At 47.9% G+C, this 72,089-nt stretch overlaps 1 pseudogene; it reads left to right on the top strand.

Annotated features, from left to right (window-relative positions):
* Nucleotides 1–22,379: 22,379 nt before the first annotated feature.
* On the top strand, nt 22,380–51,667 carry LOC109749846 (probable apyrase 6; annotated as a pseudogene).
* The last annotated feature ends 20,422 nt before the right edge of the window (nt 51,668–72,089 follow it).

The raw sequence follows: 72,089 nt of genomic DNA, 5'->3' as shown, positions 1-72,089 counted from the left end.
GATCACTGATCATACGACCTAGATGCTCATATCACCATAGCGGGTAATTAAGCTACGGGGAGCACCTAATATGAGCACCGGGGAGCCGTTGGATCGAAGATGCAGCGGCACACACGAGGCCTGAATGTTTTATTAGCAAAAAAACCTTTGGAGAGTTTGGAAATTGCGCATAATTACAAAGACTACTCCCAAGCCATTGGATCTCACTTCCAACGGTGTAAAAACTCGTATCACCATAGTATCTAAGCTGCGGGGTGGATGTGATATTCTATGCCGCTGTCATTTTTGTTCGTAAGCTTGCAAAATACGTGTAGCTCGTGCGTTACTTGTCTAACCGCGCAAAGTGTTTGTTCAAAAAAACCATCCTACACTGAAATATCGGAACAACACATGGGGGTCCCACTTGTCATTAATCAAATTTGGACCTAAAACTAACAAATCTGAAAGACGAGATTCGAACTGGCAACCTGGACTACAAAGCGTAAGTCGATAGCCTGAAAAAATGAACGGTTGTTGGCTTTGTCCCATAACTTGATTTTATACAGTACTTGCGTTGAGTAGAGTAGAGGGAGTGCCTCGTCAACACGTGCATGACCGTTGTCTCACTTACTGGTGGGTCCCAGGTCTGCGATCTCAATCTCTCTTCTCTCCATCGTCTAACCTTTGCACGGCACACACGAAGAGCGGCGCTAGCTTGCCGTGGTGTTATTACAACTAAAAAAAGCTTGGAAAATAGAAGAATCGCCTAGAACAAGAGACGTTGTGGCTGGTCGAGACGGAGCTAACCACATCTATCCTCCGTGCCATGTTTGCATGATGAAGCTGTGTGGCTAGTGGGGTGTTTTCGACCGACTGGCTGGGTCCCGAGGTCGAACCATAGGTACTACGTCTGATACAGTATATTTTTACACACACATTTTTCCTCCATGCCGAGACGTGGCACACCCTACCGCGCGGTTTTGGGGTCCTCCCGGGTGGTGCACGCATATATTCTTCCTGACGTGGGACGCCCTACTGTGCGTTTTCTGGGTCCTCCTCGGTCGTAGCGCCGAAGCAAGTAAATGAGTCATCAAATCACGAAAGACCACCTTTCCCGCCGAGTACATCAGTGAAGCACGGTGGCCAGCTAGTTGGGCTAGTTCGACCGATTAGCTAGGTCGCCGCCACATTTGTTTTTTCACCCCTTTTTTTATCTACTTGCCGACAGGTAAATTTAAATATCCACCGCGGTGTTGCTCTGGTGTTTGGGTGCGGCAGGATTTTTAATTTTTTGATTGACGGGAGCAGGCGCGGCAGGATTTTTAATTTTTTGATTGACGGGAGCAGGCGCGGCAGCAATTAGTCACGATGACTCCGCCTGTAAAAACCCACTGCTCCCTGATGTGAGAAGTCGTCGACTGGTGTTTTACCGTGGTGAAAACCAAAAGATTCCCCGCTCCCTCCGCCTTCCCGTAGATTGCATTGCCTTTCAGCCGTTTCGCCCCCTTCGCTTCCTCTCCCCATTGCTTCTACCTGGTGGCATGGCGGCGCAGCAGATCACGGAGTCCGAGGTGAGGCGCCTGACACAGGAGCTCCATGTCAAGGATGCGGAGCTCAGGGCCAAGGACGTGGAGCTCCGTCAGCTCAAGGAGGAGAGGAGTGCCATGCTCCTCCGTTATGTGCGGGAGTTCACGGAGCTTCAAAAGCGGCAGGCGTCCACCACAAAGATGCTCGAGGCGTCGGCGGCATTGCTGCAGAAAGCGGGAGATACGATAGGCCGTCAGGGGAGCCGGCTGGAGCGCGAGCGGGCCGATCGTGACGAGGTCCAGGATCGCCTCAGCCACTTGGTGAACCAAGTTGCCACGCACGTGTTGCGGCTGCGCGATGCCTACCGTCGTGCCAGCGCGATGATGCCGGCCGTCGGGCTAAACCCGTTCGACCACCCGGTCGACTTCAACGAGCTGTGGCTTCCTGACCTGGTCTCCTTCTTCACCTATATCTCCGAGGAGCTGAGCCGTCTCCGCGCGATGGTGGGGGATGAGCTGGACAAGGAGGGGTTGCGGGCTCCCGTCACCGTTGCCGGGCGAATCCTTTCAGGGCTCCGTCACCGGAATCCATTCGTGCCATTGGACACCGTCTTTGACGAGCTGGCTCCCGTCGACCGGGAGCGGGCTCTACGGGCGGTTGCACCCTGCATCACCAACATCGTGCGCCTGGAGAAGTAGAGGGACTTCGGTGGTGTTTAGGCGCCCTCTGCATGGGCATGTCCATGTCTCGGCGCAACATGACCGTTGGATCAAACTCAGATGGTGCAGATCAGTCACTGTAGCACAAAGCGTGTGGGTGTGTTTGGTTGCATTCTCATCTCAATATAGTTGTTTCCTCTTCGTGTATTTTTGTCGACCTACTAGTGTGGACTCATGCACCCTTCATGCACTCTGCCAAACACCCAAAAGTGGGTCGAGAAGGGAACTTTTGCTCCCATCCCATGCACCCTTCATACACCCTGCCTAACACTATTCGTGCTTCATATGGTTCATGTTTCATGGAGTACTGTAGCACCGTACTCTCCGTGCGCTGTGGACCTAGTTCTGTTAACATTGATCTCACCGTTCATTCTCGACCGGACAGTCAAAAAAGCGGTACTATGTTACATATAGGAGTAGTTGACATGCGCACAACATCATTTGTTATCCTCATATCTTACTACACTAGCAACAAGATTGTGTAGTACTGACGTATGAACCACTGCACATGCCTAGTAGTAGGAGCACTATGTATGTTCAAGTGGCTGCCGTGTTTCGCACTCCTCCATCGTAAGAGTGGAAACGCTTGCTGTAATCATTTTTTCCAGAAAAACAGTGGACACGCTCTACCGTGCGGATCCTCCTCCAGTCATGCACTAAATTATTCACTTTCGCCGACGTGTGGGACAGCCAGCACCTGGGTCCACCAGCCATGCACTAAATTACTCTGTAGTAGAGTGATGGTAGACTACCCCGATTGAACCGCCGCAGTAATGCCCAATGAGCCGTCAAATCACAAAACCCCCTCCTTTCCAGCAGTAAGTTGGACGGACGAAGCAACCATCATTTCACTCTTCTCTCTTAGCTTCCTCTCTTGAAGAAAACCCCCACTCGCTTTGCTTCTCCCTCATCTCGTTCCTCCTTTCACTCTTCTCTCTCAGCTTCCTCTCTTGGATGGACGCCGGAGCACCGGCCGACGTGATGTCTATGGCTCTGGCCAAAACCGTCGAGGCTCATGGTACGAAGAAGCGCAAGCACCCCGCCGAGACTACCATAGACAAGCTCAAAGCCATCGCCCTGTCCAAGCCCCCCTCTCCGGGATCCCTCATTAAGCAAGTCCAGGTAATGTCTCTTGTTGACGATCTTTTTCTCAATCTTGATCATGTTTTTTCATCTAACACGCAGTACTAGTACTGGTAGTACAACTTTCTGGGTGATCTTGCATGTGATTTTAGTGTGCCAAATGACGGTTCTAAATTCCTCTTTTCACCAAAACATGCGACAGGTTGACACTGATTTCTTATAGATTACTTTCAACTACTCCCTCTGTCCCAAATTTCTTGTCTTAGATTTGTCTAGATACGGATGTATCTAATACTAAAATGTGACTTGATACATCCGTATCTAGACAAATCTAAGACAAGAATTTTGGGACGGAGGGAGTACTTTATGAACATCAATGCTACCTTTTAAGAGGGTATATTTGCCTCAGTAACTTGTGTTATGGATATTGCATGTAATCCCTCTGCTCTCATGCCTTTGAAGACATGTTCTAGTGTCTTTGTTCACTCATTTCTGTGCGTATATGTAGTCATATATGGAGTATAATATCGAAAATCATCTTATATTTCTGAACGGAGGTAGTAATAAAATATGGTTTCTGTTTGAATTAGAACCAGGTCCGCGGTGGAGATGAAGTTCTCAAAGTCATGCCATGTGAACTGGAAGACCTGATGATGAGTTCTACTGCTGAACTATCCAGCTGCTGTGTCCTTGTCGCCACTTGTCCTAAACTAGTGTTTTCCTGTAGCATTGTTGTCAGGCGTGTTCTCGAGGTTGTACTTGACCAACACAATTTCCTGGTTGTGCCTTCGATTACGAAGGGTGTGGTTCTTGTAAAGCTTCCCAACAAATCTGATGCGGCCTGTCTTCATCATCATGTTTATGAGTGGAAAGACCACTCTGTTAGGTTCTCCAAGGTTGACAAGATGGTGATGGTGCATGTAGACATCTCACACGAAGTCCATGGCCTAGTCAGTTATGCGGGGTTCATCCCGTAGGTCGGTGGCAAGAAATAGTCTACAGAGTTTAGTTAGTGCAACTTTGCTTGTCTGTAGTAAGTACTATTGTTCAGTACTTGATTTGTGTTTGTGAACCCTGTATTGTTTATTAGTACTGCCGCTTTTGGTGTGTGAACGGTCTATGTTAATGTCTGTCCACTCAATTCAGTCTGTATATTTTGAAGTATCCAGATCATATTTTTTGTGAGGACGGTTTATCAATTATGGTTACACTCCAATATCTGTATGCATTGCAGGGTTTATCGCACCCACCAGGATTTCCAGTCCCATGGATGTTCGGTCCATACGATTTGTCACGACCTTTGGACTGTCCTGCTTGTGGGAGTAGGCGGGGCCCCTGCATGCCACGCGTAGTTGGACGATCAATCTTCTGTTTAGTACTTCAACATAGTGATTTCCTGGTAAGGATTCACTCATGTCACATCAAGTAAATCTTATTGATTTACTGTCTAAATCTTATTGATTTAATGTCATGTTTTCTTTCTTTTCCTGCAATTTTACGATGCAGGTTTTGCCATGTGACATTCATCACAGAATAAACCGTTTGGTTTGCTCTACGATGGCTATTTCTGCAGGTTTCACTTCTTATGTCGTGTCAGTAATGAAGGCACTGTCCATCACTTATATTACTGGAAAAAATTGGATCAGTCTGTTGTCTGAGTACAAGCTGAATCCCTATGATGAACTGCAGTTTGGTTTAACAAAAACGCCACAATTAGTCCTTCTCACATTTAAAAGAAATGAAGAAAAAACTGGATCACGGTCACGGATCCTAGTCAAGTTAGAAAGCTGATCATAGCAGACCAGACACGATCGCCGCTGTCTCGCACAGATCGAGCACCGGCAGTTGCTCTAGCACTGACAGCGGCAGCAGGTCAGTCTGATCCAGCTGAGGATTGGGCACCGACCGCGTTAGCGGATCAGTCTGATCTACCGGAGGATCGGGCATCGACACCGGCACCTGCTCCGACACCGGCACCAGCTCTACAAGGAGCACTATCTCCGGCAGCAGCGGCGGCTTCGGCACCTGCACCAACACTTGCACTTGCATCTGCTCCGGCCCGTGCAGTTGCATCGGCAACAGACTGGGCTGCAGTTCGCACTTCATATACCAAAGTCCTTACAAAAACCGACATGTCCACCTTCTTGGTAAGCATTGGCCGCCCAAGTGCTTCGTTCTTTTTTCTTTCCATGTTTCACATGATTCACTGTGTTGATCTAACTGTTTGGGTATGTCTTCTTGTTTGCAAGCAGAGAATTCCTAGAGCAACGAGGGAGTCGTTCAACAATCCGGGTGACCGCGGCCAAGTTTCTCTTACCATGCGCAGCCTTGGTGTGAATGAACCTGCTCAATATACCGTAAGTACAAAGGATGGTCGCATGATGATTGATGCTAAAGGATGGTCAAGGTTAAAATCTAAATCATATCTTGCGGTAGGGGATGATGTCAAAATCGAACTTTCTCGGCAAGGAGAGCTGGTCCAAATCAACTTTGAAATTCTTCAGTAGCAGCACGCAACTGCCGAACTGATCTATCCTCCGAGAGATTTTGATGTAATAATCAAGCATGGTGAAACAAGTGTCCTATGTGTATAAGTAGTACGACTGTATTATTTATCACATTGTATATCGTTGATAGAATTGCAACTCTGATTGCTGGTTAGGAATTGTCGTTCGATTTCATTCCAACAGCTGCCGTGCTTTATTCAATTTTGTGTATTCGCCTTGCGACAGCATCTAAAACCAGCACCGTACCGATCGCTTGCAATATGAAAAGCGCTGAGGTAGAACACATGGGCCCCCAAACATGCAGGGTCGGCCTGCGGCCCAAAGTCCAGAACCGTGAGCCTATCTAAGTATTATATTCTCAGCTGAACCCCCATAAAAAAAGCTGAACCCCCATAATGCCCGTGCGTTGCAGAGGGAGTATATTTCTCGGCAAGGTGAGCCTGTGATATAAAAGATTTGTATATTTCTTTATAGAGGGAGTATCTCTCTGTCAAAAAATATATTTATGTGTAACTAGTTACTCCTGTCTTTCTACTTCCTTTCGCTGATATGTGGGGCAACCGGCAACGGGGTCCACGTGCCATATGCACAAATTAGAGTGCACAACTTCACGGTAGACTCACCCCAGTAATAGCGCCGCAGTAATGCCCAATGAGCCATCAAATCACAACCCCCCCCCTTTCCAGCTTTAGGAGTAAGCTGGACGGACGAAGTGGCAATATTTCACTGGGCCTGAATCCCCTTCTCCCTCGTCTGCTTAATCAGAGAAAAACCCCTCTCGGCGATTGCATAGGGTTTTCTCATGGAGAACCAGGTACGAATTCTTCATCCATCCCCGATAAATCCAAGTCCCTTGGTCGCAGGTAATCCTAGGATGGCAGCCGCCGCCGTTGATGCATTTTTCTTCCTACTGAATCTAGTGTGTTTCATTTGCAGTGCCCAAAGTGCGAGGACCCTACAGGTTTCTGCGCCCTCGGCGAGACGCCACACTTGTTCCTTCTCATCCTAACACAGCATTTTGAAACGCGCACAGTATGTTCCTAGAATCCTCTTTTCTATCCGGGAGGGTGGGGTTTTTTTGAACATGCTGTGTTCTCATATTATTTTTCCTGCAGTGTATTATTTGCTCTTCCAGAACACATGTACTCAAGATGCTCGGCCTTGCCATAACTGAATACACTAGGTTAATGGTCACAGTGAAGACAAGCCATGGATATAAGTTCCGAGTTGGGTTCATGAACCAAGAAGATCGCTGCTTTTTTTATGGCCGAACTTGGATAAACTTTCCCAAGTGTTACAGACTGAAAGTTGGCGCACGAATGTTGATGGAAATAGCAGAACCTGGTCTCATCTTCACTGCGATCTTCCACCCCGACGTCGTTCCAATTGTTCATCCATGTTAGTTTTGTATCTGGTTCTTGCTTGTTGCCTCGATTACTTCTTAATCCACCTATTCTGTATAACTAATCACAATTTAACTTTAGAAGTAGCAACGAATCTCTCACGAAGATGCTACTTCTAACTAATATTTTCTTATAATTGGTGGCACGTGTAGGTTTTTTCAGAGTTAAGCAGTCTGCTCGTTTGTTCCTCTGTAATAACTCGGCTGTTACTAATGGCACTGAAGTTGACTGGATCGACATCCACAAGTTCCTACACTTTATTGATCGTCTTGAGGTCCTTGTGGGGCGTTTCAATGGTGGAAGCCCACGTGGGATATGTGTGCCACTGCTGCACTCGTTGAACAGGTCCAACTGTGTCGAGAAACTTATGGTACGAGCTGTTTTCTGTTATATATGTTGTTCATAAACTATTGCTTATACACAGTTTTACAGCTGTGATCTTCTTGAAACAGGAACTGCCGAGTTCTATTGTTCCTATACAGATGCCTGCCCATGGTCGGGTCAGACTTGCGCTTGGTCACAACATGATGTTTATGTTGACCTACTCAATTCCCCTTGGAGGTGAAAAGATAATTATTCATGGGTGGTCTCAAATAATGAAGGCCCGTCCATCTTGGAGAATAGGACAGAAGATTATGTTCATGCTTTTCCATGGCTCTAAAGCGAATATCCTGTTTATTGACCACGTTGCTTTCAGCTTCGGTTGTTAAGTGCCCCTGCTGGTTTCAGTTAAGGTTGTTAAGTCCTCCTGCTGCTTTTACAGTCTGTCATGTTTCTTCAGTCTTGTCTTCCTCCAGCCGCCAAAACCAAACCAGCGCCGGCGGGGCCGCCTGCTTCCGCCTCCCACGGCTGGCTGCGCCTCAGCGCATGCATCGCCGCCCCAACGTCTCCTAAATCGTTAACGCCGACGTCCTCCGCGCGCTTTGGTGCGCTCGCCGCGGCGCCGCCCTCTCGCATTGTCAACATGGTCAACAAACAACAGGAATCGGCAGAAGTACGTGGAGAGGATGACAGTAGGGGCCCACCATGTCAGCGTATGGAAAAATAAAATGCTTCCTCCTAGTGTTTTCCTGACATCTGGGACCCACAAAATTGTGAGCGTATATAGTCAATAGACAAGAGAACAGCACAAGATCGGCTGACACCTCGGACGTAGCTACTCGAGCAGTTTTTCTTTGTTTGGTATTGTTGAGACGGAGCAGGGTTTGAACTGGGATGTGGCCCATCTAGCCCAGGCTTATATTTTATGTTCACCATGTGACCAGCCCAGCTATTTTTTCTTTGTGAAAATGAGCCCAGTTTATTTTTTCTGAAGAATACCCAATCCAGGCCTACTTATTTTTCTACGCCCAGATGGGCTGCAACTCTTTCAAGACGCCTGCAAATCTTGAAAGTAATATGAAATGGGTTGTAAATATAAAAACATATGACAAATTGGCAATTACTTTATAATTTCTGAATTTTTTCACATTTTCAGATTCCTATTTCACTGGGCATTAACCTAATTTAAATATATCTTCAAAGTACTTTAAATCTGGCTCAACATTTCGGTATTAAAAATAGTTTGGAACCCACAGAAATATGCGAAATTGGCCCTGGCCAACCAAAAAAACGACTGCAATAAATTGCATAAGAAGTTGTCATGAGCTATATATAAATTATTAAAAAAAAGAGGGAGTGGTCTGACTTGTGGGCCTGTTTAGTTGACGCGTATGCATGATTTTTTTAGTTATTATATACGTCAACAAACGATTCTAGCAGACGTAACCGTTGGATGTCAATCCAACGACCGTCGTGTTTCTTCAATCTCTGATCTTCTTGCTCCAGCCGCCAAAACAGCGCCGACGGGACCGCCTACTCCCGCCTCCCGTGGCCGGCTGTGCTGCCGTGCAGGCCTCAACGCCCCCTACTACTCCCACCGCTGGCCAGGGCATCCCTCTACTCACCCACGCCCCCTGTTATTCTGCGGCGACGGCAGCCTCACACCGCAGCCGAACCGGTGAACCCTCGTACTCCTCTCCGCGCGGGCTTCCACTGCCGCGTCTTCCCCGGCTCCGCGTCGTCCCCTTCCTAGGCCTCGACGTCGTCCACCGCCGTGGTGCTCTCGGCACGGCGTGGTCAATGTGGTCAACGACCGACTTCCATCGGAAGAGTACTGTACATGGAGAGGCTGACAGCTGGGTCCACGGCAGCCGCAAGGAAGTGCCTCCTTATTACGCGGAAAATAATTATTCCTCCACCTGACAGCAGGGACCCACCGGACGGGCCACCAGTATTTCGCGAAAAAAACGTTTCCCCCTGACTGCTAGGACCCACAGGACGGGCCACCTTATTTCGCGAAAAAAATGTTCCCCCCGCTGTCAGCTCGGACCCACCGGAAGTGCCTCCTTATTACGCACAAAAAAATGAATACCCCCTTCTAGCTGGGACCCACCTTGGTGGGAGGCTGACTTGTGGGCCTACTAAGTTGACTGGGACGGAGGCCTTTGTCAACTTTAGTCAATATATGAACGATTCTAGCTCCAGTGACCGTACGATGTCCATCCAACGGCCGTAGTGCTTCTTCAACCTCTGGTCTTCTTGCTCCAGCCACCCAAAGCAGCGCCGGTCGTGCCGCCTGCTCCTGCCGCTCGTGGCCGGCTGTGATGCCGCGGAGGCCTCACCGCCCCCTACTACTCCCACCGCTGGCCAGGCCATCCCTCTACGCACCCACACCCCCTGTTATTCTGCGGCGACGACAGCCTCACACCGCAGCCGAACGAGTGAACCCTCATACTCCTCTACGCGTGGGCATCCACTGTCGCGTCTTCCCCGGCTCCGCGTCGTCCCCTTCCTAGGCCTCGCCGTCGTCCACCGCCCTGGTGCTCTCGGCGCGGCGTGGTCAACGTGGTCAAGGAATGGCTTCCATCGGACGTGGACTATACGTGGAGAGGCTGACAGCTGGGTCCACGGCCACAGCAAGGAAGAGCCTCCTTATTACACGCAAAATAATTATTCCTCCACCTGACAGCGGGGACCCACCGGACGGGCCACCATATTTCGCGAAAAAAACGTTTCCCCCAGACTGCTGGGACCCACCAGCTACATCTTCGCATGCAAGGAAGTGTGTCCGAAAAAAAAACGATTCGCGCCCTCACTGCTGGGACCCACCAGCTACATCTTCGCACGCAAAGAAGTGCGTCCGAGCAAAAAAAAAAACAAAACGATCCCCCCCTGACTGCTGGGACCCAGCAGCTACACCTTCGCACGCAAGGAAGTGCGTCCGGGCAAAAAAAACGATTCGCCCCCTGACTGCTGGGACCCACCAGCTACATCTGCGCAGGCAAGGAAGTGCCTGACAGTCGGGACCCACCTGGTCGAAGCGTACGTAGCGTTGTCATTCTGGTCGCGAACGTGTACGTACATATATACTGGTCGATGTAGAGGCGCACACGTGTCGTCGTAGAGGCGCGTACGTGTCGTAGTAGAGGCGCGCACGTAGCATGTACACGTACGTACAGCGGCCAGGGTGCAAGAAAGAAAATACGGCCACGTACGTACATACGGGCAGGGTCTCGAACGCCTACTCGCACATACGTACGGTCAGGGCTCGTGTACATGGCTAGGTTGGAACGGAGAAACAGCGTCGTCGTCGTGTTCATGGGGAGGCAACGGAATGCGTCGTGTTCATGGGGAGGCAACGGAATGCGTCGTGTTCATCGGGAGCCAACGGAACGCGTGGGAGCCAACCGGCTGGGTCGGAACGGAATGCGTGGTCGTGTTCATCGGGAGGGCTTGGACGGAACAGGCGATGGAAACGAGGCCTGGCGTACCGCAAAACAGAGGAAACATCCTTGTGTTTCGACCGGCCACGTTCGAAACGGGATCCTGTTCATCGGGAGGGGTCTGGCGTACCGCAAAACGGAGGAAACGGACCTCCTACGGTTGAAACGGGGGTCCTGTTGATCGGGAGGGGTGTGGCGTACCGCAAAACGGAGGAAACGGACTTGTGTTGGAGCGCTACAGTCGAAATGGGGGTCCTGTTGATCGGGAGGGGTGTGGTGTACCGCAAAACGGGACTCCACGGGATACTGTTCATCTCCACCGTCGACCTCCTCCAGCCTCCATGGGCTACCGTCGACCTCCTCCAGCCTCCACGAGCTCCTGTTCATCCAGCCTCCACCGCGCGCTACTCCACCGGCTACTGTTCAACCACCCCTCCATCGTCTACTGTTCATCCAGCCCTCCACACCACGGGGTCCTGTTCAACCACCCCTCCACGGGCACCCCTCCACCGTCTACTGTTCATCCAGCCCTCCACACCGCGGGGTCCTGTTCAACCACCCCTCCACGGGCACCCCTCCACCGTCTACTGTTCATCCAGCCCTCCACACCACGGGGTCCTGTTCATCCAGAGGCAACGCCACCGCTCACTGTTCATCCAACCCCCCCCCCCCCCCGCGCAACGCTCACTGTTCATCCAATCAATCGGCTTCAGTTAGCAGCAGTAGCGAAGGAATCGCTCGATCGGGTTCAGTTAACAGCCATCGATCGATCGCTCGGGTTCAGTAACACGTAGCCTGCAGTGCAATCGCTCGGGTTCAGTTAGAGCCCAACGCCTCGCTCCGGTTCAGTTAGAGCCAACGCCTCGCACACACGCGCGTACGTGTACGAGAGAAACGCGCATCGCTCGGCCCCCGACCTCCCACCGTAACCGGGAACTCCCCGAAATTTTCCTCCCCCTCGCTTCTACCACGGTTTTTTCCGTCATGGACGGCCCAAAGAATGTCATGCAGTTGCGTCTCTGGCCCGCCCAGGACGAAAAGCCCATTTTCTGTCATGATTTTTTGTCATAGAAGTAGGAGCCCACCACATCTATGATGATACCGGGTTTTGTCACAATTATCGTCATAGAAGTGTCATATGTATGACAGAAAAAAATTTCGTTCGGCCCAAAATGTCATGGATGTGTCTTTTTTTGTAGTGCAACGTCCCACGCGGTGTTGACCGCAGGGGCGCCCTTCCCCTTCTTGGGCATTCCCGCCTCCAGATTCATGGAGGCCCCCCTCTTCTTCTCCTTAGGGGGAGGGTTCTTCTTCTCCTCCTCCTCCTCCTCCTCCTCCTCTTCCTCGTCGTCGTCCTCAGGGACGAAGGAATGGGTTCCTCGTCTTCAGACGTCACGTCCGAAGTGCCCTTGCGACGGGGGCCACTTTTGGCCCCCTTGGCCTTCTTCTCCGGCGCCTTGTATGGCGCCGGCACCAGCATCTTCGTCAGGAGCGGGATGACCGGCTCTTCAGGCAGCGGAGCCGGACACTAGATCCACTTCGCCCTCTCCATCCAATCTTGAAAAAGCAATAATAAACTCAGACATCATCCTCGAAACAATTAAGTAGGGGGTATGTCAAAAATAGCATACCTCGCTGGTGAGGTGTTTGTAATCATGCCCACGATCTGAATCTGTGGCCGGCGGTTTCTCGTTGCCCTTAAAGAGCAACTTCCAGGCACCTTTGTGAGTGGTTTCGAAGAGCCTCTCCAGAGTTTGGTGCTTCTTCGGATTAAACTCCCACAGAGGGCGACTTCTACACTGGCACGGGAGGATCCGGCGAACTAGCATCACCTGGATTACATCGACAAGCTTGACGTTCTTGGCTATCATACTTTGAACACGCGTTTGCAGTGCTATCAGCTCATCGGGCGAGCACTAGTTCGGACTCTTCTCCACCCAGGAGGTGAGTCGCATGGGAGCACCAGAGCGGAATTCGGCAGCTGCGGCCCAGGTGGTGCCGCGGGGTTCTGTGATGTAGAATCATTGTTTCTGCCACTCCTTTACTGTCTCCACGAAAGTACCTTTCGGCCAGGAGACGTTTGACAGCTTACTCACCATGGCTCCCCCGCACTCTGCGTGCTGGCCATCCACCACCTTCGGCTTCACATTGAAGACTTTGAGCCATATCCCGAAGTGGGGTTGGATGCGGAGGAAGGCCTCACACACGACGATAAACGCCGAGATGTTGAGGAAGGAGTTCGGGGACAGATCATGGAAATCTATCCCATAATAATACATCAACCCGCGGACGAAAGGGTGGAGTGGGAACCCTAGTCCGCGGAAGAAACGAGGGAGGAATACCACCCTCTCGTTGGGCTCCGGCGTGGGGACGACTTGTCCCTCGGCCGGCAGACGATGGGCGATTCCCTTCGCCAAATATCCGGCCGCTCGAAGCTCAGTAATGTCCTCCTCCTTGACGGAGGAGACCATCCACTTGCCCTGACCTCCGGATCCGGACATGGTTGAGTGCTAGCTCGAGTGGAAAGGAGATAAGAACTTGGGCGCTGGAGCTCGAGATTGGGAGGGCAGAGATGGAGAGAAGGCATGGGAGAGGAAGAGGGAATCCTTATCCCCTTATAAAGGCAGTAAATATCGAACGCCTCCCCACTCGCCTTAGAATTTGCCTATTCCCAAGGGCTGTATAAAACGGCGCGGTTGGATTACCCATGCCCGCATTGATGAGAATCCCACTATAAAGGGGGCACGATCTCTGCTTCGACAAGACGTTCCAATGGCAACCGCGTCTTGGGACGTGGAACGTCGGACACTAAAACGGTCCGGAATTATGACCGGTCGGACGTGATGTCATGCTACTAAAAATTTGTCAGCGGATTGGACTCGTGCAAAATTATATTCTCTCTGTGGTTGTGTATGGTGTGTGTGACAGGTCCGGATACTATCATAGCGTCTGAAGACTATCTTGGAGTTCAGATAGAGGGGAACCCCCCTTGCAATGCCGAAGACAATCTGCGCGTCGGACTCCTCGTCATTGAAGCCAGGTTCAGGGGCTACTGAGGGAGTCCTGGACTAAGGGGTCCTCGGGCGTCTGGCCTATTATCTATGGGCCGGACTGGTGGGCTATGAAGACATGAAGGCCGAAGACTCTACCCGTGTCCGGATTGGACTCTCCTTGGCGTGGAAGGCAAGCTTGGCGATCGACTATGAAGATTCCTTCTTATATAACCGACTCTATGTAACCCTAGATCCCCCCAGTGTTTATATAAACCGGTGGGTGTAGTCCGGAAAGCATATACTCATTACCATAGTCATATAGGCTAGACTTCTAGGGTTTAGCCATTACGATCTCGTGGTAGATCAACTATTGTAACACTCATATTCATCAAGATCAACCAAGCAGGAAGTAGGGTATTACCTCCATAGAGAGGGCCCGAACCTGGGTAAACATCGTGTCCCCTGTCTCCTGTAACCATCGATCCTACACGCATAGTTCGGGACCCCCTACCCAAGATCCGCCGGTTTTGACACCGACAGGGGGTACCTAGGGTTGCAAATGGTCGGTTTCCAATCTAGATATGCACAAGCCAGCGGCCGATGCAATACTTGGAGTGCACGTCAAGTCTTTGGTAGAGCCCACCTTGATCACGCCAAAGTGCGAGGCTTCCAGAGTCCTTCCTTGTAAGAACAGTGGTCGTAGGCTCGGCCCATGGACTATGGGCCAACTAGGTTGTGCCCCCTAGTCCAAGACACCTCAAGTGCTATCATGGCTTATGTGATATGGGTGCTAGTATAAGTGCTATTCCGTTCTCTTTATATCAAGAAGTTATGAATGATATTGCATGTGTGGAGATAAAAGATATTGATGTTACTATTAAACTCACAAATAGAGATACTATTTGACCACTTGGGATTGTCAGAGATGCGGAAGTCTTGTGTGGTAAGATCAAATACCCTACTGATTTCCTAGTACTTGGATCGCAACAAGATGATTTTTTGTCCCATTATATTTGGTAGACCTTTCTTGAATGCCGTTAACGCTGAAATTGATTGTGTTAAAGAAAAGGTAAATGTTAAGTTTTGTGATATATCTCATGAATTCAAATTTTCTAAGTTTAATAGAGAACCACATGATAAAGAATTGCCTAGTAAAGATGATATTGTTGGTCTTGCTTCTATTGTAGTGCCCCCTACTGATCCATTAGAACAATACCTTCTAGACCATGAAAATGACATGCATATGCTTGAAAGATATGAAATAGATGAGATATTCTTTAAGCAAGCATATATCCTTAAGCACAATTTGCTTGTTGAAACTTTGGGAGATCCTCTCCCACCTAAGAGTGATCCTATGTTTGTATTAAAGAAACTCCCTGATACACTGAAATATACTTATCTTGATGAAAAGAAGATATATCCTATTATTATCAATGCTAACCTTTTAGTGCACGAAGAAAAAAGATTACTTAAAACTTTGAGGAAGCATCGTGCCACAATTGGATATACTCTCGATGATCTCAAGGGCATTAGTCTCACCTTATGTCAACACAAGATTAATATGGAGCTTGATGCTAAACCGATCGTCGACCATCAACGCCGCTTGAATCCCAAAATGAAGGATGTGGTAAGAACTGAAATATTAAAGCTTCTGGAAGCATGTATAATTTATCGTATAGCTGATAGTAGATGGGTAAGTCTTGTTCATTATGTCCCTAAGAAAGGAGGCATCACCATTGTTCCTAATGATAGAAATGAACTCCCACAAAGAATTGTGACTGGTTATAGGATGGTAATTGATTTTAGGAAATTAAATAAAGCTACTAGAAAAGATCATTACCCATTGCCATTCATTGATCAAATGTTAGAAAGATTATCTAAGCACACACACTTTTTCTTTCTAGATGGCTATTATGGTTTTTCTCAAATACATGTGTCACAAGAAGATCAAGAGAAAACTACTTTTACTTGTCCTTTTGGAACTTATGCTCATAGACGCATGCCTTTTGGTTTATGTAATGCACCAACTACTTCTGAAAGATGTATGATTGCTATATTCTCTTATTGTGAGAAAATTGTTGAAGTATTCATGGATGATTTTTCCGTTTATGGAACTTCTTTTGAGGATTGCTTGAGCAACCTTGACCCGAGTTTTGCAGAGATGTGAAGAGACCAATCTCGGACTGGGAGAAGTGCCACTTTATGGTGAATGAAGGTATAATCCTTGGTCATAAAATTCCTGAAAGAGGTATTGAAGTAGATAAAGCTAAAGCTGATGTAATTGAGAAAATGACATGTCCTAAAGATATTAAAGGTATAAGAAGTTTCCTTGGTCATGCTGGTTTTTATAGAAGGTCCATTAAAGACTTCTCTAAAATCTCTAGGCCTCCCACTAATCTCTTACAGAAAGATGTTCCATTTGTTTTTTATGATGATTGTGTGGAAGCCTTTGAAATACTTAAGAAAGCTTTAATAACTGCACCTGTTGTTCAACCACCTGATTGGAACTTACTCTTTGAAATTATGTGTGATGCTAGTAATTATGCTATTGGTGTTGTTCTATGTCAAAGGGTTGATAAGAAATGAAATGTTATCCATTATGCTAGTAAGACCATGAATAGTGCTGAAAGGAATTATGCTACTACTGAGAAAGAATTTTTAGCAGTTGCATGTGATAAATTCAGACCTTATATCGTTGATTCTAATGTCACTATTCACACTGATCATGCTGTTATTAAATATCTTATGGAAAAGAAGGATGCTAAACCTAGGTTAATTAGGTGGGTTCTTTTATTGCAAGAGTTTGATTTGCATATTAGTGATAGAAGAGGAGTTGAAAATCCCGTGGCGAATAATTTATCTAGGATGGAAAATGTTCTTGATGACCCACTACCTATTGATGATAGTTTTGCTGATGATTAATTAGCTATTATATATACTTCTACCTCCCATGTTAGTCCTTGGTATGTAGATTATGCTAATTTCATTGTTGCTAAATTTATACCACCTACTTACACATATCAACAAAATAAAAAATCTTATTTGATTTGAGACATTACTTTTGGGATTATGCACATCTATATAAAGAAGGAGTAGATGGTATTATTGGACATTGTGTACCTGAGCATGAGCAGGAACGGATCATAAGGAAGTGTCATTTCGAGCTATACAGAGGACACCATTCTAGAGATAGAACTGCACACAAGGTATTGGAATCTGGTTTGTATTGGCTTACTCTCTTCAAAGATGCACGTAAGATTGTCCTTTCTTGTGATGAATGTCAAAGAATTGGTAATATTGGTAAACCTCAAGAAATTCCTATGAGTTAATCATTTGTTATTGAACCATTTGATGTTTGGGGTTTTGATTATAAGGATAATTATTTCTGTGCCCCTAGTTGTGTCCCACCCGGCTGTTTTGCCCCTAGTTTACAAAAATCATTGGTCTTGCCCAACGCACTTCTCTCCTCTTATGCATTTGCCCTTTGACCGCCCTTTGACCGTTTTCCCGTCACTTTGAAAACTTCATAATAAATTCATATTAACTTGGAAAATGGAAATAAGATATCAAAATGTTCAAAAAAAACATCACCTATATGTGTATGTCATTTGCATTCATGACAAAAGTGTTGTTCAACCTAAAAATGTATGAACAACACTTTTGTCGTGAATGCAAATGACATGCACATCTAGGTGTTGTTTTTCTGAACATTTGGATATACTATTTATATTTTTTTCGAGATAATATGAATTTGTTATGAAGTTTTTAAAGTGACGATCAAACGGACAAAGAGCAAATGCATAAGAGGAGCGAAGTGCCTTGGACAGGACCGAGGGTTTTTGGAAACTAGAGCAAATACATTTTGATATCTTATTTGCATTTTTCTGAGTTCATATGAATTTGTTATGAATTTTCAAAGTATTGATCAAACGGTCAAAGGGCATTCGGGTGACCTCGGGGCAAATCTAAGGGCTAAACTGAGCAGAGTCGAAAAGTAAGGGCAAACCCCATGGGTAGGTTCCAACTAGGGGCAATAATGCAATTGTCCCATCTATCTATGTAATCGTGTGTGAGAGCTATATAAAAAGAGTAGTTTGAGTTTGGTTCCTTTGCTCTCTTATTTAATTTAAGCAATAATAAAAGATCATATGCTAATCCCATGAGGAGCAATGACTTCACATATAGGAAGTATAATGGATAAAATTTATTGGAAGATAGAAAACACAACATTGGTCATTGATGCAATTCAATAATAAAAAAGAGAGATTTCACATACAAATATACCATCTTGGACATCTTTTATGATTGTGAGCCCCCATTAATTATTTCCAAGCTTGATCAAATAGTTGATGTTGGACAAGGAAGACAACGTAATGAGTTATGTTCGCTTATATTCACATAGAAGTTATATTGTCATGGATCCTCTAACATGTGGTGTTTGCTTATAATCTTTTGCTAGCCAAATTTCATACTAAGTAGAATACTGCTTGTTCATCCAAAAACCCTTAAACCCAGTTTCTTGTCACGAGAGTCCACCATATCTACCTATGGATTGAATAAAATCCTTCAAGTAAGTTGTCATAGGTGCAAAAGGCAATAAAAATTGCTCCTAAATATGTATGATCTTCTATTGTAAAGGAAAATAAACTTTGTATGAATTTGTGATGGGAAAGAAATAAAAGCGACAGTCTGCATAATAAAGGTTGCTATCACAAGGGGCAATAAAAAAGTGGCGTTCCTTTGCATTAAGAGTTTGCACATCCAAAAATTAAAAGCGCATGACAACCTATGCTTCCCTCTACGAAGGGCCTATCTTTTTTACTTTTCAGTCTTCACTTTCATGCAAGAGTCAAAGTATATGTCTCCATTCCAACCTCAAGTATTCCACTTGGCAAGCATCATGTGGTAGGGGGAAGATCTATGCACATATATCCAATTGGATGTAGGTGATCACAAGTTATTATTGGTGACATTATCCCTGAGATAAATAAGTTGGGAGGTGAAATATAAAAACCCCATCTTCCTTCATGTCTGATGGAAGCATTTGTTCTAAAAATACGCTCTTAGTGTTAACAATCATAGAAGACTATATGATGGTTGAGTATGTCAAATTTGCCAAATCAAAAGATCTTACATAGACCCTTCCTGAAATATGATGAATTGCAATTGCTTTGATGACTGAGAACACAATTTGCTAGTTTTCAAGAAAGTTTATTTCTTGTACTTTGGCATTGTGGATGAATTATTACTTGATCATGAGAAGTTTTATGATGATTTATTATTGTTGTAATAATTACCATGATGCTGCCATGTTCGTATTTTTGTTTTATGGACACCTCTCTCTATAAACATGTGGTCATGATTACTGAGTTTAGTATTCGCTTGAGGACAAGCAAGGTCTAAGCTTCGGGGAGTTGGTACGTCCATTTTACATCATGTGTTTCCTACTGTTATTTATAATGTTTTGGGTCAATATTTCACTTATGAGGCAATTCTAATGCCTTTCTATCTTATTATGCAAGATTTATATGAAGAGGGAAATTGCCGGTAGCTGAAATTCTGGACCTGAAAAGAGCTACCACAAAGATAGCTATTCTCTAAAGCTCCAAATGATCTGAAAATTTTCGGAGATTTATTTTGGAACTAATAAACATTAATGGAAGAATAATCACCGGGAGGGGCCCCACCAATGAGCCACAAGCTCACGTGGCGCCCCTCGGGGCACGCCATGTGAGCTTGTGGGCCCACCAGCAGGCCTCTGTGGCCTTCCTTCTCCTATATGATGCCATTTTCCCTAGAAAAAATCAAGATAAGACTTTCGGGAGGAAGCACCGCCATCTCGAGGCGGAACCTGGGCAGGAGCATTTTTGCTCTCTGGCGGAGCGATTCCGCCGGGGATACTTCCCTCTGGGAGGGGGAGATTAAAGCCATCGATATCACCAACGATCCTCTCATCGTGGGAGGACCCATCTCCATCAACATCTTCACCAACACCATCTCATCTCAAACCCTAGTTCATCTCTTGTATTCAATCTTTGTCTCGAAACCTCAGATTGGTACTTGTGGGTTGCTAGTAGTGTTGATTACATCTTGTAGTTATTGCTAGTTGGTTTATTTGGTGAAAGATTATATGTTCAAATCCTCAATCATATACAATACTCCTTTGATCTTGAACATGAATATGATTAGTGAGTAGTTCCATTTGCTCTTGAGGACATGGGAGAAGTCTTGTTATAAGTAATTATGTGAAGTTGGTATTCGTTCAATATTTTGATGATATGTATGTTGTTCTTCCTCTAGTAGTGTCGTGTGAACATGGACTACATGACACTTCACCATGTTTGGGCATAGAGGAAGGCATTGGGGGGTAGTAAGTAGATGATGGGTTGCGAGAGTGCTAGAAGCTTAAACCCTAGTTTATGCACTATTTTGTAAGGGACTAATTTGGATCCCTATGTTTCATGCTATGGTTAGATTTATCTTAATTATTTTTTCGTAGTTGCGGATGCTTGTGAGAGGGGGTAATTATAAGTGGGTTGCTTGTTCAAGTAAGAACAACATCCTAGCACCGGTCCACCCACATATCACATTATCAAAGTAGTGAACGTGAATCAACTAAACATGATGAACGTGACTAGATGAGAATTCTCATGTGTCCTCAAGAACGCTTTGCCAACTATAAGAGGTACTCTAGACTTGTCCTTTGCTATAAAAAGAATTGGGCCAACTTGCTGCACCTTGTTACTATTGTCACTTGTTACTTGTTACGAATTATCTTACTATCAAACTACACGTTACTACTTTCAGTGCTTGCAGAGAATACCTTGCCGAAAAACCGCTTATCATTTCCTTTTGCTCCTTGCTGGGTTCGACACTCTTACTCATCAAAGGACTAGTATTGATCCCCTATACTTTTGGATCATCAGGCCCTAATAACGAGCATTAAGCATATGGAAGCCATATCAACATCAATCTCTGAACATAGTGGATATTAGGGATCAAGCTCTAACAAATTGACACGATTACATATGAAATCTCATCCAAACCCCATTTACCTCTAGTATGCGTACAAGGGGATTACTCACACATGATTGTGAGCATCATGAAATTTTTGATGAAGAAGGGTTGGTGACGACGACGGCGACGAATCCCTCTCTCCGGAGCCACGAATGGACTCCAGATCAGGGCTCCCAACGAAGAATAGGAGGTGGTGGCGGCTCCTTATCGTAAAACATGGTGAAACTTCTTCTCTTATTTTTTTCCACTGAAGATGTGAATTTATAGTGCTGGAATTAGGGCGAGCGACCTCGGCGTAGTTGGGAACGCGAGCGACGGACTGCAGATGAACTGGTTTGAGCAATACGTCGAACAGGTCAAGGACGCCCTGGCGATGCAGTCAGAGGACACCACATGGAGGACTTCCTTGGCCTTGGTGGTGGAGGAGGAGACTCCAGGAAGGACGACGAGCTTGATTGCGATGTCTAGAGTGGCCACCACGAGTTCGTACTCAACAACGACGCACATGTCGTCAGTGAAGACTTGGGGGATGGGTCCTCCACGTGGTCCGGCGTGCTGGTGCTGGCCGTCACCGCGACGTCGATGGCGGGGTCGGAGCAGAGGGATGTGGCGTTGTTGATGTCATGGATCTCCTGGTGGTCGGGGCAACCGAATTGAGTCGCGAGGTAGAAGTAGCAAGCTCAGCTGTCATGCCCTCAATCCGGTCTATCAACGACACGAGATACAGATTGTCTACTCCTTGGCGGACATGGCATCCCACTCCGGTGGTAAGATAGTGGGCATGGCGTCGTCGCTGGTGGAACCGAAGGAATCGCGTGGGGCAGAAAAAATGAGAAAATTGGAGGGTGGAAGGGTGAAGGCCTGGCTCTGAATACCAGATGTTAGGGACCAGCTCTACTAATCACTCATAACATTGGATTACAAAGATGTGATAGCTAATTTGGGAGATACAAGTTGAGCATCAGAGGGGATGGAGAGAGAGAGAGAGAGAGCTGGAGGTAGCAGAAGGAGCCGCCGTTGCCGTTCGTGATCCACTGGATGCCTCTCCCGTCGCCTCGTCTTTGGTTCTTATTGTCTCGTTAGTTGCCGAACGGGCCAAGCCTGTTAGCTGGTCCAAGGGGCCAGCCCATGTACATGATGATGGGAGGGCTCCTAACAGAAACTGAGCCGACATATCTTTTTAGATTTACGAAGTCATTATAGGGGCCTCTTAGTCAACGGGAATGTCTCCTCTCACTGAATGCGCATAGCCAAAAATCCTAAAATAAATTCAGAACAATACTAATATCAGGACTTAAACCTGGTAGGCTGACCACAGATTGCTTTTGTGTGTACAGCACACAAAATTGAATGGTCAAAAATGCTGAGGACGTGAGAGACTCGGTTTAGACTTACTAGTTTTGTTGCACGTGCACACTGACGAGTGTGACCACGCAGCGGTCAGTTACTACCCGATCCCCCGCTGCCCGTCACAGGTCTTCCTCGCCGCAGCCTCGCGGCGGCGCGCCGGCGCTCCTTCGCTGACGTCGCGTCCCGCGTCGCCGAACGCCCTCCACCCCGAACGAGCTTAGCCTTAGATGTGCCGCACCAAAGCCCGCGTCGAGCCGCGTGCCCAAGCACTGGAACAAACCCTAACTCCTACCCCCGCATCCAAGATGGTCGCCCAACGGCAACGCTCCAGTTCATGTAGCAGCCGCCGCCACCTCGCCGGCTCTCTCATGTTCCTCGCGACGACCGCCTTCGCGCTCCTCCTCCTCCCCCGCTCGTCGCCCCTCAGCTATGACATCGTTATTGACGCCGGCAGCACGGGGAGCCGCGTCCACGTCATCACCTACCACGCGGGTGCGCTCCCGCAGCTGGATTGGTCGCGCACGTCGTCACTGAAGGCCACCCCTGGTTTGTCCTCGTTCGCAGCCGACCCAGGCAGCGGGGGCCTGTCGATCGCCCCGCTGTTGGAGTTCGCAAGGCGGCATGTGCCGCGGGATAATTGGGTTCACACCGAGGTGCGACTCATGGCCACGGCCGGAGTCCGTCTGCTTGATGTCACGACTGCTGAAGCGGTCATGGAGTCATGCAGGGAGCTGCTTCGGGAGTCAGGCTTCCGTTTCCAGGATCAGTGGGCCACTATGATCTCAGGTATGTTACAGAATGGAAGTATAAAACTGCTCAGTTTGAGTACATGTTGTCGAAATGTGCGGACTTGCAGTGCTTGCATGCGATAGATCAGTATATTCATGGATGGAAATATGTTGAATTCATGTTTTTGCATTTGATAGATTATTGTATGGGACGGGGTTGCATTGAATCAGGACGAGCGTGCCGTTTATCTGCAGAAAAGATTGGTAAATTTTTCTATTTCCACTAAGGTGATTACTAATCCACTTAAACTGCTGCGCAGGAGCTGATGAAGGGATTTATGCATGGGTTGCGGCAAATTATGCATTGGGTACTCTCGGTGGTGCTAGACAAGATACTACTGGGATAATTGAGCTTGGTGGGGCTTCTATTCAGGTCTCGTTATCATTTTCATGCTAAGAAATTACTTCCTGCAGTAAACCTTTCGGGTTTCTTACTGTTGTGGTATTCATGATTAATAGATAACGTTCGCCACCGATAAACCTATGCCTCCGGAGTTCTCCCACGTGTTCAAGTTCGGCGATATCACATATAACCTGTACAGCCACAGTTTTCTACATCTTGGTCAGGTGATTTTAGTACATAAATATTTGTTTCTTGTGGATTCACCACTATGTATGTGTTATGGATGCAACTTACCTCTATTGCGTAGCCCGAGGGGCACATATATATATATATATATGTATATATATATACATATATGTATATATACATGTATATATGTATATATATATATACATGTATATATATATATATATATATATATATATATATATATATATATATATATATATATATTACATGGGACTTGGCAAGGAAGGAAACATAGCCCAATACAGACTCCTAGAACAATACTAGTAGTCCTTAACATCCCCTCAAATGTAAAACATATGCAATAGAGGTAACACTAGAAAAACAAATGATAATCCAAAATCCGTGTCTTGAGTTTCTTCGTAGCATGGAGTCTTGAAAACCCGTTGAGTCAAGCCAAAGAGGATAACGAGAAGATGGCGCATCAGAGTAAGACATCACATCAGTAGAAGATACAAGATAAGTATCAAGAGAAGATGGGTTGTCAAAAGAAGATAAGCACATCAAGGGAATGAAGCATTGCACACAAAATCATAGCCCAAGAAAACCGGCGGTGAGAGAAGCTCGGCGGCAAGAGAATGGGTGTCGATCGACAATGCAAAAAGAGGCCACATAAGTATCAAGAGAAGATGGGTTGTCAAACGAAGATGGCACATCAAGGGAATGAAGCATTGCACACAAAATCATAGCCCAAGAAAACCGGCGGGGAGAGAAGCTCGACGGCAAGAGAATGGGTGTCGATCGACAATGCAAAAGGAGGCCACATAAATCCTATAAAAACAAGGATGGGAAAAGGCCAAAGTTGTATAGAAAGGACTAGGACCAGAAAAAGAGGTTGACAGATGAAGGGGTGGTAGACTTGCATAACATGAGGAACACGACATAACATAACATGAGAAACATGAAAGAGCAACAGATTTGGTGGACGCAGCGGAAAATATAGAGCTAGAAGTTAGGAAGCACACATGAGACAGATGCAAGAGGCATTGTGTATGCATGAGAAGTTGCAGAGGAGGCCCAACATGTGAGATGACGAGGAGCGGTGACGAGCAGCAATTAGACGGAGTTGACAAAACAACCACCGACAAGGAATCACTGGAGACAAACGACATTGTAACTGTTTTTTTTTGGAAGAGCTAAAGCCAAGGAGCACATAAGGCAACAAGCAACGAAACTACAATAGCTCACGATAGCAAGGAAGGCCGCATCACCAAGCAACTAGCACACCAACTAGAGAAAGGAAGAGCCGCACGTGGACCAAACAACAACGCACACAACAAGCAGTTGCAGGGAAGAGCCAACATGCAAAGCAGCAAGCATCCATGCAAGCAACGCATGTTAGCGGCAAGATAACATCACAAGGGCAGCAGGCAGCTAGGCAAGCACCAGGCTTGCAGATGTAGGAGTCGTTCGGTTATGCGGTGGAGACAGGCTCTAGAGAGCCACGCGTGGGGATGTGAGGAGCCAGTGGCAGGGGAGTGTGGGCATGGGTAGCCCGGTGGCCGGTCCGATCTGGGGCTGCAACGACCAGGCATGCAAGCAGCGAGTGCCGGCGGCTTCGATAAGCGACCAGGGAAGGCAGTAACACAATGGCCTGACATCGGCCGCACCATCAGATTGAAGGGAGGCGATGGCAACGGCCCAGGACGTGTGCGTGGCGACGAGTCTGATCCAGGTGTGTGTGTGCCTCGGCCCGATCTGGAGAGGCAGTTGTCGAATGTAACAGAACTATGACCAACACACGGGCACACAATGAGCGCCTAGCAACCTGTGCACTATGGACGTGAGCTTCCTTTGATCTGGAGCAGAGGTAGAGGGTGGTGATGCAACTCGATGGGGGAGGCGACGACCTGCATGGAGAGTCCCGATCCAATGGCTTCAGACGGGACAGAGCAAGGCGGCCAGCACCTGGGCTGATGATACCATGTTATGGGTGCAACCTATCTCTATTGCATAGCCCAAGGGGCATATATCTATATATTACACAAGACTTGGGGTACAAGGTATGAAACATGGCCGAATACAGACTCCTAGACCAATACTAATACTCCTTAACATATAACGTGTATTCTCTTAGTTTATGATGAGCATTGTAGGGGGTGGCTAATCTTTCATGGTGTCCAGAGGATAAAGTTAGGATAACTAACTTACTTTGAGAGATTACAAACAACGACAGGGGGTGTACGACAACCTTATACGAAGGTCGCGGTACACTCGATAAAGTGACATAACTATATTTTTTTAAATAGATCCAGTCATCTCGTTGGAGAGAGACCTACGTTCCATGGGGAAGGGCCGTCGAGAGTGGTGCCTGACTCCCGGGCTTCTTCAAGTTGGCGGAGGTGTGCTGGTGTTGCAGCTTCCTTCGCCTGACTTGGCCATAGTGATGAGGGCAAACTTGGTCGCGACATCGAGGCGATGGAGCCACAAAGGCGTTGCAGTCTCGGGCATGAGTGGGAGCAAACTTTGGCCGCGGCTTTGAAGGGTGATGCAGCTTCGAGTTTACGGAGCCGAGTGATTCTGAGCGGAGTGGCCTCAAGGATCCGCAGCGACTCCATGCTTGGTGAAGACGAGCGAGGTTGCGGTGTCGAGGATCCACACGACTCCGAGCGAAGCGGCGTCGAGGATCCGCGGCGACTCCAAGCTTGGTGAAGATGAATGGGGTCGTGGCATCAAGGATCCACGCGACTTCGTATGGCGTCGAGGATCTGCGTGATTATGAGGTTCCTTCGAGGAGTCTTCACCTTTCGGTGTCGGCATGCCTTACCTTTCCTTACCTTCGGCTTCGGTCAGAACTTGATTTAGGCGACGCCGTCTTCCTCATGGGTCAATGACTTTTCACACGGCGAGGATTCGCCATGGTAGGCACCAATGTTGATGTTCAAGAGTCAACTATCACTAAGGATGCCTCTTGCAATGTGGTTAGTATGAGTTGGTGGGCGTGTGCAGGCCTTATTGCGAAAGTCGTCGTACACCCGACAAAGTGCCAGAACGATGTTCTTTAAATAGGGTCGCCCCGTTGGAGCGCGACCTACATCCTTTGAGTAAGGGTCCACGATAGTGTGCTTGATGCATGGGCCACTTAGAGTGCCCGCCATTTCTGGAGTCCCGTGATTCTCGAAAGTGGTCGGAGTAGTGCTCGATGCACGGGACACTCGAAGTCTCTCCGCTTCCGGAGTCCCACAACCCCTGACAAGTTTGAGCCTGACTAGGTCCGAGCTCAACCTTGGTAGCTCGCCGGAGGGAGCTAAAAGGGGAGTAGAGAGACTGACCCTCTTGACTTCATTCAAGTAGGGAGTGAGTGATTTACATGCCCATAGGGGCCTTATATAGCCCAGGGTCCTTGACAAATGACCAAGGCTACCCTTGAAAAGAGGTGGTGGGAGGGTAGGACTAGGTAATCTTTTATCCTTTGGGCCATAGGCCTCTAGTTGGCTAGGAGGGGTGGAGGCCCAATAGGGGAGGATTCCCTCCACTATAGAAAGGGTTTCTAGCTTGGACTTGGTCGTTTTTGCTCATTTGCGTCCATCTTTGATTTATTCTTTTATATGACCTTTTTTCTTTGTCTTGTTGACCATGAAGCTTTACTTGGACTTTCGCTGACTGGGGTGGTTTGCTTGGACCCGTCGGAGCTTGCTTGGACTATTGTTGACCTCCTTGACTTATGTTGACCGACTAAGTGGCATTCCATGCCAGATAGGGGGTGGGAGTAATTACTACGACACAAACTGACACAAAGCCCTGCATAACAACCTGATAAGAAAGAAATACAAGTTTGAACCACATGGATCCTATATGGATTGAAGAACACTGTTCAATCCACATACAAGTGTTTAACAAATAGTACTCTTACAACAGGAACTTGGCAAGCCTACAAGGCTACAACAATATATCGTTCAACTCTCCCCTGCCATATGGGGTACCCCCCCCCCCTTTTATAGGACATACTAACTCGGTCTTCAAGCAAACAAAGGTAGATTAGGTGGCTTGTTCATGCCCTAAAGGTGTGAACTCTAGTAGATATTGTGGTTGATTCATGCATATGAAAAAGCTAGCTTACAAGAGTTAAAAATCAACATTGGCATCTACTTCCTCAAGTTTTTAGGTGATTTAATAGCATAACTTCGTGTGGGTCAGTAACTCCTTCCGGTTAATTATTGCAATTAACCAAAAAGTGTTAGTCACAAGCTTGTTCACATCAGTTTACTTGTGGTAAACTATGTAAAAATAGACAAATGGTTGATCTATTTTGTTAATATAACTCAGACAAACACTAGTTCCTTCCTCTTGAATCATTTTCATTGTTAACCGCCATTCTTGTCTTGCTTTGCTCTCGAATCGTTTTCATTGTTGACTGTCATCATGTCATGCTTGTCTCGCCTTTGTGCATCCCTCGTATAATTTCGAGTTGAAATGCACTACTAACAATAATTAACTTTGAAATTAGTTTTACTAATCAACTATATTTCTTCAGGAAAATTCTTTGCTGTGTATTATCCAACTATATATTTCTTTAGAGAAATTTTATAGCTATATTTCTTCAAGGAAATTCTTTGCTAATTTTCTTTGAGCGGGGATCGAAATGTCTTGAGTGGGGTGGATAGATTACTAAAAGTTTAACCTCTACGAATAAGGAAGGCCTACTCCAAATTGTAGACGTTGGCACGTTTTAAGCTTTTCTACTGTTCCCTAAAACACCCTACACAAGCAAGCCTACAAGAGTAAGAGGTGAAATGAAGCTTGCACAAGTAAAGACTAGAGGTTAGGAGAATGCAAACATGGGGATGCTCGGTGAAGATTTTTCCCGTGGCACTAGGATTATGGAGATCCTGGTTGCGAGATCCACAGACTACACCTACGAGATCTCCACGAAGGAGCAACCAACCTATGCCATCATGTCATATCACAAAGATCTAGCCTCACTCAGGGTATATCTTCACAAACTTCTTGGTTCCTTCACACCTTGAAGGCTCCCAAACACACCTAGCCTATCTTGGAGGCGTACAACCTCCAAAAGTAACAAGATTGAGGTTGCTTGGTGATGAATCCCTTGCTCTTGTGCTTCAAAATATCTCCCTTACATTCAAAACTCTCTCAAGATGGGGCTTTGGATTGGAGAGATGGAGTGGAAAGTAAGGAGGGAGATTAGAGCTCAAAGGAGTGGCTTCAAAGTTGCAGTAGAAAGCCCTTTGATCTCAGCACAAGGAGTGGGTAGTTTCTTCTGAGATTTGAATGGAGTTGCTTCGAGTGAACTAATGGAATAGGTGGAGTATAATAGGCTTTGCATTGTAGAGAAGGAGTGGAAAGTAAGGAGGGAGGTTAGAGCTCAAAGGAGTGGCTTCAAAGTTGGAGTAGAAATCCCTTTGAACTCAGCACAAGGAGTGGGTAGTTCTCTCTCAGAAAATGAGATCTGAATGGAGTTGCTTCGAGTGAACTAATGGAATAGGTGGGGTATAAATAGGATGGACCAAAAAATGGGACCACTACACACTTTTTTTGGCGAAGCTCGGAGGCTCCGAAGGTTTAGTTTGAAATCACCGAACAAAACTAGAAGTGGCAACTTTCAAATAGTTCGGAGGGTCCAACCAAATGTCGTTCGGAGGCTCTGACTGAGCAACAACACAACTACACATGCTTTTGGAAGTCGTTAGGAAATTTTGACCAAAGACTGTTTGGAATGTCCTAGCGGTACAAGAAAAATGTGCAAGTGCTTCGGAGGTTGAATTGTCCAGGAGTTCCAAAGGACTAGGGTTTGCAACGGATATCTCTGGAAGTGGTTTGGAGGATCCGAACAAGAATAGTTCGGAGGCTCCGGGTAGTGCAAATGCAGAGAGATAGTGGGACTTTTTAAGGGCTTTGGGAGTTTACTCTTTAAGCACATGGAGAAAGAAACTCGCCCTAGCAACCTTGATCCCCTTTTGATAATATCGCATACCTATTGACTCAATGTGATCTTGGATCACAAAAGTGTAAAAGCTAAGTCCTTAGATTGGCCAACACTTGTCGTCGAAGAATTTGGGGGTCGTTATTCATTTCCCTTGTTGCATCTCTTAGGACCTAATCTGAAATAGACTTGATAATCACTAGTCCCTTGAGATATGTTGACATTAATTACCAAAATCTACCTAGGGGAATAGGATTCATTTTCATCTTTATATGCGCATCAAGTGCTATTAGATTTTTATTATCTAGTGCATATGCATTATAAATACTGTACTATTTTGATTTCCTAACGTTTACCGTCTTAATGGTTCAATGATAACCGGATTTATTCTTCTGAGTTGAACTTTGAGTAAAATATTTTGTCTTGAATATCAAGAGAGGTCGGGGTAGACCGAACTTGACATGGGAGGAGTCTGTAAAGAGAGATCTGAAGGACTGGAGTATCACCAACGAACTAGCCATGGACAGGTGTGTGTGGAAGCTTGTTATCCATGTGCCAGAACCATGAGTTGGTCGCGAGATCTTACGGGTTTCACCTCTAGCCTACCCCATCTTGTTTGAGACTAAAGGCTTTGTTGTTGTTCTTGTTGAATATCAAGCACATATCGGTTAATTCAGTGGTGGGCCTGGCGGGAGATGTCTCCTCCTCCTCTCCTCCCCTGCGGCCCCTCGGCCGCTCCCAGCTCCACCCAGCCCACACCTCCGGCCACCGCGGCCGCCGTCCACTCTCCAGCACCATCGCCCGCACCAGTTGCCCCGGCCTCCTTCCACGATCCCATTCCATGGCATGTCTCCCCCACCTCCCGAGCCTTGCGCATGGCTCTTGGAGTTGGGGACGCTATGGGTGACGACTTCCAAGCGCAGGTCTGGCGCTGCCTCTCCAAGCACATCAACCCGCGCCACCACGAGCCACCATGCTTCCTCTCCGTGCAAGTTCGCCACTCCTCACTCGACCTCGATGAGGAGCTCGTTGCCGTCCTCATGCAAGCCTGTCTGGGTGGCAACGCTCCTGCCTTCCAGGTGACTCGCCTCCAAGACGACCTCTTCCGAATCTCTGTCTCCGACGTGCGCATCGTTCGCGCTCTCCTCGCCGAGCCCGTGCTCGTCGCCACCACCCACTCGATCCAGTTTCTGCCTTTTCCTCCGCCCCAACAAACTCATGACCCACCCACCAACATCCAAACAACCTTGGACATCGGCGACCGCTTTGGCCATGCGGATGCCTTCCTGCGCTCTCAACTCGGGTTCGTCCCCTCGCTCGGCATCGATTTCTCTCGCAACATCTTCGATCTGTTCTCCACCAAGGTCTTCTCTTCGCCACAAGACTCCTCCTCGCCCACTAGGATAATTTTCTTCGTCCACAAAGCTAACTTCATGGTTGACGAACCGCTCGTCGCCGTGTTACTCTCATTCCGTTTTGGTGGATCTCCGCGAAGCATTTCCATCACGCGCCTATCCCACGCCGCGTTCACAGCGTCGGTATCGTCTTACCACGTTGCGTCACTCATGGCCGCCTGCTCGCCGATCGCTGCTCCTCGCATGTTCGCCACGGTCACGGTCGCGCCGCTTGCGATGCCGGCCCCGCCCCCATCTCCGGTGGCCTCGCCGCTCCTGCTTGCGGGTGTGCCACCTCAACCTGCTGCCGCTCCGTCACCAGCCTCTCCTCCGTGCATGGCCTCCATGCATGTGGGCCCGCAACCGCCAACGGTCGTCCGCCTCTTGAGGCTCCTGTGACCTCCCCAACACTCAGCCTCTCGCGTTCACATGCAAAGGTACGACCGTTCCGTCCTGGGATCTTGTTTAATAAGCTGATCTTTTCTAAGTACCACTGCCTTGTCACCACGCCCACTACACGCCTCACACATAAACCAACCACCCCTATATGGGTTGTCTTCCACTCTGGCTCGGTTTGCGCTAATGAAACACTGATTAATAATGCCTTAGACCACCAGTTCTCCTTTAAATGTGTCTTCCACGGAACCACGCTTGCTCCGAACCTGTTCTTAGTGCATGTGTTCTCGGTCTTGGTCAGAAGAGAGGTTCTCCGTTGCGCGCCACTAGAGTTTTCAAATTTCAAAATCCTGCTCTTTGACTCTTTTGACCATGCATCACAAACAGTGCGATCAGTACCATTGCCAACTGTGTTCGAACCGGACTCATTTGACCCGTCCCACAACGTCCGGCCTACCCACTCCACGTCCTTGCTTGGACCGCACCCGTCAACTAGAATAAACACACAAAATCTATCTCCTCTGAACCTGGGGATTCATCTCACTGTTCTAGGCGAGGATTCTACTGTATCGTCCCCGGTTGACCAAAATCCACTCGATGGCCTGGGACACGTGGACCTCTCGGCCAGCTTGGCCTCTCCCGTCACGTCTCCCCGAAACCTTTCCAACGAAAGAAAACAAAAACTGGGTGCGGACTGCGCCGTCCCCTCCCCCTCCCCTCCCAGCCTACCCAGTTCTTTAAACCCTAAAACGCTAGACCATCCGCCCCCACGCCCTCTATCCACCACTGACTGCTTGGACCCGCGCCGTCGCCGCAGCCGCCCCCCGGTCGGCTCCCGGGGCTGCTTGATCTTGCCACCGCCTGCGCTGACCCAAAAGCATACCCCACTGTCGCTGATTTGCGGGACCCATCCTCCCTCACCTGCTCGCCCTCACCGCTCGCACCAACCAACGCTTGCATGCACACGCATGCGCCCATCATCACGTCTACTCCACCTCCTGCCTCCCCTACCTCCGTCAGCCTACACACCGCCCCGTCCCCTCAGCTTCGTCCCGAGACCGCCATGGACCAGTGCCACGCTCCTGCCACTCCTGCCACCCCTGCGTGCTCTTCGCTCTCCAAGCCGCTGCAGGCCCCACGCTCCTACCGGGAGGTTTTGCTCAGCTCCCCAGCTCCGGCCGCTGCAATCGACCCCCCCCCCCCATCCTCTGGCCTCTCCGGCCTATAAATCAGCCCCTCCCCGGGCGGCCAGGCCCAAACACATCCACCACAGATATAGCCGAAAGCAAAAACCAAGATGCTTCCGGTGTCTCGCCAGTGACCACACCATCTCCGACTGCCGTGATCCCATCCGCTGCTCTCGCTGCTGGTGCTCCGGTCACCGGAGTTTCAGGTGCAAAGCCGACCGTTTCCTTCCTTTCTTCCCCCTACGCCCCCCTCTCCGCGTATTAACCCTGCGTTTGTGCGTCCGCCATGCAGCTCAATGGCGCACACGACGGGCACCCACACCGCCTCCGGCTCGTCGGCCGGATCCAGGCTCTCGGACGGCGCTCCCATCTGATTCGGCTCCCACTGCGTCCTCACCAACGACCTCCCTCCTTTCCACCTCCCTCTCATCTTTGGTCCTCGAGCCTCCAACGCCTCTCTTCCGGCGCCGTCCTTCACCCCGCCACCTCCCCCCTCCTGATGAGGAACACTAGATGAGAAGAAAGAAAACACATGCCAGATCTGTTTGGCTACTTCTAGATGCTTCCACTCTAGTGTAGTATTTCTTTCCTTTTCTTTTCTATCCTACCTACTGTTTTCTAGAGTCTTCTAGTTGTGAGTAGCTATGAGTAGAATGGTGAAACTTACATAATGTTTTCTAGAGTATTCCAGCTATAAGTAGAAGTATGTGAAGGCTTCCCAAAGCCCTATAAATAGAGGTCGTCGCCTCTACTTTGGAGGCAGACTATGTACCCCTACCTATAATAGAACTTGTTGTTCTTATCTAAGATCTTGGAGTAGATCTTGTGCCCTAGGAGTTCTGGATTGAACTCTTGTTGCCCTATCAACCTACATTCGCCTCTAGAGCGATATCTAGCGCAGCACGTTGAAGCTGTTCCTTCAACACTTGTGCTGTACACATTGTAGCAGCAAGGTGGAGTTGGTCCTCCACAAACTTTGTGCTGCTTCAGGTGGTATCAGAGCCTCGTTGACCCATACTAGTTCTTGCAAGCAATGGAGCAATTGGAGAAGAGGATGGATGCTGCTGAACAACAAATCAAAGAGCTGCGTGAAGATCTTAATAGGAGATTTGACCAGCTGGTTGAGATGATAAGAAAGGGTGTCCCCCCTGCTACCAATGAAGGAGATTCATCTAAAGAAGAGGAAGATGTTCATCAAGGAAGAAGGAGAGGTAATCTTGGAGCAAGACCGCCACGACAACATGTTGTTCAACGTGCTTCAAGAAGGCCAATTTATGTTGAGGCTTCTGAAGGTGAAGAATATGATGATGCCCTTGAAGAGCCAAATCTCTACGCATATCGGAGAGCACCCAACCCTACATATGCAAGAGATACATACAAGGTGAAAGCTGAGATCCCAAGTTTTAATGGAAATGTTGACATTGAAGGGTGCCTGGATTGGTTATATGAAGTGGAGACTTCCTTTGAGGTCATGGAGGTTTCGGAAGATCGTAGAGTTCCTTTGGTCGCATACAAACTGAAAGGAGGAGCCGGTGCATGGTGGCATCGCGTTCAAGAGGAGCGCAGGCTCAGAGGAGAACCTCGTGTTAGAACTTGGCGACAAATGAAAGGCCTCTTGAAAGGGAGATTTTTGCCCGCTGATTATGACCAGATCCTATTTATCCAATTTCAAAATTGTGCTCAAGGAAATAGGACTGTTTCAGATTACACGGAGGAGTTTCTAAGGCTACAAGTGAGGTGCAACCTTGCTGAAACTGAAGAGCAACAAGTTGCAAGGTACATCAATGGTCTCAATGATGCTATTCAAGATCGATTGATGATGCAACAAATCTGGTCCGTTGATCAAGCACAAGCTCTAGCCTTAAAGGCCGAGAGGTTTGTGAGGATGAGAAAGACAACTAAGGCTCCATATCCTCCATATCCTCATACCGAAGGCTCATCTAGGAGCCAACCTAATAGAGTGGAAGAAAAGACCACTCCACCAAAGACAAAACAGCCCATCCCGAAGCAAACTAGAGGCAAGGGTAAGGCAAATGAAGGCCCAAAGTGCTATAAATGTGGTAAAGAGGGACACATATCCAGCGGCTGCCCACTAAGGAAATTTGTTAACACGACTATCCATGATGGTGAAAGCGATGAGGAAGAATACGAATCTGAAGATGTAGACGGACAAGAGGTTTGTCAAGAAGAAGGTGAAGAGGTGGTATGTGTGATCCAGCGTGTCCTATGTTCCACACCACAACTCGATGACACACAACGGAAGAAAATATTTGAGAGCAAATGCACGGTGAATGGCAAGGTATGCAAACTAGTGATTGATAGTTGCAGCTGCGAGAATCTTATCTCCCAGAAGTTGGTGGACCATTTAAAGCTTGAAACCCATGATCATCCAAATCCCTACACTATTGGATGGATCAAGAAAGGAGTGAGTATGAGGATCACCAAACAATGCAACCTGCCACTTTCTTTGGGTAAGCATTATCGCTCAAATGTGTTGTGTGATGTGGTTGACATGGATGCCAGCCATGTTCTTCTTGGGAGGCCTTGGCAATTTGATGTGGATACTACACACAAGGGCAAGGAAAATTCTTACTCTTTCATTTGGAACAAGAGAAGGATCATTATCTTACCAAACAAACCCGAAGGTAATACCTCTAAGGAGGAGGGGAAAACTATGTTAACTATCTCCCATACCACTCATGAGTTTATGGAAGACTTGAAGGAGGCAGATTTGTGTGCTGCACTTGTTGTAAAGGGAGAAGAGCACCTGACTGTTGAAATTCCAGGAAAGGTACGTGGTTTATTGGCAGAATTTCAGAACACACTTGGGGAGCCACATGGCTTACCACCGATGAGAGGAATTCAACATAGAATTGACTTAATTCCGGAAGCAAGTCTTCCTAATCTTCCACACTATCGAATGAGCCCAAAGGAGCATGATATATTGAAGGAGAAAGTGGAGGAATTGTTGCAAAAGGGGCACATTCGAGAAAGTATTAGCCCATGTGCTGTACCAGCCCTACTCGCGCCAAAGAAAGATGGATCTTGGCGCATGTGTACGGACAGTAGAGCCGTTAACAAGATCACCGTAAGGTATAGGTTCCCTATTCCCCGTCTGGATGATATGTTGGATCAGCTTAGTGGAGCAAGAGTGTTCACAAAGCTAGATTTAAGAAGTGGATATCATCAAATCCGTATAAGACCCGGGGATGAATGGAAGACCGCCTTCAAGACAAAGGAAGGGTTGTTTGAATGGCTAGTCATGCCATTTGGACTCTCAAATGCACCAAGTACCTTTATGCACTTAATGAATCAAGTCCTTAGACCCTTCTTACCCCACTTTGTTGTGGTCTATTTCGATGACATCTTGATCTATAGCAAGGATGAGGATGAACACTTTGATCACATTCGGAAGGTGCTAGAAGTACTAAGGGAAAATGAGCTCTACGTCAACTTGAAGAAATGTGTTTTCCTGCAAACACAACTTCTTTTCCTAGGATTCGTCATAACATGTGACGGCATTCGTGTTGATGATTCTAAGGTTGAAGCAATTCGAGAATGGCCAACTCCTAAGACCATTTCTGAGGTAAGAAGCTTTCATGGCCTTGCAACTTTCTATAGGCGATTTGTTAAGAATTTCAGCACTATCATGGCACCAATTACCGAGTGTTTGAAGAAAGGAAAGTTCCAATGGGCAGAAGCAGCTGAAGCTAGCTTCAATGAGATTAAACAAAAGCTATCACAAGCTCCTGTCTTGGTACTACCTGATTTCAACAAGACTTTTGAGTTGGAGTGTGATGCAAGTGGAGTAGGCATTGGAGCTGTCCTATCTCAAGAAAGGAAGCCCATTGCTTTCTTTAGTGAGAAGTTAAGTGAAGCTAGACAGAAATGGAGTACCTATCAGCAAGAATTATACGCCGTTTTCAGAGCGTTGAAAACTTGGGAAGTCTATTTGCTACCTAAAGAGTTCATTGTTTATAGCGACCATCAATCCTTGAAGCATTTTAGAAATCAAAAGCATGTTGACCGCATGCTAGCAAGATGGGCAGCATATCTTGAGAGGTTTAACTATCTCATCGTGCATAAATCTGGAATAACTAACAGAGTGGCCGATGCTTTGAGTCATCGTGCATGCCTCTTGACTTCTTTTGAAGCTGAACTTCTGGGCATGGGTCAAATAAAGGAGTTGTATGAGGGTGACGAAGACTTTGGCCATGTTTGGGTAAAGCACGCAAGGGGCCAACCATTAGGTGATGACTATTTGATGCAAGATGGATATCTCTTCAAAAATGATCGTTTGTGCATTCCAAGAAGTTCTCTACGTGACAAGCTGGTTAGAGAGCTCCATTCAAGTGATCTTAGTGGCCATGTTGGACGGGACAAGACTATCGCTAACCTGGAAGCTCGCTACTTTTGGCCACAACTAAAGAGAGATGCTGGAAAGTTCGTTCAACAGTGCCCCGTATGTCAGACCTGCAAAGGCCAAGTCCAGAACACAGGGTTATACATGCCTTTGCCTGTTCCTGTTGCTCCATGGGAGGACATTTCTATGGACTTCGTTTTGGGCTTGCCAAGAACAAGACGAGGAAGTGATGTTGTATTTGTGGTCGTGGATAGATTCTCTAAGATGGCTCATTTCATCCCATGCCGCAAGACAACGGATGCTCATCATGTGGCAAACCTATTCTTTCGAGAAGTGGTCAGACTTCATGGAGTTCCAAGGTCCATTGTCTCAGACTGTGATAGCAAGTTTCTTGCTGCATTTTGGCTCACTTTGTGGAAGCAATTCAACACTGAATTGAAATTTTCTAGCACTGCTCATCCACAAACAGATGGACAAACGGAAGTGGTGAACAAGTTTTTGGGTAATCTGATCTGTTGCATTTGTGGAGAAAGAAAGGGGCAATGGGATTTGGCTTTATCTCTTGCAGAGTTCTCCTACAATAACTCCAAGCATAGATCCACAGGAAGGAGCCCTTTTTCCATTGTCTACACTAAAGTTTCAACACATGTGGTGGACCTGGTGAAGCTGCCATCAAGGGGAAACTCAAAATCAGCATTGTCCTTTGCTGATAATTACACCGAGTTATTTGAAGAGATTCGCGGCGCTTTGGAAGCACAAAATCAGAAATATAAACAAATTGCTGATTGCAAAAAGAGGCCAAAATCATTCCAAGTCGGTGATAAGGTGATGGTCTACCTCCGAAAAGAGAGGCTGCCTTTAGGTGTTAAAGGGAAACTTAGGCAGCGAAGGTATGGGCCCTTCTCTATCACGAGGAAGATAAATGATAATGCTTATGTGATAGATCTTCCAAGTGACATGGGTATCTCCAACACTTTCAATGTTGCGGACTTGACTCTCTACCATCCAGAAGAAGCGCTCTATGAAGATAACTCGAGGGCGAGTTCCAAACAACCAGGGGAGATTGATGAGGAACACTAGATGAGAAGAAAGAAAACACATGCCAGATCTGTTTGGCTACTTCTAGATGCTTCCACTCTAGTGTAGTATTTCTTTCCTTTTCTTTTCTATCCTACCTACTGTTTTCTAGAGTCTTCTAGTTGTGAGTAGCTATGAGTAGAATGGTGAAACTTACATAATGTTTTCTAGAGTATTCCAGCTATAAGTAGAAGTATGTGAAGGCTTCCCAAAGCCCTATAAATAGAGGTCGTCGCCTCTACTTTGGAGGCAGACTATGTACCCCTACCTATAATAGAACTTGTTGTTCTTATCTAAGATCTTGGAGTAGGTCTTGTGCCCTAGGAGTTCTGGATTGAACTCTTGCTGCCCTATCAACCTACATTCGCCTCTAGAGCGATATCTAGCGCAGCACGTTGAAGCTGTTCCTTCAACACTTGTGCTGTACACATTGTAGCAGCAAGGTGGAGTTGCTCCTCCACAAACTTTGTGCTGCTTCACCTCCCCACCTACCACAGCTCCGTCTGCTGCTAGCCGTTCTCCTCCGGCGCCCCACATCCCACTAGTCCCGCCAAGCTGCCTCGTCCGCCAGGTCGATAACCTATCCTACGTGCACCTCGCCACCCCCATGCTCAACCCCTTCCGCTTCATCCGCCAGGCTATCGCTCTCCACCGCAACAACCCTACGTTCGGGCTCACCTCCTCTGGCCGTGGCGCTGTGTGTCTCTCCTTTGCAAACGCTGAAGAGCGTTTCGCCGTCACGGGCCATGGCCCTATCCACCACGAGGGCAACACCCTCTTCTTCGAGCGTCCAGAGCACGCAGACAACAGATCCCTGGCCATCTTCATTCACATGGCCGAGATCGAAGCCTTTGACTATCCCGATGAGCTCTGGCACCCTGAGGGGGCAGATTACTTCTTCTCACACCTGGGAGACTTCGTGTCAGCAGATCAGCACTGCTTCCAGGGTGACCACTCCAGTGTCCGTGCTCTTGTCATGGTGGCCCGCGACTTCGTCCTTCCCCCTTGTCTCATGGTGCGCCTTCCTGACAACGATGTAGTTGTCGTCAAGCTTGAGAGCCGTGCTCTCTTCCGCCATGGCTCGGGCGCCTCCCCTTTCTCCTCCGATGACGAGGACAACTCTTCCCTTTCCTCCCAGATATCCAACCCGCGCCTGTCCCCAGCCACCACGCACCAGATCCGATCCATCGCTGCAGCCATGTCTCCTTTCGCATGCACACCCGAATCTCCCTCGGGCCCTCCACCAACACCTGCAACTACGCTCCCTCTGGACGGCATCCCTATCCTTGCTGTCATGGCCGATGGCATGCCTGTGGCCATGCTGGTGCATGCCCCATGGTCTCCTCCCGCATGCACTCCCACTCCCGCTCGCAAGCTTGTCCGATCGACTGCTCCCCGTCCTATGCTCGCATTACCAGCTCCACCCTCTCCAGCTCCCTTACCACCACCACTGTCCCCTCCCCACTCTCCTCCGGTGCTCCATGAGCCACCTCTGCCTGTCGTCGTAGCCGATCCGGCTCCCGATCTGCCTCCTGAACCCACGCATGAGTGTCTGGCCAGGCGCATCAGCAGGCGCGCCAAGATGGCCGCTGACTCTGGTGTTAAGGCCAGACGCAACGCTCGATTGGCCGAAATCGAGCCCCCAAACTACTCCTCCATGACTGCCAAGGCCATGCGCTCCAAGGCGAAAAAACTCGACCTCTCAACTGCTTCCAAGGATCTCTCGGACGCCCTTGTCCACGCTCGTCTCTGCGATATGGATGGACTCATCGACGACTCGGCCCGCGGTCCTGCCTCGCCAGAGGATCTCGCGGCCATTGCTACTGCATGCGGTGCTCCGCCGGAGGTGGCGGCTGATATCGCTTCGGGCTCCGATGTTTTGGGCTCGCCATGATTACATCTCCCGTATGCCAGTGCCACTCTGCTGGCCACCCTTGTTGGGCATGTATCCGGTGCGTCGCACCCTACCGTAGTTGCTATGTTAGGTTAGAGTTAGCTATGTTAGTGCTCACGCGTGGTTCTGTCAACTTGTCCCGCTACCTCCTGTACCTGGATGCTCGCTTGCTGGGTTGCTTATCCTATGTATGGTGCTTGCTAAAGTTTCCATTATGAAAAATGAATCCTACTCTATCGTGTCTTGGAACGTTCGAGGTCTTGGTGACAATGATAAATGTGCTAATGTGTTCTCTGAGATTAATCAACTACGCCCATCGATCGCTCTTTTTCAAGAAACTAAACTTCTCAAACCAGACACCATTAAAATACGCTCGATCCTACCACGCTTCCTAGACTCAAACAACCATCTAGACGCTATCGGTTCTGCGGGTGGCATTCTCTCTGCCACTAACTCACGCTGTTTCACACTTCTCAGTTGTGACCATAGGCGTTTTAGCTCCACCCTCACCCTCTCTTGCCTTGCCTCGCAACACGCCGTCTATATCACCAACGTCTACGCTCCTTCGCAAAGGGATCTCAAAAGAGATTTCCTGGATGAGCTTAAACAAACTGAACCACCACCACAATCCCCCTGGCTCCTCATCGGTGACTTCAATCTGATTCACTTCCCCAATGAAAAGAACAATAATAACTTTCGCCGATCTGAAGCAGATGCCTTCAATGATACCATTGATCAACTTGCTCTCATTGAGCTCCCTCTTCTTGATCGCCAATTCACGTGGTCAAACAAGAGGCCATCCCCTACGCTTGTAAGGCTAGGTAGGGTTCTTATTAACCTCGCCTGGGATGCGCTCTTTCCCAACACCCACCTGACCTCTCTCACTCGTTTCGCCTCCGATCACGTTCCACTACTGGTTACTGTGTCCACATCTATTCCCTCCTCCCGCCTTTTTCGCTTTGAACGTTACTGGACCTCCCTCCAGGCCTGCAAAACCATAGTGCAAACCACTTGGCTGCCCATTGATCAAAACCACAATGGGCCGGTACTGGACCCCGCGACTTCTCTGGCTCAAAATCTGAAAAAAACACGGTCAGCCCTCAAATCTTGGGCCAAAACTCTTAGGCCCATCTACCAACGGGAGGCAAATTGCAAACTTGCAATTCTGGCCCTTGACCTTAACGAGGAACTTGCCCCCCTCTCCCTTCTGGAACTAAAGCTTAGGCTCACAATTTCAAATCTGTTACAAGCTGCTATTAAACAGAAAATTTCCTTCTGGAAACAGAGGGGTAAGATCAGAGGGGCCGTCGACGGCGATGAAAACACCAAGTTCTTCCACGCCTCTGCCACACAACGATCTCGCTCAAATAAAATCCCGTTGCTCATCCACAATGACTCTGAAATCTTCCTGCACGAACACAAAGCAGCAATCCTAAAAAATTACTTCCAAAAACTCATCGGTACCACAAAAAATGCAACCTGGAACTTCAACTTACTACAGCTATATCTGGCAACTCTTCCCCAGCTACGTGATCTTGCTAATCCGTTCTCCCAGGAGGAAATTCATCAAGCCTTTCTCTCCATGAACACAAACGCTAGCCCTGGACCAGACGGATTTGGCCCTATTTTCTTTAGAAAATATTGGCACGAAATCAAACACTCCATCCTCACGTTCTTTGCTGCTTTCCATGATCAAACAGCTTCCCTCGATCGATTTAACCGAGCATACATGGTCCTCATTCCAAAAACAATAGCCCCAACCTCCCCCGATGCATTTAGACCAATCTTTGCAAAACTGTACCCCAAAAGCGGTGGCCAAAGTTCTTACAAACAGGGTCAAACCACTCATCCCTCTACTCATTCACTACGACCAAACAGGATTTCTTCATGGCCGCAACATTGCAGAAAATTTTATTTACGCTGCTGATATTCTCAGCGCTTGCCACACAAGGAAGGCCCCCACCATGGTCATCAAGCTGGACTTCAGAAAAGCTTTTGACTCCATTTCTTGGTCCTCTCTAACATCGATCCTACAAGCGAGAGGTTTCCCTCCTATCTTCTGTGCATGGGTCCAAAACATTCTCCACACTGGCAAAACGGCTATTCTCCTCAACGGCACTCCGGGATCCTGGATCCAATGTAGAGCTGGCCTTTGACAAGGTGATCCCTTTTCGCCGTATTTATTCATCATCGTCGCAGATGTCCTTCAAAGACTGATCGCACAGGCTTTCAGGCAAAACGAACTATGCCACCCCCTCCGTTCGAATGAACCACCCGTAACCCTACAGTACGCCGATGACACACTTATTATTGCTGCTGCCAGCGTCGCAGCAACCACTATTCTCAAAAACACTCTGCATGATTTCGCCCTAGCAACTGGCCTAGTCATCAACTTCCAAAAAACCTCGCTTCTCACCATTGCCACAGATGACCTCACCCAAAACAACATCGCTGCAACTATTGGATGCAATCTCTCCTTCCCGTTAATCTACCTGGGCCTCCCTCCCTCCCCTCTCAAACTACCACTCTCAGCTTTCGACCCTATACTAGATAGCTTTCGAAAACTCCTTTTCGGATGGGTTGCGCGTCTACTCTCTCGTGGAGCAAGACTAACCTTGCTCACTGCTGTCCTCGATTCCTTAACTATTTACTTCATGTCCGTTTTTCGCCTACCGAAGTCTATCCTAGTTAAGCTAGATGCCATCCGGAGAGCTTTTTTCTGGTCCAACGAAGAAACTTGCACGGGTGCAAAGTGTCTGGTCGCGTGGAAAAACGTTTGCAGGCCTAAAGAACTGGGTGGTCTAGGCATTAAAAATCTTGAAATTCAGAACCGCTGCCTACTTATGAAATTTTCCTTCAAAATTTTGCAACACCCAAACATCCCCTGGACCCAGTGGTATCATCAACAATACCCACTTGGGATTGCAACAAAAACCCCTAGGCCTTCTTTCCTTTGGAAGATTATAAACAAAAACCTGCCTCTCCTAATTGAGCACTCCTTCGTGATTACCTACAACGGCCTCTCCACTTTCTTTTGGCTAGATAAATGGCTTCTTGACTCACCTCTACAAAAAGCTTTCCCCCACCTATACTCCCACTCCATAGATGACAAGGTTCTAGTGGCTACAGTTTGGCAAACCAGCTTATTATCGAACCTGCGGAACCGTCTTACTAATGCTGCTGCTCGAGAGTTGGACTGTCTGTTGTTGTTGTTGTTGCAGGATTTCCAGCAGGTCGACCGTCCAGACGAGCGGTCCCTCACGCATGGGCTTGCTTTCTCTGCCAAGCACGCTTACTCTTCCATTGTTGCTGATGACTCCTTCGATCCCCACCATGATTTTGTTTGGGCCTCTAAGGTTCCGATCAAAGTCAAGATTTTCGCTTGGCTTCTCCTCCGCGATCGGCTAAATACGAAGGCCAACATGTTTCACAAAAATGTGGCTCAATCCGCAGTGTGCCCTCGATGTCAAGACCCATATGAGGATGCTCTTCACCTCATCTCCACCTGCTCCTATGCTACACAAGTTTGGTCCAGCATGGGCCTGTCTGCTCCGACATCTCTCACTGCTCTTCACCAACACCCACCGATTCAGGGCCTCAACCCCAACATCTGGCCATCGGTGGCCCTCACCATAACTTGGAAGCTCTGGGACTCAAGAAATGCTCTCGTGTTCAGGAACGAGGACCACTCTCACAGATTAACGCTAAGAAATATTGTAGCAGACTTCTCTCTCTGGGTTTTCCGGTTCAAAAAAAATGAGGACAGGGCTTCGGCTAGACAGTGGCTAATTTTTCTCTCCTCTGCAATTCCCTCCAGCTGAACTTGTAACAATAACTTGCCTGTATTCCCCTGAACCCTTTGAGTGGTAATATATTCAGGTGGGGAAGCTCTCCCCCCCGGTGACCGTTCAAAAAAAAGCACATATCAAGCTTGATATTCAACCGTCAACCATATGTAACTATTGTAGGCATGTCTTCAAAAAGTAACTATTATAGACATTTCTGTAGTGGCCTACCATCTGTAATAATGTCCTTGACTCTATGGAGCTTTGATACTTTCTCTTTGACGTTCTATTTCTGAAATCTTAGAGCAAGTACATTCATGTAAGGTGAACAGTCCTATTGTGCTAATGTAGTACTCCCTCCGTAAACTAATATGAGAGCGTTTAGATCACTATTTTAGTGATCTAAACGCTCTCATATTAGTTTACGGAGGGAGTACCGTTTGATTTCTCCCAATAATTGACATTTCTGTTTCAGTTTGCATGGAAACAAAATTATATGAAAGATGAAAGATCCAGTTCTCTGGGACCTATGTAACTGTGCAAACCCCCATATATATTGTGGAGGTGACAATCGGCAAACCTGAAGATCACGCAGCAGTTGCGGAACAAAAACAGGCATCCACTGAAGAGCATTCACTGCGTGTCCTAATTTCAACGGATCAACCTTCAAAGGAGGGCCAGACAAGGAGGGGTGGGAGGAAAAGCAGGACTGAGACTGATCTGCGAGAAGATCGTGACAGTTGCCACTGCCGCCAGAGGGGTCGCTGGAGTTGCCGCGGCACACGGGAGCTCGCTAGAGACAGAGTAGTGAGTCGGCGTGGCAACTGCTTTGCCAAGGATAGCCTGTCATCCGGTTTGCGTTAGAAGGAGATGTTGAAAATTCACCAGCCAGAGAGGAAGGGTCATACTTTTTGTCATGATGGAGAGAACGACCACGAGCCCCATGATAAGTATGTTGGAGAGAACGACCACAAGCCCCATGATCGGCGGTTGCCATGGAAGGAACTACAGCAGGAATGACAACTGCTAAGATCTGAGTTGCAGGGGAAACCACTCTGCACTACACTGATGCGCTGAAGCTCGCGCGGCTAACAACCAACAAATTGGTGGCACTGATGGTGACACATGGCGCTGCAGCAGCGGCATGGGGATGGGGGAGGAGTATCAGCGGTGTGGCTGGATGAGCTCGCTTGTGGGGTCGTGCATGGGTTGGATTCCTTAGGATCAATGGGGTTGTGCGTGTGCTGGTTTTCCCCTCTCTATTTTTTTTGCTATTTTTCTACGTAGGGGGATGGTTGGAGGGGTGGGATGGGAGACGAAACTCTCGCTTTATAGCAGTAGAGATTTCCAATAAGTAAACTACAAGCTGGCACCTAATTACAATCTTCTTTGTTATGTACTAAATGTTAAATGCCTATTTGCTGCAATTCTTGAAGTGCTAACTGTTATATCTTATTCTATTTCCAGAATGTAGCATATGAATCACTCCATGATTTGCTGAGCACACCTGCCCTTAAATCAAGTATGTTGGTTAAATCCATTTGTAGTTGCTAATGAGGTTCCATGAGCACACATCTAATGATCTATATGATTTATACTGCATTCCATTTCCGAGATTTAGATGATACACATGACTCTTTTCGTATGATCATGCTTCTTTTTATTTCCTTTGTTCATCTCCCTGGCCATGTGCATGGGACTTGGGACTTTAATGACGTTAATGATATTAGGCTGGATAACCTGGAAAGCTAATTCCAATCCAATTCTTTTTTGTACTTAAACTTTATTTGATTTTGCAGTGTCCACACATTTAATTCATGAAGCTACATACAGAGATCCTTGCACCCCAAGGGGATTTTCGCCCATGGCGGGACCAGTTAAAGTTCCTGCTAGTGTTCTCGAGTCCAAGGCTGACTACAAACCTTTTGCTCATGCGGTTGGTAACTTCTCTGAGTGTAGATCTGTGGTGAGAACATTATTGCAGAAAGGACAAGGTAGGTATCACTCTTAAGGCATCTCTAACCCTTCTCTTAACTCCCGATAATTTGAGGCTTTTGGGAGGCTTGCACAGTTCTCGATTTTTCAATGCACAAAGGAATATCAGGATTCTGTTTGCCTGATGATGAACCGTTATAGGTGCTCCGTTGTAGTCAAAGCCAATAGTTCGCCACTTGACCTCTCTTATCCTTTATGATCATGTCATGCAAGATCACACATGTTGTCATGATCTTCTACAATGTCTTTTTGTCTCAATACACAACAGGTCCACGGACATTTGCAAAGCGAGTTCGCAACCTCCAAATGCTCTCTCAACATTCTTTCTCGCGGCTTCTTGACACAATGCAAAGTGAGATCTGTTGTTGCCTTCTGGGTGTGGAATTGTTTTCACAAATGTGGCCCATGAGCGCTAGATGCCATTGTGATAACCCTAGCTTGATCTAGAGATCACAATACTGGATAGAGGGGAATTTGAGACTGGGAATGATATTTTTTTTTGAAACAAGAGACTGGGAATGATAACTTGGGAGGGAAGGAGACTGGGTTCAGAATATTCAGTCACTATCACATTCGCTGAACTAGCCGTTCAGGGTCGCTGGGGTTATATACCCACTCACTCTCTCCTAGCTACGCCGGCCCACGTCCTACCACTCTAAGTCTTTACATAGCCCATGGCCCACACTCGTTTAAATGTCTGAACCTCCTACCAAATTCCCTCCTACTAGTCTGGCGTCTCTGTCATCCGATCCACGTCCATGGTGCTGACAGCCATCTGCAAGGTAGTAGCCGATATCGCACTTGCAATGTAGTAGCCCATATCGTACTGGTGGCCATTGATTTCATAGTTGCATGGAGGAGCTTCCTCGACAGCTAACCTTGCAAATAGAGATCTCTGCAAGACGTTGAGGTCACTAGACCATGATGGCGCGCGTTGCTGTGCCCATCCAGTTGTCCAATAAAATGATACTCCCTCTGATTCAAATTAATTAATGCAGCTTTAGTACAACTTTGTACTAAAGTTGCGTCAATTAATTTGGAACTGAGGGAGTAGAAATTTCTGTAATACATGACATCTAGATTATACAAGTTAAATTTGCATGAATTAACACATATTAGTCATAATTGAAGGGACATGGCGTTTTGGCTATGCACCCGAGGTGAACAGTAAATTCATTTAAAATAGTAAAAAAATAAAAAAAATCCGAATTTTTTTGTGATGCTGGATGCTCATGTTTGTGAAGTCCGTGCAAATTTCATGGAGTTTGGGTATTTCAGTAGCTCTCAGCAAAAAAGACAAATTTTGAGGCTGTAAGAAAGTTTACTGTTCACATACTGTTTTGACCGTTTTTGCCATGAGCTCCTCGGATGTCCGAAGAAGCTGAAATTTGGCATGAATATCACGCATTGGAACATCTTCCACCTAAAAAATATTCAGAATTTTCTGCCTTTTTTAGTTTCTTTTTTGAATTTGCTGTTCACCGGGTGCAGATGAGCCCAGGCACCGAATTGAATATCCGTAACTGAAGTGATTTTTGATCAATTAGTAGGGAAGAATTTGGTTCTCGGATCTAATGAGCCTCAAATATACTCTTTTTAATTACACCGGTTGATGGTAAATACACAAATACATGTGTTGGAGCACCGGCCCGTATTAACAAAAAAAAAAGAACAAGGTGAAGAATTTAAGGTAAAAAAGCATGAACTGGGTGGCTTAATCTGCTAACTTTCCAGTCAACCGCCTAATGTCATAACTCCGCGTACCTGCTACCCAAGTAACTTCATCAACTCAGGGATCAAAGTAAGACAGTCTTCTTGACATGCCACCAATGAATAATGAGGTAGATGAGATAGTCTAAATCGTGAAAGGATTTTGGGTTTCCGAAAGTAATGCATGAGTACTTCTCATTTTTCACCAGAGTTGATAGATCACAATTATTTTGAAAGCTTCACCAAACCTCCTTCGGTTATTTAAATCACTCATTAATAAATATCTGTTCCATTAATCATCTAGCTCACTATTCCCTCAAAATAAAATGATCTAGCTCCTTGAAATTACAAGGATCAAGGCTGCTAGCAAATCTTGCAAGCAAATTTGATTTACCAACAGAAGAGTCACCAATCAGAACCATTTTGAACAGATAATCCGGGCGTTGTTGCTGATTTCTACCATAAGCAATCCTGTAACAGCCCAATAGAAGCAATTACCTTTATAGTGTGTCACAAGATTACGGTAACCCTGCTAAGTTTATTCAGTTACACACCAAATTAACATCACAGAATGGCTAGATAACAAAGGCAGGTGAGTTATGTACTTATGGCACAATAAAGGGCAAGAAAATTGTAATAATGTTAAGCAATGATTAAAATACAATGATATAAGAAATATTTGTACAACTAATATACGTGCATGATAAGAAGCTGCTTTGCTGTACTAAAACAATACTTTGTCATACTGCTTTACCCTCTGCAGAACAAATTGAACAAGTCAATGCAATTAACAAACTAAACGTCCAGTCAATCACTATGAAAGCCTATATATTACTACTAAATCACATGTTCTATTATCTTTAATGTCTGTACTGTCAAGATTTTCTATAATAGGAAATCCTTAATTTCATCTTTCGCATGTAAAGAAGATTTCCAGAAGGTGCATATTCGATGAGGCATTTATCAACTACAATCAGGAGGTGAAAATAAAAGAAATGTGTGTGTTTAGATCATCAATTTTGAACATTTTCAGTGTACCACGATCCAGCAAATAAAGACAAGTCAATCACGTGAACAAAACCAGGTGGAATCAAACCTACATGCAATTGATGAGCACTGTTCACTGTTTCTGGGATCTTAGCAGAACTGTTCACTGTCACTAATCCACGAACTGAGACCACCCCAAACCTCAATTACTCGAGCACAAATGAGACTTACAATATGGACCCGCATGTGATTGAACCTATCAGCTCTAGGCAGGGAATTAACTTTAACATGTACTATGCAGAATATAAAGGGTGAGCACTCTGAAGCCTGCTGCTCAAATTCTACTTCACAGATTGGCATTCCGACAGTACTGTCATAATGGATAATTGGATATAGAGTATGTTGGATTGGCAGGAAATAAATACTTACAGGAACAACCAACCCTGTCATTCAATCTTTTGCCAACTTCACCATCTAGAGCAGAGAAATCATCTACAAGCTCTATTGAGCAACCTTGGCCAGCATGTACATTATCTTCAGCCCGCGAGAAAAGAGTGCGATGGAGAGGATTGGTAGGACGCCAAATCTGCTCAAATCTACATGGGGTGTTTTTCGGGATCTCCTTAAAATGCTTTGGGAGTTACGGAACTATATAAGGGAAGGGTTAAATGTTCTTAACTCCATAAAAAATCTGTTTTTTTGGGGAGTTAAAGCTTTTTACGGGAAGGGCTAGAGATGCTCTAATACTTCATCTATATCCTTCTACCTTTCTTGATATAAGACTTACAAGATATGTGTGACTATGCTGACCAAATATTTCCACTGTAAATAAGAGCTGCTTGAGTTTAAGATGTGTAGTGTTTTTGAGGAGAAAGCTTTAGACAATGGACTACATAAACTTTACATTATTGAATACAGAAGAAAATTTATCTTTGCTTTAGCTTGCATATGTAGAACCTATATCTATATATATACCTACCTACTAATAAAGGGAGGAGTACTTCTGCCCGTCTGTCACACATTTTGCAGAAACCCCTGCCTTTTTCAGTAATTAACCCGCAGTCCGTCTTTAAGCTGCAAGGACGACCCCTTTTTGCATTTTACAAAAAAACCCTCGTCTTTTCTGTTAATTAACCCACAATCCACCTTTAAGTCAGGCCGAATCATTTTTTACATTTTTACACAAAACCCCCTGATATTTTCTTTAATCAACCCGTAGTCCATCTAAAATAAATGTTTTTTAAAATAACCATATCTTTTAAATCCTAACTTCAAATTTAACATGTCATTAGATTTTTCCCATGTCACTTATGATCATTGTAATAGAGAGCGTAATGGAGTAGCTAATGAACTAGCAAGGTTAGCTAGGTTTTCTCCTCCGAGAGTTTGGATGGATAACGCCCCTGATGAGGTTATCCCCCTACTTGTAAACGATGCTACATTACTTATGAATGAATAATGGAGGATAAGTTTATAAAAAAAGTTATATATGGATTTTGATTAAAACAATGTGTAGAATCTGAATAGTACTATGTAGGACGCAAACTTAATCCAAGCGCGTACTTACCAACAAACTACATGATTTCTTTTTGTAGTGAATACACAAACACTTTTTATATGAACGTTAATATTGGGACCGATACGTAGGATATCAATTTGTGTTCCATCTGCTGCACGTGATGGTGACACATATAGGTTTTCTTAAATAGACTTAATTCATAGACGCGGCTTCCTCAATGTCGAGCGGCACCGTCTAGATGCTGTTTGGGTGGGGCCGTAGGTACACGCCATCAATATGACGAGTCAGAATCAAAACTGAATCGAAATGAAAATAGCGGCTCAGATAATATTTTCTCTCCCGTTGCAGTGCACGGGCATATTTGCTAGTATACCAAAAGGCAAAAGGTGACTCTACCAATGGATGGCAAAAACTTTACTGGTTCCTGACATTTTTGCTATGGTCTGATTGGCAGGATGCACTGACATTTTTTGTTGCTAAGTACAGTAGTTCTCAACTAAATTCATTTGCTTATGTTGCTACATTCCAAATACAAAACTTGCAAATACGATTATGCTTTTAACATTCGACTGAATCATGGAGTACAGTTTCTAACATGGTTTATTGTTCTCCATTTATTTCATACTGTAATAAAGGAGACTAAACATTTCCTCCCTTTGCAGAGGAATGTATATATCATGATTGTCGTCTGGGAGCAGCATTTGTACCAGACCTGGAAGGAAAATTCTTAGCAACCGAGAATTTCTACCATACCTTGAAGGTTTGGTCTCTGCCTCCCTTGTGTACTTAGGTGTTGTTTCTATTACGTAATTAGGCTAATAGAATTTAAAAGCAATATACCTTACGTGGCACCCCCCCCCCCCCCCCCCCCCCCCCCCCCACAGGACACTCAATTTTGTTGCAGAAATAATGCTGAATATTTTATCACTTGACAGTTCTTTGGGCTCCGTTCGAAGTCTTTTCTTTCTGATTTGATGCTGGCTGGAGACCAATTTTGCCATGGGGATTGGTCATCAAACATTAAAAGGGAGCACTGTTCTTTCAATGAGGGGGAACTGCTCCTTTTTTGCTTCTCCTCGGCGTATATTGTGGCCTTACTGCATGATACTCTAAAAGTGCCCATGGATCATAAGAAGTAGGCACCCCTTTTTACTGTTTAACTAATATTATCACCCAGTATTTACAATTTGTTATTTACAATGTTTGTTCTGTTTCAGCATTGATGTTACAAATCAAATTCGGGGTGTGCCAGTTGACTGGGCATTGGGCGCTTTCATTGTGCAGAAAAACTAAATTGGATAGAGTACTTAGATCCATCAGTTTCATATCTAAACTACTACGTATGGCTTTCCTGGGTTGGCGCCACTTATCTTCATTAATACCGTGGTCATATTTACAGTGTGCTCCATCCTGAAGCCGAGAAGATCTCGCCTCAAGACAATATAGGACATGGAGAGAGGCCGGCACATGATAACAAGGGTCAGCCGATGAGCCTTGCGCCTGGTCGCTGGGAGTTGTTCCTGCGATGGAGCAGCAGTGATCGCATATGTAAATATTCCTGACCTGTCTTTTTACCAGTGGACATTGTATGATTCCGACATGCTGCCCTGCTGAACAGGACCGAGTGTAAGCAACCCTTTTGTGAGCATAGTTGCTTAATGCAGTCACTGGTGCATCACGCATGGGTTGTTGAAATTCCGACACGCTGCCCTGCTGAACAGGACCGAGTGTAAGATCAATGACTTGGGTTTGCTGCAGTACTTGTGAGCATAGTTGCTTAATGCTCTATTTAGTACTCCCTCCGTCCCAAAATATAAGATCATTTTTTTATACTAAGATAGTGTCAAAAATGATCTTATATTTTTGGATGGAGTACCATATTATTACTTGTAATGTAGTTGGAAGTTTTGTGTTGTTGAAATCTTTGAAATACGCTGAATACTCTTGGGTCATCTCCGAAACAAGACCAATTTTTCATGTGTATGTTTGTTACTACCTGCAAACCAATTTTGGCCATCCTTTTTATCTTGCACGAAAATTGGTTATATCACGTCTGTATATCAAAATTTTGTAAACAAATTGTTGGCATTAAAACGATGAGCTAGAAATTGCCCTGTTAATAATTATTGCCAAAGATCTATCGGTTTCTTCATTCCTTTTTATTGTTGAGATAAGCGGCTTCTTTATTCAAAGGAATTTCAGACGAAATTTCCTTTCACTAGACCTATTGGTACTATTTTCATTCACGGAATATGAATGCGGTCGATCAGAATCGACCACACTTTCTTCAACCTACAATTTAGTAACAAGTCAAATTATCGACGGGTTGTCTCCCATCGCTGCTCTAGTGGCCCCCAAGGCACCGGAGAAGCACCACAGCCTCAGGAGGAGGCTTGCCACCGTACAACATCAAGGGACCAGGAAACACTCGTATCCTTGCATGCTCCATCACACCAACATGAAGCCTTTCATAGCCTGTGCTATATAAGGGGTACCAGGGGCATCATAGAAGAGGACCTCACCCTAGTTTTGTCCTAGACCACGCGGAAGGATTCCGGTGCTTCACGCCTGTAATCTCATCTCAGAAGATTCACGTTTTTCATTCTTAATCCGTTCAAGCTAATTCGAGGGTGTTATCTCATTCAAGCCATTTAAATCAACCGGTGCAATCTCCCTTTCAAGTAATCGTCCAACGGTGTATCTTTGAGTGGGCCCTAACCCACAGGTCTTTTCCCAGAATCTTACATGACTCTTCTAATTTATCCGGAGTGATTCCCAAATTCTTTTCAAAAGTGTGATGTAAGAATGAATAATCATCAGTCAAATGTCTTTCTCCAAGATCTTTCAAATTCTTTTCATCGTTGGTTCAACCTTTCTAATTTTCATTCCGGAGTGCCTCAACAATTCATGATGGTGTTTCTCATCGTCATTCTCGGATTTTGAAGACCGAAGAGGAGTTCCTCTTAAATCCTTACCCGTTCTTCCAAAGATGCATAGTTCAAGCTTGATGCCATCCTCTCATAATTGTTTTCGATTGTGAGAATTCTTTTCACCCATCCTGAGCATTTCAGGAGTTGTTTTCATTTCTTGATCATCCAAAGGCCATCATTTCAGAAGATTTTTTCGTTCTAAGTTTCCAGCTTTGTTCTTCAATTATTTTAAATTGATGTCTCGTCATTCATTCTCCATCTCTTCCGGTGTTTCGTGCAAGTATTCTTTAGTCAGCTCATGGTCTCTTCATTCTCTTGTATCTAAATTTCCCCAACTATCTTCATTCATTTTCTAATTCTTCTCGGTGAATTGTGCCTTTGCTACGTTCATTTTCAATTCTACGGCGGTTTGTTCAGGATTCCTCTTCCTTTGTTATCATATTAATTAATTTGTTCTTTTCAAATCATACCGATGATTCGTTGAAGACCTTCCCAAGTTTGCGCTATATATCTCTTCAATCTTTCCAATGAGAATAAGTAGTATGCCAAATCCATTGCTTGTCATCAATTCAAATTGATGAAGGAAATGCATAACATAATTCTTATACTTGTTTCATCCAAGTGATTTAATCCCTTCTTCCAGAGTTTGTTCATGATGAGTAAATTCTATATTCCAAGCGATCCATCTTTCTTTCCGGAGTTGCAACGCTTCGTGGTTATATCGTCATGGAGCTCCATCTAAATCATTGCAAGGCTTCTACCGGAGTTCTTTTCAACACTCCTTTCGTTTGGTCATTCTTTTATTACCGGAGTTCTCACGAAGGCTCAAAATGATGATTCGTCAAGGATTCCTTTCATTCTTCAATTGTTCATCAAGATTTCTCTCGAAGTTAAGATCCGCTAAGCTATACTCTAAAATAAACATGGTGTTCAACACATGTCTTGTTTTGAGGAGTTCTAGTATTTTTCATCTTGCATCCAGAAATGCAATTCTTTCGACCTTATCATTTGCGGTGGTGTTATGTCATTCTTGACTATTTCCCTTTGTGTTTCAAGGTTCACAAGTTGTTTAGAGTGAGATATTTAAAACCATCATTTTCTCTTTATTGAGGAGATCCTTTGCAACCCATCAATCCCTCCATTGGAGTTATCTTGGTATAGGTTTCACTTGAAGCCTTCCCTAAGGAATGTTGCTAGTATGGTGTTTATCACTGATCCAAGTTTCCTCCTATTCTCTCGGTGAAGAAGTGTTCATCTCTTCATTCATCTCAATCAATCATTGTTTTCGTTAGTGGCGGAATGTCACCTCATAATGTTGAGATGTTTCCATAAGCCCACTACAAACTTATTCTTTTCGTTGTTGGTTTTTCAACAACTCCGTTCAATCCTTCTTTTTAAGTATGCTCTCTCAAATTCATTTGAGGTAGAAGATGTTGTTTTCTTCTCTGTTCTTTTGATTCCATTCTTACATTTGTTCCGAAGGCATTGTGACGTTACTCTCTTTGACCCATCATCTCATTTTGTAAATATCATGTTCTCTTCCTTGCTTATCCCTTTAGCAGGAGTGTTGCGTCCTCTGTTCAAGTTCTTTTCCTCTTATCAAGTCTTGCATCTCTTTTCAACCGGAGTGTTGTCCGAATTTGTTCTTCCTTGTTCCTTGTTTATCTCGTTTCAACCAGAGTGGTTTCAATTCCTTCTTGTCCATTGTGCTGGTCATTCATAGCTTTGCAACCTTGAAGGTTCACATGGTGTTCCTTGTTTCTCTTTTCTACCGGAGTCCTCTCAATTGTGTTCAACTCTGTTGTGTTCTTTCTTTCGACTTTTCAACCTCTCAAGGTTCATTGGTTTCACTCGTTTGCCAAAGAAGCAACTTTGTTTTACCTCTTCCTCTTCCGTTTCCCCCCCGGTGCCATCCCTAGATCTCGGGGTGAGATCTCTTGTAAGTGGAGGAGAGTTGTGACGCCCCAAGACCGGCGCTTCAGATGCCTTCCATGGATTCCGAGATTCGTCGTGTGATTTGTTTTGTTCGTCGCATTCATCTTTGCATCATGTGCATTGCATCATGTCATCTTGCACCCCTTTTTAAAACTCAGCTAAATAAATTGCATGGATCTTTGATCCATTTAAATCGAGGGAATTCACATGGTGATCTCTCTTTATAACATATCCTCCCAATACTTAGGGAGCTATACTAAATATTCCATTAACTTGGAATCACCCATAACACATTTGCATTATTCTTCAACTCTTCTTTTATCCGACTCAACTTTCCTATCCTTCCTTTTCGACCTTTTAGTAAAATTGAGTTGCAATTTTACTTCTCCATAAATGTTCCAAATTTGCCCATAAATCACATCTGGTGTGTAGGGTCAGCTCCTATAATTTCAACCCATTTGGAGTTTATTTGAATGGGTTTCGAAATTCAAACTTGAAACTTGTCTGAGTTAAATCCAACAGCTGTGGATTTTACTCCCTCTAAAAATCCTCAGGCTAATGTTGTCAAATTCCTCGTATTTTTGTGAGTCCAGGAAAATAATCCAAATGTCCAAATTATTTGTCCAGCCATTTCTTTTCTCTCCTTTCTTTCTTTGCTTTCCTGCTATTGCGGTAGTGTTTAAAAGAGAAGGGAGGGAGAGAGAGCCTGCAGCCCAGCCGGCCTCTAAGCACAAAGCCCAGCCGACGCCCCCACCAGCTCTAACCCTAGCCTGATCCCCTCGCAGACTCTTCCCTCACCCGATCGATCCCCATCTCTCCCTTCGTCCTCCTTCCTCCTGGCACCGCCGCCACACACATAGACACACGCACATAGCGCCACGCCTCCCGATCCGGCGACCTGCGCCTAGGCTGACCCTCCTTCGCCCGGATCCGGTGTGGATCGGCGTCCTGCGTCCCCTCCGCCTTTGATCCGGTGCCGCCGGAGGCTACCAGCGTCGACCCGCGCCCGATCCCCTCCACCTCCATGCGCGCCGCCGACCCTCAAGCTCGCCGCTGTCTCCTGCGGCGCCCCTTCAGCTTGCAAGACCCGCACGACCGCCGGCCATGGAGGCCTCCGTGCTGTCCCGCAGCTTCTCCTCCCGCGCCAACGCCCTCCTTCGGCTCCTCGCGCCTGCAGCTCCGTCCGCGAGCTCGTGCAGCCATGGCCGCCACAGGAGCCTCGCGCCCGACCCCCTCACCGAGGCCATGGATGCTCGCATCCCCGACCTTGCAGCAGGGCACCGCTGCGCCTTCTTACCTCCTTCGCGCCCTGCTCCCTCCTGTCGCCGAGCGTCGCCAAGTCCCCTGCTCAGCCGCCCTACGCCTCCCCCCTTGCCGTACCTCCTCCATCTTCGCCTCCTTGTTGATCACCGGTTGCACCAGGCGCCAAGTCCCTGTTCGTCCTCTGCTCGCAGCTCCATTCAGGGCCGCCTTTTTGCGTTGACCACCAAGACACGAGGCCTTTTTGTGTTGCTTCATTTTGGATGCGCCAAGTACCTCTTTCGGACCCGTCAAGTGTACAACGACTCGTGTGCGACTACCATGGAACCACCGATGCCTCCAAATCGCAAGTCCAACAACCACCCCGACGATTCGCCAAGACCGTCAAGATCGAGACTGCCCGGAACCATGTCGTCTTGTTGGATCGTCAAGACCGTTTCGAGACGCCAAGTACCACGTCGCCTGGAGCCCTCGGATCTGTCAAGTTCGACCACAACATGTCTACGACTACCATCGCCGAAGACTGTCAAGTGAACCACTACCGCCGTCGTGGATTCGACAAGACAACATGTACCACTACGACCGTCCCGAGAACGTCTACTTCACCTACACCGCATTGAACTCGTTCCGCCCCGAAAATGCATGCTTCAAAGCTATAATGACGAGACGACCGCCCGAGAGCGAATGCATGCATGATGTATGAGATGCCCCGTGTTTGCATCGTGTCTGAGTTGTCGCTTGCATGTTCCTCCTCGTTTCCTTTCCACCATCATGTGGGAAACCCGGTAACCGGGATCACCCCTCCATCTCTAGCATATTCCGCATGTTCCGCACACTTGTTCTCTTGCACCGGCATTTCCACGAATTGCCGGATCATCGGAATGTTGCCGTGGCATCATTTTCGTTGTCGTTGCCGTGGTGTTTCTTCGATATGCAACTCGTTGCATACTGAGCTTCACTTAATTTGTAGTATTGTTTTTTGCACTTTGCCATGCCATGCCTCATTTAATCGGACATGCATCATACTTGATTGTGCATCATGCCATGTTTATGTGATGGTTGTTTACTATGTTGTTTGCTTCTTTCCGGTTGTGCTTCTTCTCGATAGTTCCTGTTTCGTTGCGATTGTGAGGATCCATTCGACTACGTTGGCTTCGTCTACTTCATGGACTCGTTCTTCTTCCTAGCGGGATTTCAGGCAAGATGACTGTCACCTTGGATCTCACTACTATCTTTGCTATGCTAGTTGTCTCGATGCTATCGCTATGTCACGCTACCTACCACTTGTTATCAAGCCTCCCAAATTTCCATGAAAACCTCCAACCTTTTTCACCCTTCCTAGCAAACCGTTGTTTGGCTATGTTACCGCTTTGCTCAGCCCCTCTTATAGCGTTGCTAGTTGCAGGTGCAGTTGCAGGTTATTCCATGTCTGGACATGGATATCATGGGATATCACAATATCTCTTATTTATTTAATGCACATATATACTTGGTAAAGGGTGGAAGGCTCGGCCTTATGCCTGGTGTTTTGTTCCACTCTTGCCGTCCTAGTTTCCGTCATACCGGTGTTATGTTCCTTGATTTTCGTCCCTAACACGATGAGGGGTATGGGACCCTCTCGACGTTTCGCTTTGAATAAAACTCTTCCAGCAAGGCCCAACATTGGTTTTAACATTTGCCATAATAATACTTGAACCTAATAATTAATTGGCATAGGGCGTCGCGAACCCGAGGATTTTCTACATACAGGGCGGGGCCAGTGTTGATGGTGTTGGTCCCAAATGGGCAGACTGCGGGGCCGCCTCGGGGAAACTCGAGGTATTTGGTATGTACCTATAGGCTGACCCATCCGGTTGTGTCCTGAGACGAGATACACGCGGCTACTATCAGGGTGTCGACACACCGGGAGGCTTTGCTGGATTAGTTTTACCATTGCCGAAATGTCTTGTGCACCGGGATTCCGAGTCCAATCGGAGGTTACCGCGATGGAGGATTGTCTCCGCGGATCGTGAGCTTGTCATGGGCTAAGTTGGGACACCCCTGCAGGGTTTAATCTTTCGAGAGTCGTGCCCGCGGTTATGTGGCAGATGGGAATTTGTTAACATCCGGCTATAGAGGACTTGAAGTAAACTCTATTAAAATACACCAACCGCATTGCGTAACCGTGATTGTCTCTTTTCGGGGAAGTTCGAGAGGAGAACACGGTTGGGTTATGTTTGAACGTAAGTAGTTCAGGATCACTTCTTGATCTTTACTAGTTGGCGACCGTTTGCGTAGATTCTCATCTTACTCTTGTACTCGTATGTTAGCCACCATACATTGCTTAGTCGCTACTGCAACCTCACCATTTGTCCTTTCCATTCCCATTAAGCTTTGCTAGTCTTGATACCCATGGTAATGGGATTGCTGAGTCCTCGTGGCTCATAGATTACTACACCAACAGTTGCAGGTACAGGTAATGCGATGGTCATGATGCGAGAGAGATGGTTGCCTGTTTTGAGTTCTTCTTCTTCTTCGTCGATCTTGGGTTAGGTTCTTGGTCGGCAGCCTGGGCTAGCGTGGTGGATGTCGTTTGAGTTTCTGTTTGTGTTTCATCCGTAGCCGGATGTTGTTCTATGTTTGATGTATTGATGTATTCTTGTGGCATTTGTATGCCTTGTATGTATCCCCAACTATTATGTAATGGTACGATGTAATGATATCCACCTTGCAAAAGCGTGTCAATATGCGGTTCTATCCTTGGTGGGACCTTCGCGTCCCTTTAGGGTAGTGTCGCATATTGGGCTTTTCCGGAGTTCCAAGTTTTCTCGGTTATCTCGTCATATGTGATAGCTTGGCTTATTAGGGATGATAGACTACTCATATCAATAAGGAATTCCTTCTTTTCCGGGAGCCCATTGGGAAAGAACTCCAAAGTAAAGCGTGCTCAGCTTGGAGTAGTTTCGGGATGGGTGACCGACCGGGAAGTTGCTCCCGGGTGCGCATGAGTGAGGACAAAGTGCACAGAAAAGACTAGTATTGATCTGTGGGGCCAGTCTAGATCCCGCCAGGAGTAACGACCACCGGCGGGTGTGTCCGGGGCGCTACAAGTTGGTATCAGAGACGACCCTCGCGGTTACATGGATGTTTGCGGACAGGTGCGCAGTCATGTTGTTCATGATGTTTGTGACCCGTCGTGGCACCCATGGCACATGTACCGGACTGGTTGCACAGACGTATGTGCCAAGAGGGAACGTTCCTGTAGCCCGATGAGGACATCGATTCCTCTGAGTGGGGGTGTATGTGATAGCCTGGCTTATCAGGGATGATAGACTACTCATATCAATAAGGAATTCCTTCTTTTCCGGGAGCCCATTTGGAAAGAACTCCAAAGTTAAGCGTGCTCAGCTTGGAGTAGTTTCAGGATGGGTGACCGACCGGGAAGTTGCTCCCGGGTGCGCACGAGTGAGGACAAAGTGCACAGAAAAGACTAGTATTGATCTGTGGGGCCAGTCTAGATCCCGCCAGGAGTAACGTCCACCGGCGGGTGTGTCCGAGGCGTTACAATACTGGTTCGGGCCACCGTTGTGGTGTAATACCCTACTCCAGTGTGGTGTGGTGGATTGCCTTGTAGGCTGAGGATGGACAAGTACAAGGGATGAACAGCCTCCTGAGGAGAGGTATTCTTGAGCTCGGTGAGCTTGTGTGTTGTCCTTGGTGGAATGAGTCCGATCCCAGATCCGATGCCTCCCCGTGGTGGTGGCTAGTCCTATTTATAGTGGCCTTGGTCCTCTTCCCAAATATTAGGCGGGAAGGGATCCCACAACGGCCAAGTTTGAAGGGAGACAACTAGTACAAGTTATCCTGACAAAAGGTGGTCTTCCCTGCCAAAGGCTCTGGTGGTGACGCCGTCGTGGGCTCCGCGGTAACCTCCGTCCTGCTGGTCTTGGTCTCATTGCACCGATATGGAAATCTTTGCCTAATGCCTCGGGACTCCTCGCCTGCGCTTGACCCTTTAGCACCAAAGAGGCAACTGGTACTCTGCGCCCGTTGGCGCCCTCCTGGCCTTGATCGTCACGGCTAACGTCACGCGCGCCTCGCGAGGTGCCTCTTGCATAGATATCTCCGCTCCTCGGGAGCCAGCCTAGTGAGGCTGCCCCTGAGGAGGTCTTGTGTCGTCCGCCTCGCGAGGCTTGGACCCTTGCGAGGGTCTTGAGTGGTTGCTGCTGAAGATGGGTCGTACCAGGCCGTTGGCTGAGCCACGCCCTGGGCCGCAGGCAGGCAAGTCTGGGTACCCTCATTCCTAGGACGCCGACAGTAGCCCTCGGGCCCAAGGCGCACTCGGACTTGGCTTCGAGGCGAAGCCAAGGGTCAAGTGCGGAGCGCCGCGGGCCCCAATAGCCTGCGCCCTTGATTGATGCGTGGCGGTTGACAAGACGTGGGCGTCTCTGCTTCCCCACGCTGCCTCGGCAACTGCCCGCTTGTCGAGTGTCTGTTGCATGCAGAAGAAAAGCCATCATTACCTGCGATCATGGAGGCCGTCGGTTGGCCTCCTTCTGGCTATAAATGAGGAGGGGGCGGAGCCCCCATCACTCATCTCCTGCTCTATTCCGCCCGTTTCTTCTTCCTCCTCCTTGCTGCGACACTCATGTCGTCAGTGAAGAGGTTCTCGGCCGCAGAGAAGGGGAAGGCTCGCCAGGAGGGGCCTGGCTCGCCACCGCCTAAGAGGGGGCGTGGTCGCCCCCGCAAGCACGCCGCAACCCCCGCTATGGTCCCTCATGGGCGCGGGCGAACTTCTTTGGGGTCCGGTGTCGTCCCTGGCAGCCGCGGCGGCGCCTCTTCGCGCGGCGGAAGCCGCCCGAGACGTGGCAGCCCCGTCAACGAAGGGAGGCGCGCCATGGTCGCTCGGCCTCCCCGGCCGCGCTTCCACTCGGCGGAGGTGCTGCCGGAGTTCGTCGTGTGGTCGGAGAACCCGGTCGGCACCTGGCTTCAGCTTCCACGCTCCTTTGCTAGCGAGCTGCCGGCCCCGGGTTCTGGCGGCCTCTGGCTGCAGGCCGACGGCCGCTGCAACAAGGCTTCATGGCTCGCGGTGGAGGTCTCCGTCGCGGGCAACATAGCCCTAGCCCGCGGCTGGCAGACGTTTGCCCGCGCGCGCCGCCTGAGCAGGCGGTGCACCCTCCATTTTAAGTACGACGGTGCAGCGACCCTCTTCGTGAGGGTGTTCGGGGAGGACGGTTGCCGCGCCGGATGCTTCCCTGAAGACAACGATAGTGACGAAGTGCTCGGCCTTGGCGACGGCCGTGACGAGGATGAGGGTGAACTCGCCTTCGGCGACGGCCACGGCTTGTCCGGCGACGGCAGCTCCTCCTCCGGCGAACGCTCCAGCAGCGGCGGCTACGGCCAGCCGCCACGTCGTCGGGCTCGCTTCGAGGATGGTGGCGGGTCATCCCGTCGTCGCGCCCCAGTGAAGCGCGAGGAGGGCTCCTACTGAATCCGGGGGGACAGATCCTCGTGAGCAGCCGCGTCATGGGGGCCGCTTTTGCCTGTCCTGTCCCTTCCCCTGTATTACAAGAAACAAGTATAGGGCCCTGTGAACCGCAATGCTGATGCTGCTTTGTGCTATGTTTATTGTTTCCGGGTTGTGTTGTGGAATTTATGCTTTACGCAGGCGTAGGGGGATAACTTGGCTTGATACATTCGAGGTAGCTCCCACCTCGTGAGAGCGCGCGCCTCCTAGCATCTGGTGGGGCTTATCTGCTGCTGACTCGAGAGACATCGCGAAGCTGCAAAAATTCGTTAGGAAATCCATATCCCTCCTTGTGCGAGGCCTCGGGCATGGGCTGATCATGACCTAGCGCACCACGTCGCGGTACCCGTGGGGCACGGACTTAAAAAAGGTGGGTGCGCCGATCACAAGCTCAAGCGAGGGCGCCTCACGGAGACCAGGGGAGTGCGCACGCACGCGGACCTGTCCAACCCCCTCGCGGGGCACGCGAGGGAGAGCGTCGGGCAACTGCCGCCCTCCCTGGCGCAAAACAAAGAATCGAGGGGAGAATCAGAAAAAAGAGGGTGTTCAACCAAGTCATCTAGAAACGCTAGAACTTCAAATTCCATTAAAAAAGGGGGGGGCAAGCCAACTACAGAAAGCAAATGAATAGCCGCGTCCGGCACCTAGTCTAGTCTTCTCACCAGCGCGGAGCTAAGTGCTGCCACTAGGACGTGGGAGGGAGCCCCCGAGGCCCGAGGGCGGCACTCCGGAGACTCCGGGGCGTATACAGCCCCACTCATTATTACGTGAGAGTGTCATGAGCGGAGACCTTCACAGGCACTGGGCCTTGCTTCATGGGTAGAACTTCCAGAGGTGCTGGATGTTCTAGGCATTCTGGATGTGGGATCCCGTCCTGCGTCTCCAGGCGCGCGGCGCCGGGCCTGGAGATGCGGGCAATCCTAAACGGGCCCTCCCACATGGGTGAGAGCTTGTGTAGCCCTTCCTTGGAGAGCACCCGCCTCAGGACGAGATTGCCCACCTCGAGCGTCCTGGAGTGGACGCTGCGGCAGTGGTACCGTCGCAACGCCTGCTGGTATCTTGCCGCCCGAAGCGAGGCTTGACGGCGGCGCTCCTCCCCCAGCACGAGGTCCATCCCCGCATGGTGTCCTGACGTACCTCGTCAAATGCCAGGATCCGCGCGGAGCGATGCTTGACCTCGTGAGGGAGGACTGCTTCAGCTCCGTAGACGAGGAAGAATGGGGTCTCGCCTGTTGGCTTGGTGGCGGTGGTGCGGATGGACCACAGCACGGACTGGAGCTCGTCGTGCCAGCACTTACCGCAGGCCTCGAGCTTCTTCTTGAAGGTCCTTGTCTTGAGGCCTCTCAAGACCTCTGCGTTGGCGCGCTCGGCTTGGCCATTGCTCCTCGGGTGTGCCACTGAGGCGTAGCATATCTGCGTTCCAAGGTTAGCACAATATGTCTTGAAGAGATTGCTAGTGAACTGCGAGCCGCTGTCGGTGATGATGCGATTAGGGACCCCAAACTGGCTCACGAGGCCCTTAATGAACTTAACTGCCGACCCGGCTGGGATGGTGCGGACGGCTTCCACCTCTGCCCACTTGGTGAACTTGTCGATGGCGACGTAGAGGTAGCGGTAGCCCCCGGGCGCTTGAGGGAACAGACCCAGGATATCCAGCCCCCAAACTGCGAACGGCCACGAGAGTGGGATAGTCTGGAGGCCCTGGGCTGACTGGTGGATTTGCTTGGCATGGAACTGGCAGGCCTCGCATGACCTTACCAGCTTGGCTGCGTCGTTGAGTGCCGTGGGCCAGTAGAACCCACTGCGGAACTCCTTGCCAACCAGGGCGCGTGATGATGAGTGATGCCCGCAGTCCCCGCCGTGTATGTCAGCTAGCAGCTCGCTCCCCTGCTCCCTGGAGATGCATCGCAAGGAAACATCATTTGGTCGTTTTCTGTACAACTCACCATCCTGGATGCAATATGCCGTAGCCTGCCGGGCCACGCGCTCCGCGTCCTCTTCTTTCTCCGGCAGCGTTCCTTGCACTAGGTATGCCTTGAACTCCTCGGTCCAGCACCCCTCTTGAGGCTCGAGCGCCAGGAGCAGGCATGCTCCTGAGGTCAGGCCGCAGGCGGGAGCTCCCGAGGCTGGTGGCTGGGGGAGTTCCTCTCGAGGCGGTGTAGGCTCCACGGCCGAGGGGGCCGCTGAAGGCTTGAAAAGTTGCTCTTCAAAAACACCAGGCTCTTGGGGCAGGCGCCTTGACGCCCTCTTGAGGGAAACGTGCGGTGAAGCACGCCTCCACATGGTGCCCGAGCACCTCCCTCGTGACGTTGGCTAGGTCTGAGGCCCTCCAGAAGAGAGCCCCCAAGCCCAGCCTGAGGAGGGCGCCGGGCGCGCCTTCCTATGCGAGGGAGGGAGGCGTCCCGGCTGCGGGCGCAGATCCTGAGGTGGTGCCGCTGGAAACGCCACTCTCCTGAGGCCCCGGGTGGATTAGCTGCTTCTTCTTCTTGGGGATGGCCTCAGGAGGGTACATGGTGCCTTCATTGTCGGGGTCTTCGGCCACTGCAGCTTGGTAAGCGTGCTTGAGGGAGCACACCGCATCTCTTTCTTCACAGGGGACCGTGATGATGCTGCCGCTCCCTGGCATCTTGAGGACGTTGTAGCCGTGGTGGGTCACTGGCATAAACTTGGCCAAGGCTGGATACCCAAGGATGGCATTGTACGGCAGGCGGATGTGGGCGACGTCGAAGTCGATGAGCTCGGTGCAGTAGTTGTTACGCTGGCCGAAGGTGACAGGGAGGCGGACCTGCCATATCGGGGCGGTGGAGCCGTTGGTCACTCCTGAGAAAGGCTTGGTAGGCTGTAGCTGATGGTATGGCACTTGGAGGCTGTCGAACGTCTCGATGGACAGGACGTTGAGCCCTGCGCCGTCGTCGATGAGGGTCTTGGTGACTTGAACGTTGCTGATGACGGGTGAGCAGAGCATCGGGAGGGAGCAGGCAGTTGGCGCGCACTTGAGCTGGTCTGACGAGCTGAAGGTGATGGCGCACTTGGACCACCTGAGCGGGCGCGTGGCTTCGAGCCTGGGAAGGGCCGCGTTCACCTCACGAGCAAACTGCTTGAAGATGCGCTGAGATGCTGGGGCTTGAGCACCACCCAAAATGCAGGCGATGGCACGAGGCTCTTGGAAGCCCCCCAGCCCCCTTGTCTGGATGATGGTCGTCGTTCCTCCTTGGTGGCGGCGGCAGCGGAGGGAGGCCGGCGTTGCCCTGAGGGTGGTCCTCACGAGGCTGCTCCCTCTAGGCGCCCTCGCGAGGCTGGTCCTGCCAGCGATCCTCACGAGGTCGATCGCGCCACTCCTGGCAGGGGCCGCGGTCGTCCCAGCGTCCCCCACTTCGTCCTCCTCCTCGGTCGTAGCCTCGGTCGTTGCGCTCGGGGCGTCGACCGAAGCACCCATCGTGGATGGCCCTGAGCTCCTGACAGTCCCTGGTGTTGTGGTTGTGAACGTTGTGGAAGGCACAGAACGGGCGGTTGGCCTTGGATGACTCGGGGTGGTCGCGGTCGCGCTTCGTCTCTGGCTCCGCCGCTAGCACGGCAGCCCCCTTGCGCTTCACGTCCTTGGCCTTGGCCTTCTTGTCTTCCTGGTCAGCAACTGGGAGCTCGAGGAGAGAAAGGCGCCCTTCCTCGGCTCTTGCGCACTTGGTTGCCATGTTGAACATCTCCAGGGCCGTGCATAACTCCTCATGGATGGCGTGCTCCTCCTTCATCTTGACGTCGCGGACGCCATCAAAGAACGTGGAGATGATGGCCTCGTCCGTCACCTTGGGGATCTTGAGGCGGATGCTATTGAAGCACTGGATGTACTTCTGCAAGGTTTCCCCTGGCTGTTGCTTGATGTGCTGCAGGTCACCCGTGGCCGGCGGGCGGTCGCGAGTGCCCTGAAAGTTGGCGACGAAGCGCTCGCGCATCTCGCCCCGGGAGGAGATCGATCCCGCGGGTAAGTTCAGGAGCCATGAGCGTGCACCGTCTTTGAGGGCCATGGGAAACCAGTTCGCCATGACTTTTTCGTTGCTGTTGGTCGACTCGATGCTCAGCTCGTAGAGCTGCAAGAACTCCGCGGGGTCGGGGGTGCCGTCATAGCGCGGAGGCAGGTCCAGGTTGAACTTGCCGGGCCAGACGATGCTGCGCAGCTCGGGAGTGAAGGCTCCGCGGCCTGTTGTGGTCACTGGAGCCCGCCGTGGAGGCGGAGCCTGATCTTGATACCCCCGCGCCGCCGCCGCCAGCGGCACGCGGTCTTGACGCGGTGGTGCTGGGAGCGCAGGAGCGTCTTGACGCGAGGGACTTCTTGGCAGCTTCCTTCTTCGTGCGCGGGCGCCCGACGTGGCGGGTCATGCCGCGGGACCGCGCGTCTTGGTGTGAGGGCGGCGTCTTGAAGCGGAGGTGGTGAAGGCGCTCCGTGGGCTACGTCACCCGCAGCTGGAGGTGGGCGAGTCAGCGAGAGGGATGGCACAGGAGAGCCCCCAGCGGCGCTGACGAGCTCGGTGATGCGGTCCAGCCAGTCCTCGTAGAGGTCGTCGACCGGGCGGTAACGCAGGAGCTCGCATGCCATGAGCAGCGCGGCCTGCGCGTCCGTGGGCGCGCGACGAGCGTGGGACGACCAGTCGGCCGGAGTCAGCGACGGGGTGGCGGTGCGTCCATGTCGCCGCACGGAAGGGTCCAGCGATGAAGCTTGCTGCTCGTTCCCGGTCGGGCCGGTGGCAGCTTTGGCAGCAGGCGAGGGAGAACGGCGGGGATGTCCGCCAACGGGCGCCGTCTGGGCGACGCGGGCGGCAAGGGCGGCCCGGCGCTCAGCACGGGCGTGGTGAGCGTCAGCCATAGATGCAGTGGAGCAGCGAGGTGTGGATCGATGGAAGAAATGCTTCAGCGCACCCCTACCTGGCGCGCCAAATGTCAGATTCTGGGTTCCGGCAAACCCTTAAGGTTCGAACACTTGGATGCGCACGAAGATCTCTATCTCCCAAGCTCGCTCTCGCAACGATCCCAAGGCCGAGCTTGCCGAACCCAAGGAACAAGAGACACGAGAGTTTATAATTGTGACGCCCCAAGACCGGCGCTTCAGATGCCTTCCATGGATTCCAAGATTCGTCGTGTGATTTGTTTTGTTCGTCGCATTCATCTTTGCATCATGTGCATTGCATCATGTCATCTTGCATCCCTTTTTAAAACTCAGCTAAATAAATTGCACAGATCTTTGATCCATTTAAATCGAGGGAATTCACATGGTGATATCTTTTTATAACATATCCTCCCAATACTTAGGGAGCTATACTAAATATTGCATTAACTTGGAATCACCCATAACACATTTGCATTATTCTTCAACTGTTCTTTTATCCGACTCAACTTTCCTATCCTTCCTTTTCGACCTTTTAGTAAAATTGAGTTGCAATTTTACTTCTCCATAAATGTTCCAAATATGCCCATAAATCACATCTGGTGTGTAGGGTCAGCTCCTATAATTTCAACCCATTTGGAGTTTATTTGAATGGGTTTCGAAATTCAAACTTGTCTGAGTTAAATCCAACAGCCGTGGATTTTACTCCCTCTAAAAATCCTCAGGCTAATGTTGTCAAATTCCTCGTATTTTTGTGAGTCCAGGAAAATAATCCAAATGTCCAAATTATTTGTCCATCCATTTCTTTTCTCTCCTTTCTTTCTTTGCTTTGCTGCTATTGCAGTAGTGTTTAAAAGAGAAGGGAGGAAGAGAGAGCCTGCAGCCCAGCCGGCCTCTAAGCCCAAAGCCCAGCCGGCGCCCCCACCAGCTCTAACCCTAGCCTGATCCCCTCGCAGCCTCTTCCCTCACCCGATCGATCCCCATCTCTCCCTTCGTCCTCCTTCCTCCTGGCACCGCCGCCACACACACAGACACACGCACACAGCGCCACGCCTCTCGATCCGATGACCTGCGCCTAGGCTGACCCTCCTTCGCCCGGATCCGGTCTGGATCGGCGTCCTGCGACCTCCTCCGCCTATGATCTGGTGTCGCCGGAGGCTACCAGCATCGACCCGCGCCCGATCCCCTCCACCTCCATGCGCGCCGCCGACCCTCAAGCTCGCCGCTGTCTCCTGCGGCGCCCCTTCAACTTGCAAGACCCGCACGGCCGCCGGCCATGGAGGCCTCCGTGCTGGCCCGCAGCTTCTCCTCCCGCGCCAACGCCCTCCTTCGGCTGCTCGCGCCTGCAGCTCCGTCCGCGAGCTCGTGCAGCCATGGCCGCCATAGGAGCCTCGCGCCCGACCCCCTCGCTGAGGCCATGGACGCTCGCGTCCCCAACCTTGCAGCAGGCCGCCGCTGCGCCTTCTTGCCTCCTCCGCGCCCTGCTCCCTCCTGTCGCCGAGCGTCGCCAAGTCCCCTGCTCAGCCGCCCTGCGCCTCCCCCCTTGCCGGACCTGCTCCATCTTCGCCTCCTCGCTGATCACTGGTTGCACCAGGCGCCAAGTCCCTGTTCGTCCTCTGCTCGCAGCTCCATCCAGGGCCGCCTCTTTGCGTTGACCACCAAAACATGAGGCTTTTTTGTGTTGCTTCATTTTGGATGCACCAAGTACCTCTTTCGGACCCGTCAAGTGTACACCGACTCGTGTGCGACTACCCTGGAACCACCGATGCCTCCAAACCGCAAGTCCAACAACCACCCGAGGATTCGGCAAGACCGTTAAGATTGAGGCTGCCTGGAACCATGTCATCTCGCCGGATCGTCAAGACCGTTTCGAGACACCAAGTACCACGTCGCCCGGAGCCCTCGGATCCGTCAAGTTCGACCACAATATGTGTACGACTACCGTCGCCGAAGACTCTCAAGTGAACCACTACCGCCGCCGTGGATTCAACAAGACAACGTGTACCACTACGACCGTCCCGAGAACGTCTACTTCACCTACACCGCATTGAACTCGTTCCGCCCCGAAAATGCATGCTTCAAAGGTATAATGACGAGACGCCCGCCCGAGAACGAATGCATGCGTGACGTCAGAAGTTTTATCCTATGCATCTTGTTCATCGTGATCGTAATTATATATATAATTTCTGGCCTCGCGAAGGAGAAAGCATCGCTCAAGCTTGGGGGAGGCTTAAGTCAATGTTATATTGATACCCCAATCATGAGCTCTCAAGAGAAATGATTATTCAAAAATTTTATGCTCCGCTTTCTCGTAATAATCAATCCATGCTCGATACTTCTTGTGCTGGCTCTTTTATGATGAAGGCTATTGAATTCAAATGGGATTTATTGGAAAGAATTAAACGCAACTCTAAAGATTGGGACCTCGACGAATGTAAGGAGTCAGGTATAACACCTAAGTTTGATTGTGTTAAATCTTTTATGTATACCGAAGTTTTTCGTGAATTTAGCACTAAATATGGACTTGACTCTGAGATAGTAGCTTCTTTTTGTGAATCCTTTGCTACTCATGTTGATCTCCCCAAGGAGAAGTGGTTTAAATATAATTCTCCCGTTGAAGTAAAAGTAGTTGCACCTATTAAAGTTGAAGAAAAGACTATCACTTATGATGATCCTGTTGTTCCTACTGCTTATGTTGAGAAACCACCTTTTCCTGTTAGAATAAAGGATCATGCTAAAGCTTCAACTGTTGTGAACAAAAGTAATATTAGGACACACAAACCTCCTGAGCAAGTTAAAGTTGAACCTATTATTGCTATGGTTAAAGATCTCTTGGCTGATAATATTGATGGGCATGTTATTTATTTCTGTGAGGAAACTGCTAGAATGGCTAAACCTGGTGCTAAAGATAAACATAGACCTGTGGTAGGCATGCCTGTTATTTCTGTTAAAATAGGAGATCATTGTTATCATGGCTTGTGTGATATGGGTTCTAGTGCAAGTGCAATACCTCATTCCTTATGCAAAGAAATTATGCATGATATTGCACCTGCTGAGATAGAAGAAATTGATGTTACCATTAAGCTTGCCAATAGAGATACTATTTCACCGATTGGGATTGTTAGAGATGTTGAAGTCTTGTGTGGGAAGGTTAAATATCCTGCTGATTTTCTTGTTCTTGGTTCCCCACAAGATAGGTTTTGTCCCATTATATTTGGTAGACCCTTCTTGAACACTGTTAATGCTAGGATAGACTGCGAAAAGGGTGTTGTTACTATTGGTTTGGGTGATATGTCTCATGAGTTTAATTTTGCTAAATTTCGTTGACAACACCGTGACGAGGAATTGCCTAGTAAAGATGAAATTATTGGTCTTGCTTCTATTGCCGTGCCTCCTAGTGATCCTTTAGAACAGTATTTGCTAGACCATGAAAATGATATGTTTATGAATGAAAGAAGAGAAATAGATGAAGTATTCTTTAAACAGGGACCTATTCTGAAACATAACTTGCCTGTTGAAATTCTAGGGGATCCTCCTCCACCCAAGGGTGATCCAGTGTTTGAGCTTAAACCGTTACCTGATACTCTTAAATATGCTTATATTGATGAAAAGAAGATATATCCTGTTATTATTAGTGCTAACCTTTCAGAGAAGGAGGAAGAAAAATTATTGAAAACTCTGAAGAAGCACCGCACTGCTATTGGATATACTCTTGATGATCTTAAGGGCATTAGTCCCACTCTATGCCAACACAAAATAAATTTGGAGAAAGACGCCAAACCAGTTATTGATCACCAACGACGGCTGAATGCTAAGATGAAAGAAGTGGTAAGAAAGGAAATATTAAAGCTCCTTGAGGCAGGTATAATCTATCCCGTTGCTGATGGTCAGTGGGTAAGTCCTGCCCATTGTCTCCCTAAGAAGGGAGGTATTACTGTCGTTCCTAATGATAAAGATGAATTGATCCCGCAAAGAATTATTACAGGTTATAGGATGGTAATTGATTTCCACAAATTAAATAAAGCTACTAAAAAGGATCATTACCCCTTGCCATTCATTGATCAAATGCTAGAAAGATTATCCAAACATACACATTTTTGCTTTCTAGATGGTTACTCTGGTTTCTCTCAAATACCTGTGTCAGCTGAGGATCAAGAAAAGACCACTTTTACTTGCGCTTTCGGTACTTTTGCTTATAGACGTATGCCTTTTGGTTTATGTAATGCACCTGCTACCTTTCAAAGATGCATGATGGCTATATTCTCTGATTTTGTGAAAAGATTTGTGAGGTTTTCATGGACGATTTCTCCGTTTATGGGTCCTCTTTTGATGATTGCTTGAGCAACCTTGATCGAGTTTTGCAGAGATGTGAAGAAACTAATCTTGTCTTGAATTGGGAGAAATGCCACTTTATGGTTAATGAAGGTATTGTCTTGGGGCATAAAATTTCTGAAAGAGGCATTGAAGTTGATAAAGCTAAAGTTGATGCTATTGAAAAGATGCCGTGTCCTAAGGACATCAAAGGTATAAGAAGTTTTCTGGGTCATGCCGGTTTTTATAGGAGGTTCATTAAGGACTTCTCAAAAATTTCTCGGCCTCTGACTAATCTATTACAAAAAGATATACCTTTTGTCTTTGATGATGATTGTGTAGAAGCATTTGAAATACTTAAGAAAGCTTTGATTTCTGCACCTATTGTTCAGCCACCTGATTGGAATTTATCTTTTGAAATTATGTGTGATGCTAGTGATTATGCTATAGATGCTGTTCCAGGGCAAAGAGTTGATAAGAAATTAAATGTTATTCAATATGCTAGTAAAACAATAGACAATGCCCAGAGAAATTATGCTACTACTGAAAAGGAATTTTTAGCAGTTGTTTTTGCTTGTGATAAGTTCAGGCCTTATATTATTGATTCTAAAGTAACTATTCACACTGATCATGCTGCTATTAAATACCTTATGGAAAAGAAAGATGCTAAGCCTAGACTTATTAGATGGGTTCTCTTGCTACAAGAATTTGATTTACATATCATTGATAGAAAGGGAGCTGAGAACCCCGTTGCAGACAACTTGTCTAGGTTAGAGAATGTTCTTGATGACCCACTACCTATTGATGATAGCTTTCCTGATGAACAATTAGCTGTCATAAATGCTTCTCGTACTGCTCCATGGTATGCTGATTATGCTAATTACATTGTTGCAAAGTTTATACCACCTAGTTTCACATACCAGCAAAAGAAAAAGCTTTTCTATGATTTAAGACATTACTTCTGGGATGACCCACACCTTTATAAAGGAGTAGATGGTGTTATTAGACGTTCTGTACCTGAGCATGAACAGGAACAGATCCTACGCAAGTGTCACTCTGAGGCTTATGGAGGACATCACGCTGGAGATAGAACTGCACATAAGGTATTGCAATCCGGATTTTATTGGCCTACTCTCTTTAAGGATGCTCGTAAGTTTGTCTTGTCTTGTGATGAATGTCAAAGAATTGGTAATATTAGTAGACGTCAAGAAATTCCTATGAATTATCACTTGTTATTGAACCATTTGATGTTTGGGGCTTTGATTATATGGGACCGTTTCCTTCCTCTAATGGGTATACACATATTTTAGTTGTTGTTGATTACGTTACTAAGTGGGTAGAAGCTATTCCAACTAGTAGTGCTG

Source organism: Aegilops tauschii, chromosome 7, assembly GCF_002575655.3.
Source record: "Aegilops tauschii subsp. strangulata cultivar AL8/78 chromosome 7, Aet v6.0, whole genome shotgun sequence".
Classification (NCBI taxonomy): domain Eukaryota; kingdom Viridiplantae; phylum Streptophyta; class Magnoliopsida; order Poales; family Poaceae; genus Aegilops; species Aegilops tauschii.
The sequence above is the reverse complement of the archived record's forward strand: the minus strand, read 5'-3'. Positions and strand labels throughout refer to the sequence as shown.